The sequence below is a fragment of the Girardinichthys multiradiatus genome, chromosome 9 (genome assembly GCF_021462225.1).
Source record: "Girardinichthys multiradiatus isolate DD_20200921_A chromosome 9, DD_fGirMul_XY1, whole genome shotgun sequence".
In the NCBI taxonomy this organism is placed as follows: domain Eukaryota; kingdom Metazoa; phylum Chordata; class Actinopteri; order Cyprinodontiformes; family Goodeidae; genus Girardinichthys; species Girardinichthys multiradiatus.
The window spans coordinates 23124611-23196699 of NC_061802.1; the positions used below are offsets into that span (position 1 = coordinate 23124611).

At 39.6% G+C, this 72089-nt stretch overlaps 1 long non-coding RNA gene across 1 annotated transcript; it reads left to right on the top strand.

Annotated features, from left to right (window-relative positions):
* The first annotated feature begins 26444 nt into the window (after positions 1-26444).
* Positions 26445-51982, top strand: LOC124873446. The gene is made up of 3 exons (XR_007039532.1): positions 26445-26539; positions 30085-30146; positions 51547-51982. It is a non-coding gene; the product is annotated as an uncharacterized LOC124873446 (long non-coding RNA).
* The last annotated feature ends 20107 nt before the right edge of the window (positions 51983-72089 follow it).

The following is a 72089-nucleotide window of genomic DNA, read 5'->3' on the forward strand; positions in this document are numbered from 1 at the left end:
CATGAGATGCATTTAAATGCAAGAAACAATGTTTAAACTGGCTTACACACATGGTTGTAGTTTTTGTTGTGTAGAGTCAAATTGAACAGAACAATGTCTTCCCTGCAGTGCTGAAACGATGACCTGAGTTTTTGTCTGTTGTGATCTCTTTCTTCTCAATTATTTATGTTTGTGTTTTCCATCTCTTACTTGATTCAATATTTTTTAAGCTACATTCACCCAGCTGGGACACTCAGCTGGATGAAAATGACAGAACTTAGTGAAACAAGAAAACAAATAATTAAAATTGGTGATTTATGAACTTCTAGATGTCATATTAATGCAACATTATGTGCTTCACTGAGACATGGCTGCAGGATCATATCCCAGACTCCAGCGTTTCTCTGCCAGGCTTTCTGACCATACGAGCAGACAGAGATTTAAAGAGAACTGGAAAAAGCAAAGGTGGTGGACTGGCAGTACTTGTGAACAACAGATGGTGTAATCCAGGACATGTTACTGTGAAGTGTCCTCTCTGCAGTCCAGATATTGAACTGTTAAGTTTTCATCCATATTTTTTACCCATAGTTCACCAGTATTATTTTGGTAACAGTTTACGCTGTGTATAAGCTCATTTGTTACTAAGCTCCAGACAAAACACCCCAATGCATTTGTGGCAATATCTGGTGATTATAACCATGATTAACTCTCTGCCACACTTCCAAATTTTCAACAGTTTGTCAGCTGCTCTTCCAGAGAAAACAAAATGTTGGATTTTTTTTGTCAAATGTCAAGGACTCATACATCTCTAAAGCAAGACCTCAGGTCACAGTCTTGTTTTTCTCTGCTCGAAATATAGGCCCCTTGTTCAGAGGCAACTTGTAACAAAGATAACTGTGAGAAAATGGTCACAAGAAGCTGAAGAAGCCCTGCGAGGTTGCTTTGAGGCTACAGACTGGGACGCACTGTGCCAGCCACATGTAGAGGACAACAATGCCATGACTGTTGAGTGTGTAACTGACTATATAAACTTAGGTGTGGATAACACCATCCCCACCAGAACAGTAAAATGCTATCCCAATAACAAACTCTGGATCACCAGTGACCTGAAGGACCTGCTGTACAAGAAATAGAAAGCCTTCAGAGAGGGAAACAGGGAATTATTGAGGAGTATACAGAAGCAACTTAAAGTCAAAATAAGAAACAGCAAAGAGATGTACAAGAAGACACTCGAGAGGAAGCCCAAGCAAACCAATATTAGAGATGTGTGTTCAGGGATGAAGAGGATCACAGGCTTCAATCAGAAGGAAGATCAGACCGATGGATATATGGACCGAGCCAATGAACTAAACACATTCTTCAATAGATTCAGTTCAAAAACAAGCTCAGTATCCTTCTCTCCTGCTCACAGCCAAACAGACATCCCACCTCCTTTACCCACACCTTTCCTATCAGACCTAAAATGTTTTATCTTCCACCTAAGCCATGGACCCTTTTGCTTCCACATGTTTGCCTTCAACCAAATCAGAAGATACTGATGCTCCCTTTGCCTCCGGCTTCCACCTGTGTGTCTAAATTAGTCAGGTGAAGAGGGAACTGGAAAGACTGAACTGGAATAAGGCTGCAGGTCCAGATTGTGTCAGCCTTGAAGTCCTGAAGGCCTGTGCAGAACAGCTCTGTGGGATTCTGCAGCACCTCTTCAACAGTAGCCTGACCTAGAAGGAGGTTCCAGTGTTGTGGAAGACCTCCTGCCCTGTTCCAGTACCAAAGAAAAGTCACCCATAAGTCCTCAATAACTGTAGCCCTGTTGCCTAGAGAGACTCCTGTTGACCCACCTGCGTAAGCAAACAATAAACTATCAGAACCCCCTTGAGTTTGCTTATCGCTGTGGAGTTGGAGTTGAAGATGCCATCATACACCTGCTTCAACAAACCCACTGTCATCTGGACAAAGCCAGTAGCACTGTGAGGATCATGTTCTTTGATTTCTATAATAACTCGAGTTTGGTTGGTCCAAATTGCACAAACGACCCCTCCATTTATCAGTAGAGCCAATAGAATTAGATCATCCCAAACACATTGACGTGAGATGTGAGATAAAAATGAAAACAAAACAAAGGATTATACATTTGGGTGAGAAAATTACAAAGGTAAGAAAGTTTTTAGATTATGTTTTTCATGTGTAAGTGGCAATTCTGGTCTTCTTCTGCTGGCTGGTTTTCTAAATCCTGGGTGGATGGTGGAAAACTTATATGTTCGGAACATCTCGGAGGTCTGTGCGGTCTGCAGATATTCTTTGTGTGTGTACAAACTGCTGGGTTGGCAGGGGGGTGGACTTCCAGTAGAAGACCAACTCCTGTCATCTGCAAAATTACTAGGATGATTGTTCAGTCGTTGGGTGTATCATAAATGGGCAAGAAGCTGAGTACAGGGAGCTGGTGGACCGCTTTGTGGCATGGTGTTGAAACAATCATGTCATCTTGAATGTGAATAAAACAAAGGAGATGATTGTAGATTTCAAGAGAAAAAGGAATAGGAACTGGAGGAGAGGTGACAGGTGTTCTCTATCTCCTTGATGATCTGCTGAGGAGTATTTAAGGAGGAGGCTGCCAGCAACTCACTGCCAGAGTGTTGCCCTTTGTGGTACAACTAAAGCCACATTACCTTTGCCTTTGCCTTGATCTTACTTTGCTTTTTGTAATTTTGGATTTGTTGCCTTGCAGGTTACTTAAACCTGACCTTGCCTTCAGCTTTGAACCCTGCCTGGATTACTGTCTTCTGGAAAGAAACTATCCAGCTCCATGAACCAAGACTCAAGCCTCCAGTTACCTCATTGGATCATACCAGCTGGCAGTCTCCTGATTCCTTCATTCCGTGGATCTCCCTCTGTGAACTCTGTCCACCCTCCTTCTTCCATTGCACCAACTACAGAAACTCTAGGACCATCTATCATCCTGGCACACCGGTGTTCACTGTCTCCAGTCCCACAGGTAAACAACCTCCTGGTCTCTCCACCCCCCTCTGGCGGATCTCTCCTTCAAATCAGTAAGGCAGAATTATCATTTGAGAATATAGGTCCAGAGTTTCCCCTTACTTACGGTTCTGTTTATTTAACAGTTGGTATCCCGGTTCCAGTCTCCTGCACATTTCAACATACTGTTAATAAACTTCTTACCATTAAACTCTGTCTCCTGAATTGCTTTCTGCATGTGGGTCAAATCTGTTCGAAACACTATGACAGAACACTCTGGCCAACCCGACCCAGTAGAAGCATTCAGAAGAACTATTTCAGAACAACATCATCAAATCACAACTCATGACTCTTCCCTCCGTTCTCTTTTTGAACAGCAGACACAAACTAACCAGTAGATTGAACAACTAACCTCCCTTTTTCAGCACACCCTGAGCAATCTCACCGCTCCGGCTTTAGAGGGCGCTGCAGCCTCTCCGGTCTCCCAGCAACTTCCGCACTCACGTGATGTCACTTCCTCAAACCCTGAAAAATTCTCTGGGGAGAAAAGTGATTGTAAGGGTTTCCTTCTCCAATGTACTCTTGTGTATAATCGCTCCCCACAGTCTTTTCCATTTGACTCAGTAAAGATTTCTTATGTTCTGGGGTTACTCACCGGTAAAGCCCTGAGATGGGTGGAGGCGCGTTTTTCTAACTGTTTAGATTTTGGTTGTACATTCTCTGACTTTGAGGAGGAGTTTCGACAGGTCTTTTCCTGTGAGATTGATTTAACTGCCACTGCACGTAAATTATGGTCAATTAAACAGAGAAACCAGTCAGTGGCAGAGTTCTCCATTGATTTTCGCACCCTCGCAGCAGCCTCTGGTTGGAATGACTGTGCACTCAGAGCAGCCTTCTTCCAGTCTTTAAACGATCCGTTAAAGGATGTGTTAGCATTAATCGACAAGCCCAAGACTTTGAATGGACTAATCAATTTAGCTGTCAGACTCGATAATCGAATGAGAGAGAGAAAAAGATCCCGATTTGAACAGAGCACCGTTAGGATCCATCCTCGTAACCAAATCACTGAAACATCTCGCCCCACCTCAGTTTCACATATTACAGAAATATAACCCATGCAGATAGGGTGGACTCGACATTTCCCAGAGGAAAGATTGAGACGCCGCCAGACTAATCAGTGTTTCTACTGTGGCTCATCTGAGCATCTCCTGGCTGACTGCTCTATTCATCCCATCGGACCAAAAGACTAGGTCTGTCAGTAAGTCAGGGGAGACTAATGGACCGTCCACTTACCCCTAGACTCTGTTTACTGGCCACAATAATTTCACACTGCCCTTTTCAGAACCTATCTGCCCTTATTGACTCTGGTAGTGATCAGAACCTTATTGATCAGAGGTTAGTTAATGAAGCACAGATCGAGACTGAGCCACTTTCTGCACCCCAGTTAATGTCCTCATTAGACAGACTAAATTTACCAAGAATCACTCATCGTACCAAACCTTTGATATTAATCCTTTCTGGAAATCATAGGAAGGAGATTTCTTTTTTTGTGTTTCCCACTGCCTTAAATTTCGTTGTTTTAGGTTTTCCTTGGCTAAAAAAACACAATCCTCACATTAACTGGGCAGAGAACCGAACTGAATCCTGGTCCACTAACTGTCATTCCTCTTGCCTACAGTCAGCAGTCGCCTCACTCCCCTCTGATTCAGCTCCTGCAGAAAATGAGATTTCCGATCTCTCAAACGTCCCTCCTGAGTACCATGATGTGAGGTTAGTGTTTAGCAAATCCAAGGCTTTATCATTGCCTCCACATAGACCATATAACTGTGCCATAGACTTGCTTCCCGGAGCCCCCCTGCCTTCCAATAGGCTTTATAATATCTCAGGACCTTAGAGAAAGGGTATGGAGAATTATATTAATGAGTCACTGGTAACTGGGTTAATTCGCCCCTCCTCTTCTCCACTCGGAGCAGGGTTTTTCTTTGTAGGAAAGAAGGATGGCTCACTCCGCCCATGTATCGACTATAGCGGATTAAATCAAATCACTGTAAAAAATAAGTACCCTCTCCCACTCCTTTCCTCGGCTTTTGAACCAGTTCATGGCTCAACCATCTTTTCTAAGTTAGATCTCTGTAATGCCTATCACTTAGTTAGGATCTGCCAGGGGGACGAATGGAAGACCGCCTTCAAGACCCCGTTGGGAAATCTTTAATAATTGGTTATGCCTTTTGGACTGTGTAATGCACCAGCAGTGTTTCAATCACTAATTAATTTCCTGGACACCAGAGGCAGGTAAGGCTTTTCGGACCTTAAAAGAGAGGTTCTCTCAGGCTCGCATACTGGTTCACCCCGACTCCTCCAGACAGTTTATTTTGGAGGTTTACGCCTCAGATACAGGGGTTGGAGCCGTATTTTCTCAGCACTCTTCCTCTGATGAAGAACTCCACCCACGTGCCTTCTTTTCTCGTCGCCTGACAAACACTGAACAGAATTACGATGTGGGAGATAGAGAGCTACTTGCAATCAAGTTAGCTCTCGAAGAATGGAGACATTGGCTAGAGGGTGCTAAACACCCCATCTTAGTATGGACCAATCATAAGAATCTGGCTTACTTGCAATCAGCCAAAAGACTTAACTCACGGCAATCACGTTGGTCACTGTTTTTCTCTTGTTTTGATCTGACCATCTCTTACAGGCCTGGCTCCAAGAACCTCAAACCAGACGCTCTTTCCTGGCTTTACTCACCAGACACCACCGAGAAAGAGGCAGAACCCAGCGTACTGGACTTTTGGAGCCGTAGTTTGGGAGGTGGAGGAACTGGTAAACCAAGCCCAAAGTAATGAAACAGACCCAGGCACTGGCTCTACCAACAGCATTTATGTTCCCACATCTGTTAGGTTTAGGTCAATCTGTTGGTTTCATACAGCGAAATTCTCAGGTCACCCAGGGGTTAGCGGAACCATCTCACTCATCTTCAGGCGATTTTGGTGGCCATTCCTTCAAAGGGATGTTAAGGAGTATGTGCAGGCTTGCTCAATTTGTGCCAGGCAAAAATCGAACAATCAGCCTTCTTATGGGTTACTTCAGCCTCTCAGCACTACCAAACGCCCTTGGTCTCACATTGCTTTAGATTTTGTAACTGGGTTACCCATATCAAAGGGAAATACGGTCATTATCACGATAGTAGATCATTTTTCTAAGTCCGGCCACCTCCTCCCATTAAATAAACTTCCATCTGCCTTCCAAACAGCTCAGTTGTTAGTTCAGCATGTTTTTCGCCTCCATGGCATACCTCAGGACATTTTGTCAGATCATGGTCCTCAATTCATATCTCGTGTTTGGAAACAGTTTTGTTTGGCTCTTGGAGCCAAAGTCTCTCTGACGTCTGGTTACCAACCCCAATCTAATGGTCAGACCAAACGCATGAACCAACAGATGGAGTCCATACTCAGATGCATGACCACTACTGAACCTCTGGACTGGTGTATTTATCTCCCCTGGATTGAATACGCTATCAATTCCCAAGTCTCATCAGCTACTGGTCTCTCACCCTTTGAGGTATCCATAGGTTACCAACCTCCTCTGTTTCCCGCAGATGAAAGGGACATAGCCGTAGCATCCGTTCGTCACCATATACGTCAATGTAAGCGAATTTGGGGTAACGCTACCAGAGCCCTCCTTCGCACAGCAGACCAAAATAAGAAGTACGCCGACCGCAGACGGTAGCCCGCTCCGGTGTACAGTCCTGGCCAAAAGGTTTGGTTGTCCTCTCGGGACATCCCATTGAAGGCTATGTCCAAGAAACTGTCTCCTCGCTTCATTGGTCCCTACACTATCGACTCAGTCATCAGTCCCTCTGCTCTTCGTCTGCGCCTGCCTTCCAGCCTACGTATCCATCCTGTGTTTCATGTGTCCCAGGTCAAACCTTTCGTTTCCAGTACTTCAAATCAGTAAGGCAGAATTATTTGAGAATATAGGTCCAGAGTTTCCCCTTACTTACGGTTCTGTTTATTTTACACTTGGTATCCCGGTTCCAGTCTCCTGCACATTTCAACATATTGTTAATAAACTTCTTACCGTTAAACTCTGTCTCCTGAATTGCTTTCTGCATGTGGGTCAAATCTGTTCGAAACACTATGACAGTTATAAAATTTAACGTTGCCTGTTGTCATTCACTCCTTTGACTTTAGCACTTCCATTTTTAACACTTTTTAGTTTTATCATTCATCCCATTCACCGTGTAATTTTAGTAACTTTCGGTAGACCGGAATATGGCAGCAGCCCCAGTGCGACAGTACTTGTAGTCCACAGCCATTTTTATGCATTTTCAATAATAAGGCAGTGATATCGTTGGCCACAAGGTGGAGCCGTGGGGAAGGGAGTCTCCAGACGACATATAGCCTGGGGATTATTTTCAGGCTATGGTGGTGTGGTGATTATTTGTCAAAGGAAACAAATCAACCAATCTAAGGACTTAAATAATCACTGATGCGTACCATGGGTTTGTGGTTTAGGCAGTAGCCTATTATTCAAAAGACTCCAATATACAAACAAGACTTTATCTTTTCAAAGGTTTATTTCCAGGGAAACAAGGAAAAAGACAATGACAAATGTGGGTTCCACTCTTCCACCAAGTAGTTAAACCTAGCAGTAGGTTCATAACGATGAGCCAGGAATCTTCCGAAAGAGGGGGGGACACTGCTCAGTCGGCTGACAGCTGCCAAAGCGAGCTGGCGGTGACAAAGGCCGAACCTCATTTTTTTATAAATTAAGTGGAATCTTAATAAACCGAGTAGATTTCAGCTCAACAAACCTACATTCCTGTCTAAAAACATCTTAAAAAATGTTTTGGGATCACAGAAAGGATATTATTTACCTTTGTATTCGCAATTTTTTTGCCACCATTGTCCGCCATTGCTGCCTGAACTCGAACAATCCGATTTTAATCTCAGTGAATCATGGGAAATTGTGGTTCACGTACTTCAGGACTCCACTGTCACAATGGGGCTGCTGCTCTCTTCGCTTGTGACTCTGCACGGCTCCACCTTGTGCCAAAAGGAACAAAAATTATAAAGTGTACGTGAAGAATGATGAAACTGAAGTAATAAAAATGGAGGCGCTAAAACCAAGACACTGAATGAAAACAGGTAACGTTAAATTTGATAATCTTAATATTTATAACATTAATATTTACAATGTTATCATTTTAATGACCTCCAAATATACGGATTATAATTTTCACAGAGGCGAAATTATTAACATGTTAGTTTTTATGGCACTCAATTTTATCATGTTCAGTATTTCACACCTTCAATTCATTTTAAGTTGATTTGTGTTACTTTGACCCTTCATAGGAGTGGAGATGCAACTGTGAAGCCGTCTCCAAGAAGGGACAGAGCAGACGGTACTTCTTGAGGAAGCTTAGGACCTTCAATGTTTGCAGCAAGATGTTGCATATTTCTATAAGCCTGTTGTGGAGAGTGTGATCTCTTCTGCCATCATCTGCTTGGGTAGCAGCATCAGGAACTCAAAAAAGCTCAACAAGCTAATAAAGATGGCTGGCTCTGTTCTGGGGACTCCTCTGGAACCTCTGGATATAACTGTGCAAAGAAGGATTCATCATAACATGAAGAACATTATAGACAACCCTGAGCATCAGTGTCTTCAGTCAGAGGCTTCTTCAGATCTGGTGTAAGACAGACCACAACATGAGATCCTTCCTCCCCAAAGCCATCAGCATCTACAATGGAATAAACTTTAATAATATGAGTTACAACAACAATTTGGCTATGAATAAAGTATATTTGAATTGAATTTGAATGAAAATTAAGAGGTTTACATACAACAAGATTACTATGCCATCAAACTATTTGGAAAAGGTGCAGGTGATGATGTCATTGCTTTGTAAGCCTCTGAATACATTCAACATTTCAATAAGAGGCACACCTGTGACTGAATTTTGCAGCAACCATTCAAACCCAACTCAAATCCTTGTGTGACATCATAGAAAAACCCAAAGAAATCATCCAATATATCGGGAGGGGAATTGAGGACCTGCTTCACAAGTCTGGGGTTTCCTTGGGTACAAGATTGCTGAAGCTGCCATGTTCATCTGTTCAAACACTTATATGCAAGTGTAAGTTAGAAGAAAGTAAAATAAAAGTAGACCTCTACAATTTTTCTCATTGTCTTTAATCTCATATTTAGTTTTATAGAAATAGTTTTGCTCATATTAACTGACCTACAAGAGGACGTTTTAGTCCAATTTAGTTTTAGACAGCTTTTCATGCAGTTTTTTGCAGGTTTGAACTGTAGCTGCTAAAGCATAATTTTTAGATTGTCAACCTTCCATTCTTCTATGAAGAGTAATGTTTTACTCATCGGGAATGTTGCAAGCTTCACTGTGCTTATTTGTTGCATGAGAAAGCTGAAACAGTTGCACCATATGCATAAGTAGTCTGTTGCGTAGCCTTTGTTAGGAACACAGACATGCTCATTGTTTTTTAGTGAGTCTAATTACACATCTTGCAGTAATACATCCATAAAATTCATCATACTAATATAAACATCTTTAAAAACAAAGGTACAAGATGAAATAGTTTGAGGGGTAAATATTTGATTAAGAATCACACTACAGAAACATGGCAATCACTCTCATTACAAGTACCAGTTGTGTCCTATTACCAATAAAAACAAGACGCAACTGACACAGAGGATCCAAAAGAGCCATTAGTGTCCTCTCTTTTATCCTGACACTGACTTCTGGATATCTGCCATCACTTGATATTACATTACAGCAGAAGCAACCCCCCATTTATCTTTATTACTACCCTCTAATCTCTTGTGACACATAATCATGATACAAGTTTTTTGGGTTGCCTCAGTTCTTCACAGTTTAAAGCATTGTCTTTGTTTGTCTTCTGATGTAATATTTGTAGCTTTTTGATCAATGAATCGTCCATTACCCGGCATATACCTTGTCACAACTTGCGCCTTAAAAAGAGAAGTCAAGCGTTCCCCCTCGCTGCTAGTTAGCCACACTGTGAGTAATGTCTCCATGGTCTGGTCAAAGTGTCGATATCTTTAACAGCTGGGCCCATCTGTCATCTTTTTCCTGTGACACCCCTGAACGTAACTCAGCTTCTATCAGGGAGGCCATCCATCAAATTTGTAAACAGAGACGTCTCACATTAGCAGTCCCGAAGACTTCTCATCATATAGCATAACAGACAAGTAATCATCTGATATTATGTAGGGCTACAGGCTAATGTGAGTTATTAACAGAAATATACAGCACACCAGCTGCCAATTGGATAAGGCATCTGTGCCTAACGTAATGGTGCGGTGGGTGTTAGCGGGGCAAGAGTTTAATATTGTTGAGGAAACCTGCAGATTTTCTTTTCTTTTTTAGAACTGTTCTACATAATGATAGGCTACAATGATTCTTTAGAGCAGGCCTATTTGTGTAGCGGCCCACTGACAAAAATGGACCCTTTTAATGGTTCCTGTGCCCCCAGAAAACTGCCAGATACTTCTAAGATTGTGGAACTCTGGTTTTAATATAAAAATATGAAATTCATACGTATGTCAGCTACAATGGTACAACAGAGTGTCCATATGTTTAATAGATGATCTCTCTAAAGAAACCATGGCAACGTAACCCTTTGTACCTGACTGACTTGTGTAAAGGCAGTAAAGCAGTGGAACAGCGGACAGAAGACCACTTTGAAAGTTAAAGTTAGAAAGTTTAACTAGCATCGAAGTGTCTCTTTCACAGAAGAAAAGACAATCAATTGTGAAATCATCCATTCCAGAACAAATCGACAGAGAAGCACTTCTTTATTCTGTTTATTCCTGTTCATTCTGATGACAACACAGGACAGGAGACAACAATAATACCATCCCTACGATTAGCTTGGACATTAATGTGGAACAAGCGACCTTTTAATGAGGCTAAAACTGTGAGAGTAATTGTAGTAGTTGCTACTGGTAGTTGTAGTAGCTGTAAGTTGTGGTTGTCCAAAACGTTAGGGAGAGTATTGTTTCATTGTTCACAATGTCTCAAACAGTAGTTTTGAAGAACTCAGAGAAGAATATGTTATGTCTATTGCTGTGGATGAATCAACGGATTGCCCTGACACAACCCAACTTTGCATCTACGTTATTTTTTGATGGCATTTGTTTATGGGAAGATCTTCTTGGACTTATTTTATTAAAAGAACACATCACAGGTTAAGTGATTTTTAAAAATTATTGTTACTTTTTTTATAAACATATTATTGAGTTTCAAAAGGTTTGTCTGCTGGTTACTGACGGCAATCCAGCTATGTTTGGTAGAATGCACAGACTGTGGACTACAGCCCCAGATATATAGTTACATTTTTTACATTGTATTATCCATCAGTCCAAGGTGTGTGCAAAGCTCAATGGTGAACTAAAAATACAATGGAGACCATCATGATTATTGTTAATTTTATCCACTCATCTTCCAGCTTACAACACCATCTGCTCCCTAAGCAGCTTGCTGAGGCGTTAGCAGAGCACACAGACCTGCTGGTTTATAATGATGTCAGCTTGCTCAGCAAAGGGAAGGTTCTGGACCGTTTCTTTGAGCTCAATCAAGACATCGTGTCATTTCTCCAAAAATGTTACAACAAGAGATCAGCAACATTTTTGGACCTCATGGTGGATGATCACTTTATGGTAGAAATGCACTTTCTGAGTGACATTTCTGGAAATATAAACACACTGAACCAAGAAGTGTAAGGGTGGGAATAGTCCATAGATGATTTGGTTGACAGACTTTGTTCTTCTGAGAAAAAACTGATTATTTTCAAGATGGATCTCATGTCCAATAAAATGTTCCAATCCCACATGTCTGTGCATTAATTAACACATTCCTGAGTGCACAGATGTAATGAAAGATTTCTGGACAAAGCAGAATGTGAATTGTATTGAATGTTTTCAGGACTTTAACATTACTATTGAGGTGTTGCAGTTTAGTTATGACACATTTTCCATTGGAGCTGAGACTAATTCCTGTGTGAAAGCCGAAAAGGTATTGCCACATATTGATGAAGGAATGTTTCACATGGAGATGGTATATTTGCAGTTTTCTTTTCCTTTAAAAGAGCACTTTCAGTCTGATGAGCTAAAAGAAGGCTAAATATGTCAGCAGTATCAGTGGTCAATGGCAAGAAAAATGGCCTCATAATACACGTTATTGTCTGGACCTAGTTATACCTGTGAATCAAGCTTTTCTCATATGCCATTAAAACAATGAGAAGTTGCGCGGGTACCTCACTAGTTATATGCCGAAGCACCTGAACGCATCATCAGTAATGTAACCTGGCAGTGAAATTTTTCTCAATGATAGCAAAGTCAAAAATGTGTAACATGCACTGTCAAAACTCACATGGCAAAAACGTTTCTGTTACTTTAGCCAAAGTATATTCACACCTTGTTTAGATTGTTTAAATATTTTGTAGATAACTTGTAAATGTAAGAAACACTATCATACTATGTTTATACTCCATTTTGCAACAGGGAATATGGTTGCGATGGAATATGGAACATCGCGATGGATGTTTGCAAGAGTTGATCATGTCCTGTTAAGGTCCGTACGATGTCAGTGAAAGGGTTGTAGCAACTATTTTTTCATGTCTTAAATATCTGAAATATTTGTCAGTTTCACAGATCTTGGTTGGTTGTATATTGTCTTCCACATTTGTAGAGGGATACTGTTACCAGGTAGAAATCTTAAGACAAATCTGTTTTTATATTAAAACTTAAACCCGTTAGGTATCACTTGGAGCTGTTAATAACCAAAAAAGGTTGATAATAAAATGACAGATAATAATAATACAGATATTAAAACATACTGGGTCTTTCTACTCTCTTGATTTTAGAAATTAATCCCCAATATTTTTTTATTTGGCCTTCTTAAAGCTGAAGTTGAAAAGCCCTGATGTAGAGTTTAACTTTCCGTTGTGTGTATATGAAAATGCAGACCCTAACAGCCAATAGCTTTATATTAATTTGTTTCATATGTTGTGCTGCAAAATCTCAAAAGCATAGTAGTGAGGTGCTTTTCATTTACATTTTCTGTGGCTCTTCACTTTGCTAGACTCATAAAGATAACTGATACACACTCTGAACTCAGAAAATCAAGATCCAAACAACGTCTTGCAAAAGCTTTTAATAAGCCTTGAATGTTTTAACATTTTATCATGTTACCTCCACAAAGGATTTATGTATTTCATATGCTAGACCAGGACATATGTAGCACATAACTGTGAAGTGGAAGCAAAATTATACATGGTTTCTACATTTCTTTACAAATAAAAAAGTGTGGCATGCACATTTATTTAACTCCTTCAAGTTAGTACTTTGTTAAACTATCTTTCACAGCGGTTTCACCTGTTTTTATGGTATATCTCTACCAGCTATGTGCATCTTGACACTGACGTTTTTGTCCATTATTTTTGCAACAGTCCAGTCAGCTTGGATGGATAGTGTCTGGAACAGCAAATTTAAAGTCTTGCCACAAATTCTTATTTGGATTCATGTTTGCACTTTGGCTTGGTCATGTTGACAAATAAATATTTTTGGATATAAACCCTTCTATTACAGCTCTGATTAGTCATATAGTATTAGTGTCTTGTTGGAAGGTGAACCTCTGCCCCGGTCTCCAGTTTTTTACAGCCTCAAACAAGTTTTTTTCTAGGACTTCAGTGTATTTACAGGTTTCACAGTGGGGATGGTATGTTCAGACAGTGTTACTTTTTCACTGCATACAGAGTTTGGTAAGTGTTTTAGAAAGGTCAGTTTTAGTCTGATCAAACCAGAGCACTTTTCTTTACATGCTTTGATGTTTTTCTTGACTAACTTGTCAAACTGCAAGCAAGACTTCTTCTAGCTTTTTTTTTGTAAATAAGGATTTTCTTCTTGCCCCACATCTATAAAGGTATTATATGTAGAGCACACAACTGTTGTTTGTTCTGTCAACAGCTTCTCCTGCCTTAAATGTGTCTCTCTACAGCTGCTTCATAGTTACCATAGGACTCAGTTACTTCTCTGATTAAGAATCTCTTTGCCTCAACCGTCACTTTAGTGGGATGGCCATATCTAGTTAGGTTTGTAGGTTTTCCATGCTATTCCTGTATTCATATAATGAACAGTACTCTGTCAGATGTTCAAAGCTTGGCATATTGCTTTAGTCCTTAACTATGATTTAAATGTGAGGTATAAGAGCAAAGGGGGCTCCCCACGCTTTTAAGATTTGTATTTGTAAAAGAAATCGGAAACTAAAGTATATGAGTATGTATCTTTCTTCCTCTATACAGTCATGAACTATTTGTCATGGTTTATTACTTAAAATCCAAATAAAATACATCTGTGGCTGAAACTTTACAAAATGTGAAAAAGTTTAATGGGCATGAATTCTTTAGCAAGGTATGCCAAAGTAAGGGCTGCACAGTGTATGACAATCATCATTGCAGTGTCAGCATGTGCAGTATTGCAATGAACTGCTAGCAAGATATGGTAGGCTATAATATTTCAGGTGCTGAATTAAATATCTGTTTGCCTTCAATGTATTTGAGCACCTGGATGAAGTTTCACTGCCCTTTATGCCCACGCCAGACCTAGATCTTAGTGACCAAAATGCTAAAGCTCAGGCAGAGTAGGTCAATGATATGGTGAAAAAAAAGAATAGTTTACTATGGGTTAGAATAGGAAACTTTGGGTTAATTGCAACTAATATTGTTATTGTGATATTCAACAATAATATTGCAGGTATTCTTAATGTTGTCAAGCCCTAGTATGCACATATTTTCCTGTCAATTTATTTCCAAAAGAGAGCATCAGTATCAAAGAGAGCTGAGGTGTCTCCTTATCTGTGTGATTTGTAAAGAACTTACACTTATTGCTAAGATAAATACTTGAGGTGGTGTGCCAGCTGATGGGGGATCAACCTCATCGTTACATACCGGATCCATACCGGCATGCCACTCCACCTCTCTTAGCTCTCTCGCAGTGCTATGCAGTACTCACTCCTGGCAGGGATTGTGCTGATGCTGCACAACAAGTAATGTATGGACATTGAAAATCAAGATATGGAGCTTTTGTCAGCTCTATTTTGTCAGTGCTGTAGATAAATGTAGTTAAAATATGTGTTTTCAGCATTGATTCAGGAAAGTCTTTTTGAGCCACAATTCAATTGCTATACTTCCCTATCTGCTTTTAGCCAGGATACTTTATAAATTCACAACTGAATCACAGATAATAGCCTCTGCAGCAGGGATTAACTTGTTAAAGATTGAGATAAAAATGCAGTGGTACTTTTGATAAAACATCACTCTCAGTCCCCGCTGTTGCTGAACATTGTAATTCATTATTTTGATTCAGATAGCAATAAACCACATGGCGTTCAAAAACGAAAAACTCTATTAGATGAAGAAAGTGAAATTAAGCACAGGTCCGGCAAATGTGGAGTGAGTTAGTGTTTCTTGATTCTTTGAAACATAAGCATGATATGGCACACACTGAGCAGTGGAACATCTAATTGTACCAGCACCTCGGCATAAAAAGTCAGTCAGTTATGAAGACATAATGGAAAACAGGATTCTTCCTCCGTGCTTCATGTAATACACACCTTTTCGTATTTCTTCACTCAGAGGTCCGTTTTACTTCAGTGATATCCATTGTAACAGTAGGAAACATTTCACATGTATTGAGGAATCCAGCATAGGGTAGTTAAATGGAAATAGTTTAATTTCCTTTGGTGTAAACAAATACCCCATGTAGTCCCCGGACCAGAGCTGTGGGTAAACGTCTGCTATAACTCAACAAAACCCTTTGCCCTGAGCTATACATAATACTTCCTGCACTTAACTAAAACCATTTTTCAACCCTTAGAAGAGTCATGACATATCAGTTGCACAAGTGACTGGGAAACTTAAACTTGAAAAGATTTTATGCCACATAATGGTTTTCTCCTTTCTCAACACCTATGCATCTTTATTTGCTCAATATTAAACAAAAGCATTTAACTACACAGTATCTGAATACAAAATTGCCCAGCCTGACATTTTCATTCAATCAATTGATTTCTGTTCAATAGTAATTATTTGTGAGCTATAGTTAATCAATAGGTCGATGCTCTGCCATGTATTCTTTACTCAGTGACTCTCCTCTTATACACGGCTTTGATAATGTCTGGAGCAATGTAAGCAATGTATCCTGAAGGCGGTGCCGTGTATCAGGATGACAATGCACCAATACACACAGCAAGACTGGTGAAAGATTGGTTTGATGAACATGAAAGTGAAGTTGAACATCTCCCATGTCCTGCACAGTCACCAGATCTAAATATGATTGAGACACTTTGGGGTGTTTTGGAGGAGCGAGTCAGGAAACGTTTTCCTCCACCAGTATCACGTAGTGACCTGGCCACTATCCTGCAAGAAGAATGGCCACTGTGCAGGACTTGTATATGTCATTCCCAAGACAAAATGACACTGTATTGGCCGCAAAAGGAGGCCCTACACCATACTAATAAATTATTGTGGTCTAAAACCAGGTGTTTCAGTTTCATTGTCCAACCCCTGTAGGTTAGCCTGTAATTAAATACTTGTATTTATATACTTGTATATTGATATTAAATCCAAACCTATCCATCCCTCCATCCATCCTTGGTCTATACCTTATTATCCATGCAAAGTCGTGGGGGTGGCCTGGCACCTTTTTCTAGTTCGTGAGAGAGGCGATCTTTCCGGGCTAACACCCTGGAAAGATTGTCAGTATTACAGGGTAACACAGAGACACATAGGACAAACACATAGGCATGCCCACTCTCATGCCTAAGGGCTATTTTAGAATAACAAAATAATGTAGCATTTACGTTGGACTGTGGGAGCAGGCCCTTTTTGCAGCAAAGGAAGAGTGCTAACCTCTGTGCCACCATACAGTCACTTGTGCAACTGTTGTATGTTCAAATGCATTCCTAAATGCCAAAAATAGATATAACTATTTGTTTTAGAAACCTCTTAACAGTAACATGGATCAAGAAAAGAAAAAAAAAATTTAACTGTTTAAATGTTGACATTTGCCTCTTGTCTTGGACCTTGAACTTTTGTTTGTCTGTTTTTATGTCAAACGTCTGAGTTTCATTCTTTTTTAATTAGCACATTTTGTCCCTGAGATGAGTTACAGTTCAATGCTAAGGAGAGGACAAAACCTGCATGAGTGTAATGGCATGATTTCACAAATAGATGCGGGAGGCCTTTTTCACTTCTGCAGGTGATGGGACTTCTCAAAGCCACTAGACACCAGTGATTCCTTCCATTTATGCAGCTTAGATAGCCTGGCATAAACACTTGACCCATTTGTTTCAAACTGCAGGAGGTACTTGTCAAATGCCTAATGCTTTTGTTTTTAAGCAAATTTTTTCTAAATGAAAAGCAGGAGACGGGCACAGGTAGATACATCACTCTCTTAGTAGAAACATTCATGGTGACTCACTACTAGATCACTCCCTATGTTTTGCTGAGACAGAGCTCACAATTAGAAGGCTTTTGGATCCTCTTTTCGCTTAATGCGATGCAGATCCTCCCGAGCAAAATGAAAACATTGCTGAGATATGCAATATTTTATGAATTTAGGCTATAATTGACAGTGATCTGGATTTGCTACATGGCCTCACTTGAATTGCCTGCATTGTCTTGGCCGATTAGCCACTAACTCACCTATACTTCCTCCCCAGACAATGGGGCGCACTGCTCATGCAGATGATGGTGTTTGCTATCAAAGCCAAAATGAGATGGCTGCCAATTTGGTGGGGAAGAGGGGAGAATTCCAGGTGCAATTTAATGCAAACTTGCCCCAGCGTCTGCACCCTGTTGTGTCTCCATTCAAACAGACTTTATAACAGGTGGACTTGGAAAGAAAACTTCTAAAAGTACTTTAATTATTGGAAGAAAAAACAGCCCTCTTTCCAGGGCTTAGCTTGGCTTAGATGGGAAGGGGGTGGGCTGAACTATGTAATGATGTCTCACTAAATGTTCTAAGCATGAATTTAAATTGACTTTCTGCCAGTGGAGTTTGAGTAAAATCGCTTTTGGTCTTTAATGTTAAAAGTTAACAGGAATAATCAAATAATCCATTTTCTTACATTCTGAGTTGAAAAACTGCAACACAGCGTGGGGCCGCACAGTTATCTTGACCCCCTAACTCCCCCTGCAGGTTACATTTGTCACTTTTTTTAGTTTTTCCCTACGAGTACAGTAAACTATACCTAACAGTCAAATCAGTACATATCAGTTGTTACAACAGCTTTAATAACAAAAATGCTGGAATGAGATAAAAGATCACAACCTTATCTCAACCCACAAGGTTATTCTGGATGTATGAAAGCTTCCTTGTCAAGGGCATTTTAGAAAAAAATGCTGTTTCTATAGTTTTAAAAAAGCTAATCAAATAAATACTTTCAAAAGGGATAAGAATCAGTACTGACTTTCCCCATTCGACTGCAAGGCTTTGCCTTTTTGAGCATTATCAATGAAACAGGAACCTCCTAAAAAATGTATCCTCAGAACAGTTTTGGTCATGACTCTCTCCATATGGGTTTATTTCCTGGATTTGCAAATTCATGGTGGTATGCTAAACAGTGGTCTTTTAAATAAAAATTCTTCATCATTATTCGAATGAAATCAAGTCAGGACAAGACAGGAATAGCAGTCAGAATAAGCTCGCTGCTGCAGATCTTAAAGCTGTACCTCTGTGATTGCTCAGGCCACCGCGGAATAAAGATTAGAAGAAAATCACTAATCACAGCGGATGTCATTAGCATATTACCAATAAGGGGTGGGGGAGAAAAAAGGGAAGAGAGGAATTGCCTTATAATGCTGGATAAAGTGCGAATCAATGGCGTGTATGGATGCACGCAGCTGCTTGACAAACAGATATATTCACTTCCAAACATGGGTAAAGGAAGTTGTGTGAGAATTATGTTTTTTTCAATGTTTTTGTCTGAGTTACTCGCTGTAGCACTTGATGCTAATATCACATTCCCCCTCTCTCTTTTGATCAGCTTTTGCAGCTGGGCTACCCTGCCTTGCTTGGATGCATCAACAAAGCTTGAAGTGGCCACTCTAATCTGGTTAAGTACTGCCTGGTTGGGGAGAAATTAGCCGAATTCTTTTAACTTTTCAAACAAACATAATGAAGTCAAACTTGCTGGATGGGAATCAATTACTAGAGCTGAATATAGGGTTGGGGGAAGAGGGGATGGTGGAGATATCATATAATTTCATTTCTGGAAATCATCTAATATGTCTATTCAGTGACATGAGCCTGTAGTATCACATCGAAGTCATATTTTAGTCCGATGGAATGAATGAGGAGTAACTATTGCCAGAATTTGCTGCACAAATCTTTTTTTTCCCCTGTGGGTGATATTGCTATTATGGCATTACTTCAAAAATAGTTATTTCTTGCCTAAATCTATAAGATATCACAAGGAGAAATTAGATCATTTCAGGGTAATTGCACAGTTTCTCAGTATGATAAGTTAGGCAGGTAAGTGGGTCTTTGTCTCTAACATTTGTAAGCTGTAATATGGCTTTTTATGTTGCTTTTAAGATAGTGGCTGACACCTCACCAAGTGGCCTTTCAGCTCCTTTTGGTACAGAACTGTCACTCTGTGCCAACTCTGTTCTTCAGGAACCAGCGTTGTTGTTTCTCCATGTTGTCACACAAGGAAGCAATGTGTTCAGCTGATGCCTTAAACCCATCCACAGCTGTGCCTCCAAGTAAATCAAAACTTGTGATGTATCCTATCTTCTGGGATTTCCTGTATTGTTTGAGAAATATAGCCATAGTGTATGCAAACTTCTAAACTTGAAGAAATTAAAAAGAACAATAGTTTAAAACAATTCTTGCTCATTATACTGTGGTTTAGCAAGTAGAAGAAACAATCTGGCTTGAAACAATACAAAAAAAAAAGTTTATTTATATGGTTTTAACTGTGTTTCAGCTTAAAACTTAGAATATATAGTATGTTTTTGTTACTGCCCTGCAATTATTAATTAAAAAGGTGGATTTGGCGTAATGCTATTTTGCTTTCAACTCTTACTTTTTCCAGGTGATTGCATTCTAAAACAAATAATTATATCATTGTCGACATTCATAGCAGATGGTTTTGCTTGGAAAAAAGATATGATTACAATACAGACATTTTTGTTGTATTCATGGTTTCCTCGCATCAGATCTTAAAGGCAGATTGTCTCCATTTTTCAATGTGTCCAAAGCTTTTGTTTGAGGAAAAGTCTGTTAAATTCGTCTTGCCTCTAATAAACTGCCATTATTCCCCTCAACAAGGCTGTTCTCATTAATAATCCTTCTGTCAGTTCCGTATTCTCTTCTCTGAAAATAGAAAATATCATTAATTACAGTTTCTGTCAGCGCCTGACAGCTCGCGCAATTGTTGTAGTCACTGAGTTCTGTTTCATTGTGTCCGTACCTTGTGACCACCTATTCTTTACTGTCTCAATGGGGATGTCCAGCATGTGAGAGCCACAAAGGCCTCGGGAGATCTCAGCCCACATTGCAAAGCTTCTGTCCTGGCAACACATTAGTCATACGGGCAGCGATCGAGTTAGGTGGCAGACGCAAAATGTGGCTTTATTTCTCTCTCAAGTAGAGATTAGGATAGTGAGTCTCAGTAAGGACAGAGGTAACTCACTTTTCTTTCTTGCATTTTTGTTACCTGAACAAATATCCACCTTGGACAAAAAAAAAAAAAAAAAAAAAAAGATTTTTTCCTATTTAATTCATCAACTTGAGACTGGAAAGCAGAGAAGCAATTTTTTAATGAATGTAAAATAATCATATTGTAAATTTTATGTTTCCTAATTAAAAGAAACAACCAAAGTGGATTAGAGACTTGACAATTCTCTCAACATCCAGGCAGTGTGCTAACAGAAACCCTAGCTTTGATTGTTTAGGTTTACATTATGTAAACCTAAGGGAAGTCAACAGTCACACACCAACTGTTCCCCTGAGTGTTGCCATGTTGGACAAATAGTGGTTTCACTTTAGTGAATTGAGTTTTGTACTGTGCATCATTCTGCAGCAGCATTAGTAAGCAGCTAGTTTCAAATTCAGAGGAGATATGTTATGAATCCAAGTGGCATCAGTGTATTTCAAGTCATGCGGAGTTCACTGTAGGTAATCTGTTTTCTGATTGGCTATGAGAGTGAAACACAAAAACAGCCCTTGCATTTTGCATAAGCTGACGTGCACAAAGAGTTTTGAAAAAATAAAATAAAATAATGTGTCAGTGAATTTCTGTACTCTTTTACACTTGAGAACTGTGACCCATATGACATCCAGAGTTGTTTCACAGAATTAAATATGTTTCACTGAATAAAAAATATGTCAGCACTAAAACTTCCATTGAAAAAATAGAAACCGATTAAAAACGGATGCAATTTATAAGGTGTTCCAGTCAGTTGCCAATGAAACGTCAGTATCCGCTGGCCACTTTAAATCAAATGTTGTATAGTTACATAAATAGATACCGTTTGATGAATTAAGATTTTTTGCCTCTCATAAAGGTCTATAATAAAATCAACAAAATGTATGACAATAATTTAATTAATATGTTTTTAATACCCCGCCTCTTGCCCATAGACTGCTGGAGATAGGCACCAGCTCCCCCGTGACCCACTATGGAATAAGCGGTAGAAAATGACTGACTGACTGACTGTTTTTAATTTTAAAAGAGACAGCACAAATAATTTGCATAGTTAGGCCCTGTAAATGTGCCAGATTTAGCCAACAGTCTATTTTTTACTTGTGTTCCTATGCAGAGTGGTGCTGCAACACTTAAAAGAAAGAAAGAAATACACATATTACATAGAATATCTACAAATCATGTTGTTGACTCTTGTGAATTAAACTAAAGTAACACAGATATGTAAATGCAAAGTAAAAAAAATGAAAACTCAGAATGGTGAGTTATCCTTGTAGAAGTTAACTGGAACTGGAATAACTGGAAGTCATTTTAACATTTTGGATCAACCCAACCTTTGCACTGATTAAGGGTGTAAATAGATTTCAGGGTTCTTAATAATTTGAAGCTTAACTATACTGAACAACCTTTTATTTACAATCATTTACCTTAGTTGCTGGTTTTGTTAACAATTTGCTCCAAAAACATAAAACCCTAAATAGCACTTAAAATTACAGGGAAACAACACCTATTAAACAACACGAAAACCTGCTTCTTTACTGGATTTATGATCTAAATCACAAGTCTTCTTCAGTACAACATAATCTTCTTGTGAAAATACATTACCATTTGTTAGTTTTTGGCTACCATTTTGGCTAACTTAGCTTCCAGGTTTGGGCACATATATACAACATTTCCTAAATGTGTTTAACTTTTATAGAGCACATTTTAACAATGCTGGCTTCACAATGACATTATTACAGTAGAGTGTGTTAAACTTTAATCTTTATTTATTATATTTCTTATTCATACTTTTTTATTTCAAGCAGTGTCTTGTGATTATTTAACAACAATCTTTTGCCACACTATTATTTAATAGTGGCTACTTTGTTGTTGAAGTGTGTTTGGAACTTCACTGGGACACAGAATATATGTCCAGGGGCTTGTGATAATCTAAAATGCGTCTGGCAATGCCCACACATTGTTGTTCTGTTAACCATACAACATTACAACATTTAGTAATCCATTTTAGGTTTTTCCTTTCTGCCTTTGAATCTCAATTAATATTGAATACATTTTAAAATCAGAACAACATCCCCCAAAGTCTGCATTTAAATTGATTATTTTTGTTCCAAAAGCTATTTTAAGGCTTGCTTCATCATGTCAACTCAGCTCATTTGTATTTATTTTATCATATATCTGTCTGTAAATCACATGCATTGCAAAAGTAAGTTTCATGTATAAAGTGCCATAAAAAGTACTTACGCCATATGTTCGTTTTTTTTTCTAGGTTTGCTTTTTTGTCACAATGAAGTGTTTAAGATTAACAAAATCATTTAATCACAAAGGTAACCTGAGTAAATACAAAATACAGTTTTCCAATAATTATTTTCTTCTTTGAAAGAAACAAGATACCAAAACCAACCTCCCCCTTTGTAAAAAATAATTACCTACAAACCTAATAACTGGTTGTTCCACCCTTGGTGCAAACAACTGCCATCTGACATTTTAAATATTTGGCAATGAGTCTTTTGCATCCCTGTGGCAGAACCTTGGCCCACTTTTCCTTGCAGAACAGTTTTAATTCAGCCATACTGGAGGTTGCCTGTTTGAGGTCATACCAAAGCATCTGAATTACATTTAACTCTAGGCCACATCAAAACTGTAATTTATGTATTTAATCTGTTTTTGATTTTTTTTTTTAGATCAATGCATGATGAGTTCCTTTCAGGGATATTTTAACCTTCCTCATGTTGTCAGAGAGGCCTATTTGATATGTTTTGTTTATTTTTGTAGTCTAGCAGTAATCAATCCTGGATGTGGTTAATGAATCTAAACTCAGATTTTAAAAAAAACATTTTTTAACAATGCATCTCCTTTGGGTTAGGATTATTAGATATAAAATGCTCTACATAGGTAACTGAATGGAATACCTTGCAAAAGTCATGTGAGACAATTAAGCAATGTGCAATGTAAATACCACAAAGATAAAATCAAAATCCGTCTGCTGAAGAAAAGAGACTGTTCTTCAAAGACTTTTCAGGTCATATCTATACGTGCTGCTCATTATTCATTCGCAGCTCAGGAAAAATCCAAAGAATTCATTTCATATTCTGTGGGTGTGATAAACCGCATTAATGGATTAGCTGTCAAGATAGCACACTGTTTCTTAAGTTATTGCTGAAATATTCTTACACATATTCTGCCAAACACCAGATTATGTGACATAGTAAAGCAGACCTTGGTTAGAGTTACCCATGATGGATATGCTTTGAAGGATATCTTACCAGACCCCATACATGGATGTAATTAAACAAGTGCAACTGATAGCAATAATGTATTATCCACTAGAGCTGACAACTGGACTTGAGGTCCTGGCTTCCTGCAGACCAGAGTTACTACAGACAAACCACTTGCAGCAGTCACCACCAGTGTCATGCATAGAGAGAGGGAATATCTTTGTAACAGTGGTGGTCCAGCTAAGACAAATGGATAGTCATAATCCCCCCACTAGTGGAGAATGTGACTTTTTTTTGGAATGCAAAAGCGTGGCTGTGAAATATTTTTGTTGCAGCAGAATTTAGGCTCCGGTTCGTTCCTGACACACAAGTCAAGCTTGACAGTTTTTTCTTTTGGTTTTTTTGGAGCAGCTTAGCTGTCTTGGAGTGACTGCCATCAAAGTTGGTTGAGTGTTTTGTCGAGGATGGTGGGGAATTCATCATCAGCGTGTGCTTGGTGTCGACAAAAAACACTCAAATAGAAGTAGAGCAAGAAAACCCTCTGTAATTAAGTTAGACTATCTGCATCGTAAATTGGAGGAAATGTGCATTTGCCTGTGTCCTACATTTAGAGAGCCATCCTTGTATTTATTGGCAAACCCTGTTTAACTATTCAGATACGCAATTTTCTGTTTGTATCCTCAGATGCAGAGACCGTTGACAAAGGGAGGACTTGACTGTTATCGTATGTCATTACATGAATAAAATATGTATATGATTACATGAAAAAGTTTATTTAGCCGTTTTCCAATTTAGGTTTGTTGAATTAGTTTGGAGAAAGGTAGGGCGTGCATGTGAAGGGCAGGTATTGTCAATACTTTGAGGAGTAATAGATCCATGACCCAATTTTAATAATTGATAGACAAATTACAAAATGGAATTTTGTAATGTCTCAACAGAGGCACAAACTGATGAGAGAAAAAAGAGGTTGCAAACATTGTGTATGCACTTGCAGTCAAAGAAATAAAGGAAATATTATGTGTTCTGTCCTTTTGTGTTCCCCCAGCCTGCAACTTGTAGATTGTCATTCACGTTATCCTGACTCTTGGGGCTGTAAAATGTATTTGCCTTTATCTCTCATGTCCTTGAACACAGTCAGGACCTGCAGAGCTAAGAAAATCATTTATGGCTCCTTATGTACTGTTCAATCCTCCAGGGTTCCTGGAAGATGTCAGGGGAATGTAGATGAGCCCAGCTCACAGATTCCCTTTTTGCCAGTTTTAGATAGACCTACAGATGACTGGATTCTCATGCACTTAGACCCCCTAATGGGATCCTGTTATTCCAGAAATGCCCATCTGATCTCCCAAACATAATTCAAAAGCAGGCAAGTGCCTTATTTGAGTCACAATGTTACAATAAATTCGGCTGCCTCTAAATAATATTTCAGATTAAGATGGATTTGTTGAAGCTGAACGTTACTCATCTGGTTTTTAAAGTGTCATCTTTGTCAGTGAATCAGTGCTCAAATTAAACATTTGTGCAAGGAATTTGATTTATGTTGTAATTACTGGAGTGTAATTACCAAGAAAGCAGTTAATCAGCATATATTAGAAAAAATCAAATAGTTTGAAACATACTTGAAAAGTAAACATACTATTCATTACAATAAATGTGAAGAATTCAGGGTGCTCAAAAAATTGCTTCAATTAAAAATCAATAATTTGAGAGAGCAGTGTTGGGAACTTTGCAGAAGGCAGTTTGTTTTCAACTTTCTGCTAATAGTGATCTAGTCTTATTGATACAATTGTTCTTGGTATTCATTCCCTTAGATCATGCCCGAAGATTTTGGCATTGGTAGCTACAGAGTGTTAATGCTTTAATATTATATTTCTACAGACAATCAAAATGTAAAAGTTGATAACTTAACTCTGGAATTTATTTTGCTGAATTGCAAGACAGATTTCAGGGGTTTCTTTTACAAAATGTACTTCCCCATGTATTGCCTTGCATGTTAATGAACTTTTTCAGATTCTGACACATTGCAAACTCTAATCTTTTTTTAGTTGGATTTTATGTAACATATCAGCACATAAAAGTCCATAATTGTGAAGTAAAGAGAACTGATACATAGTTTTTAAAATTTCTGTAAATAAAAGTATGAAAAGTGTTTACCTAAACCTAAATACGAAGACCATTAATCTGAAAAGCTACTATGAGGCCCACGGTAAGTCTGCAGGAGCTGCAGAGATCCACAGTTCAGGTGAGAATATATCTATCAACAAGACAACTATTTAATTGTGCACTCCACAAATCTGACTTTTATGAAAGACTGGAAAAAAAGCTATTATTTAGGGAAAGCAGATAAGTCCTATTGTCAGTTTGCTACAAGCCCTGTAGGGGATGCATCAAATATGTGGAAGAAAGTGTTCTGGTTACATGCAACCAAAGCTTTTTTTTGCCTGCATACAAACACTATGTGTGGCGGGAATATTAACACTGCACATTGAACCCCATAGGCACCATCTGGACCATAAAACATTGTGGTGGCAACATCATGCTGCTGGGGAGAGGCTTTTCTTCAGCAGGAACAGGGAAGCTGATCAGAGATTAGAGAAAGATGGAGTGCGAAATGCAGGTAAATGGGGAAGCAGAGGGATAAAGTGAAACAATATTTAATAACTTACAAAAGATGTACAACTGGTGTGGAGAGCACAATAGTAGAGCATGGCAAGGACTAAAACCATGAGGCAGGGAAAAGGAGCAAAGGCACGGAGAAGTAACGGACATGAAGCAGGCAGGCAAACAGGAGAAACCAGCAAAGAACAATGAAAATCAAACAGCTTATATACAGGGAGAGAGTGAAGAGCAAGCAGATGAGGGTAATCAAGAGGAGATGAGGACCAGCTGAGATCAATGAAGAGAGAAAGAGATACCTCAGGAAGAAGAGTAAATGAGGAGGGGCAGACAGAGAGAAACACAGGGAGGAAATCTAGCAGAATAATATTAATACAAAAATGTACATAAACACTAAAGTTAACCAGGGGGTAAAACATGAAAAGAAAATCTGAGAAGGGCACCTAACAATAATGGACACAAAAATCTTAACTGAAGAATACAAACCAAAAAACCTAACAGCAAGGACATGGTCAAAATACATACAAAAGAAAGTCAAAACTGTAAACGCCTGGAGAATGTGACAACTTGAGACTGGGAGTGAGGTTCACTTTCTGACAAGACTACAACCATAAACGTACAGCCAGAGCTATGAGGTGGTTTAGATCGATGTATATACAATGTTTGTAAGAATGGCTCAGTCAAAGTCTTTATCTTAAAGCATCAAATCTGAGGAAACTTACTGTTCAAAGATGATATCTATCTAAACTAACGGAACTTAAGTAATTTTCCAAAGAAGCATGGGCAAAGATGGAAGAGGCTTACAAAATCTAGTTTAAAATATCCCATATTTATTACTCCTTTCGTGCTGGGATGAAGTTTAAACCTACTGCAACACACAATGAATAAAAAAAGACCTCCTGTCAGTCTTTATCAGGGCCAACCAGGGAACACAGATTTACATGAGCAGACAATTTATTGTTTCTACTCAACCTTATGCTGCATGTTTTGGGAATACAAGGAAAACTGGGGCACCTGGAAGAAACATATAAAAACTCAGGGCCAAACCCGTGATCCATGAAAAGTGACAGTGTCACTGATCCGCCTCTGCAGCTCTGAAATCCAGACTAATGTGGATCTTTTATAGCAGCAGCAGTGCCATAAAGCATAGTGACACTTTTTGCACCTAGTCAGCAGGAGACCAAAACCTGGGATACCTTAATATTCTGCCACATTTTACTTAACCTCTGCTTGATGCAGTGGTTAGGTTGAGACAAACTAAAGCTTGTCTAGCTTGGTAACATATTGAAACTCTACTTATTAAATGCAAAAAAACATATATCATTGTGGTGGTAGTTTAATAATATCTAGCATGTTCTAATTTGTTGCTATGGTTTTTAAAATATTTTTGACTGCCCTTTTTCTTAAACCGTGTTGTAGTTATTAATATAAAGAGAGGCTTTATATAATCTTAAACTGAACTGCATATTACAGTAGATTTTTCTGTTTTGCTGAATGTTTGATGCTGTAATCTAATACAACACAATACGGTAGGATTACCACAGTGTTTATCTTGGAGTTTCTGTCCCTCTTTTTCAGATTATGAAGTGATCTTGTGAAAGGGATTGAGGATATTCATAGATTATGATTAAATCCTGAACTCCAGATGCTCAGCAAGAGGCTAGTGCAGAAACATATTGGTGTTTAATGTGAATTAATGCAGGATTTTACACAGAAGTGGACATTCTTTATTGTAGATATTTCGAAACTATTTAATTTATCACAGAGAATCCAGTATTAGACAAGTAAATGCAGCAACTCACTTTGAATATTTATAGTTAAAATCAAACACAATTGATTGAAATCCTTCATAATTTATATAGTTCAGTACATTGTCTTTTCTGATGTCAAATTTTAAAATAGTAAATAACTGAAACATCAACCTGTCATTTTCATACTGCCTAGCCAGGAAGTTGCTTTTAAAATGTAAAATCTAAACAAACACTGACCATAAACTATGTTTCCTTCATCATAAACCAAACCACGGCATAAGCTCAGCATGTTAACGAGCTGTGGGGCTGAGGTTAGTGCTCATGTATTTATATAGCAAAGTGTATGTTGTGCCTCCCGAAGGGGTTTGAACGCCACGAATTACAAGCAAGGCTAACATTTAGCTCTCGCCCCAGACAACATGACTCATAAGCTCTAAAGAGCCGCCGCATATGTCCGCATCATAAGTCCAATTGTGATATGACAAGCATGACCTTTGGATTCAGATCCATCTGTTTTGCTTCTGATGTTTACATAGGAGCAATCCGTGCTTTTGCACTGGCTGGGGTTTCAGGAAACATGCTCCATGAGCAACCATTTTTTATTATACACTGCATTGTGTACCTTTTTGCAACCTTTTTTCTTCTGCTGTATTAGCATGATAGGTTGGACATGATGGGAGTAGATCGCTCCTTGACCTCCTGGATAACAGAGTACCTGACAATGCAGCCTCAGTATGTCAGGCTGGGGAGCTGTGTCTCTGGGAAGGTCAGGAGCAGCAGATGATTTTTCTATTTCAGTTCACACTACACACAGCAGACTTTAAATACAATACTAACCCCTGTCACATGTACTTGGCTATTGTGGCTTGTGTTAGGAGAGGTCAGGAGCAGAAACACTGGGACCTTTTAGGTTCTTTCGGGAACTGGTGCAACAAATGCTGTCTTCACCTAAACATAGCCAAAACCAAAGAGATGGTCTTTGATTTTGGGAGGGAAAGGGCACAACATCAGCTATTCTCAGACCAGGGAGATGACACTTTGATAGTGCAGACCTATACATACCAGAGGGCTCTCATGGATGACAAGCTGGACTAGTCCCACAACACCAAAGCCCTCTACAGGAAGGAATTTGCCTGTTTTGCTTGCAGTCATTGAGGTCATTGGATGTCTGTGTAGAGTTGTTGACCATTTTCTATCACATAGTATTAGCCAGTGCACTTTCTTAGGCTGCTGTCTGTTGGGGAGGCAGCCTCACTCCAAGTGGCTGGACATGCTTGTTATAAAGGCCACCTCAGTGCTGGACAGGAGGCTGTAACCTCAAATATAAGTGGTAGAGAAAGGTAAAGTAATCCAAAAGAATGCTATTTGGAACAACGTCAGACACCCTCTCCGTAGCCTCCTGGAGCATCTGACAAGTGGTTCCAGCAAAAGGCTCTTTTCTTTGTGCTGCAGAACAGAGCGATTCATGAGATCCTTCATCCCCATGGAAATAAGACTGTTTAACTCCTTATGTTGAATTCAGCCATACATATAATCACACAAATACACCCTCATTCTTAGGACACATACACACACATGCACACACATGTACATGGGAAGACTAATATTAATGTGATTTTAGGCTGCATTTTTAAAAACTTTTAAAAATGTATTCTTCTTTTTGCTGTCTATGTTACATAGTATTTTGGATGACTGAAAATGTGGGTTGTTGTTTTCATGTTTTTTAAGTTGAGCTACTTGTACAATGGAATTTCCCCTCTGATGAATAAAGTTGTATTCTGTTCTATTATTCCAGAAAGTCATCATCAGTGTTTTGCTATGAGCCATGTTGGGGACCCAGTGGAAGAAGATGCTCTGGTAAGAAGAGATAAAATTGAAAACGTTTTGGCTTTCATTAAAAACACTACCTACATTCAAAATTCTATGTGAGGTAGAAAATAACATTACACACCACCCCTTAACACACGATCTCTACTGTAAATCACAGTGTTAGCAGTACAATGCTGTGGTGATGCTTTTCTGCTGCAGGGACAGGGAAGCTGGTCCGAGTTAAAGGGAAGCTGAATGGATCTACATACAGGGCAATCCTGGGAGAAAATCTGTTAGAGGACACAAAAGTCGTACAACCCTAAACGTCTAGGGCTACTATGGATTGGTTTAGATCAAAATATATCTATGTATTTGAATGGGCCAGTCGAAGTCCAGACCTAAATCTAATTGAGAATCTGTGGCACTAGTTTATGTTGGTCTATTACATAAAATTCCACTACAATACATTGATGCGTATGCTTGTAATATTACATAATGTAAAAAGAATTAAGAGGCATTAATACTTATGCAAGGCACTGTAAAAATATTCAATTCAATTCAATTCAGTTTTATTTATATAGCGCCAATTCACAACACATGTCGTCTCACGGCACTTCACAACAGTCAGGTACATACATTCTAATTAATCCTAACCATTGAACAGTGCAGTCGGAGTTAGCTTTTTATTCAAATTGGATAAAATGTTTTTCTATCTAAGGAAACCCAGCAGATTGCATCCAGTCAGTGACTTGTAGCATTCACTCCTCCTGGATGAGCATGTAGAGACAGTGGACAGTCACTGGTGTTGACTTTGCAGCAATCCCTCATACTGAGCATGCATGTAGCGACAGCAGAGAGGAAAAACTCCCTTTTAACAGGAAGAAACCTCCAGCAGAACCAGGCTCAGTGTGAGCGGCCATCTGCCACGACCGACTGGGGGTTTGAGAGAACAGAGCAGAGACACAAAAAGAACACAGAAGCACTGATCCAGGAGTACTTTCTATGGGAAGGAAAAGTAAATGTTAATGGATGTAGCTCCTTTAGTCGTTTCACCTAGAAACAAAGAACAGATAAACTCTGAGCCAGTTTTCAAGGTTAGAGTCTGAAAGAGAGCACATAGAGTTTGTTAGAGTTAAGCTCAGTCAATCGCCATGTCTAGAAGAGAAACACTAAAAGACAGGGCTATGTGGATCATCAATAGAGGGTGAGCATTAAGTTGTTGCCAGCAGAAGCTCGGACGATTCCCCTCTCCAGAAAGGTGTCACAGGTTGACACAGAGCCAGGCCAGATGTAGCTTTTAGGAAGCTTTCCACAGTTTAGTTCACAGTTTGTGATTGTAATTTACCAAATGCACGTCATTGTATTTCCAAAGACATTAAAGAGCAGTCAAATTAAAACTAAAAGGTAACATGCTCTGGACAAAAAAAAAAAATCTAATTTTTTAACTCGAACCTCCATAATTGAATATACTCTGACTTTATTAAATGGTATATTTCATATTGTACATTTTAGATTTGTACATGCAGTAATTGTTTCAGTTATGTAATATCACAGATGTCCATAACATTAACCTTCACACACTAAATAATCTTTAAATTATCATTCATTTGACTTCCATCTCAAGCTTTTTATTATACACAAATTCCAATAACTAGAAGAACGTTAATAATGAATCGGAATAAAACCCACAGTTGTCTTAATTCAGCTTCTCTTTGCTTAGATATCCACTAATCCCCATATGCCTTTTATAAATGGACCAAACAAAAAAAACAAAAGACAAAGGACGTTTCAAATTAGATTCACAGTCTCTGTGGGCAAGGTGTAAAATTGCTTTCACCTCCTCTGTGTTAAGCGGCAGACCAGGTCATTAGTTCCACTGTGGCAGTATTTTGCTGCAAATCAACTTATAAACTGTGGAAATTAGCAAATGAGTGTGGGAAGGCTGAATCTGCACGACGGTGACAAAAAGATTGTCTAAAACACATTATAATGAAAGTAAAATCCTCCCACGATTCAGAAAAAATTTATATTTTCTATTTGTTTAAATTTTAACTACAATTAAATGAATATCAAACATGTGGAATGGTCTTTGTATTGGGTTGATTTGACATTACAAAAAAGGCTACACAAATTAAAGTCTAGTGTGTCACTCGCTAGCATCATCAATCAAAGGGATAAAATGGTTTAAACATACAACAGTGCTGACATTTGAACGTAGCTGTTGACATTGCTTAGATACATTAGGCCCCTAAACAAACCATTCCCTGGGAAATCATCTGTTAACGACATGCTTTTGGCCAGAATATTTTTACTTATTCAGTGTCTTATGCAGCTTTGCTGTTCAGTCCATTGATAGCTATCATTATTCCTAACTGTTCTGTAAAGAAGCACATGTAGTATTTATGTGCACAAGTTCATTTCATTTGGGCATGGTTTTGCAATAAATGTTATTTTATTTACCATCAATTTAGGCTTAATATTTCCGTAAATGAAAGCAACTGACCGTTAATCTGCCAACAGTAACTCTCAAACTGAAAACTTCTCAACAGCGTTTAGCTCAGTGAACAAATCCCAGAGCGGCACATCCTGCTTTATCATACCTTGTTATTCAAAACCATCACAGTTTCTGTGCCATATTTATCTTACTGAGGATAATGATAAATAAATAAGTCTCAAGGGAGTAAACCCCCTGCTAATCTAGAAGAGTTGAAATGGTTCTTGATTCCTTAGTAGATGTCTTTTTTTGTAGCCAGGAAGTAGACCCTGAGCCACTGAAATTTAACCCCATACATAGGAGGTTAGCAGTTTGTCACAATTATCCTCAAGTTCCCTTTAGAGAAAAAAGTGATCTAACTGATCATGAATGTGACAGGAAGGTGGAATCACATTGGTGAAACCTTTATCAGCCCATCAGCACCACTACATGACATGGGAAGACAGCCAGACATTCTTCTCGCAGGAGATCAGTTTCTTAGCTCATCCTGTGTTTAAGTGGGTCCTCTGCCACTTTACTGCTGCTGATAGTAAGTCATTAGGCTGCCAGACATGACTTGGCTGCCTGAAAGAAGTATGAGGTGAAGACAATAAACAAATCCAGTCATGATGAACTACTTATACTTGAGAGGACATAATTCCATTTATTGTTTCTCTTTGACTTGATCTATTCATCTAAGAGCCATAGAAGCTCTAATCATCTGTAAACCAGTAATATGAAGGTCCTCAGCCGGTTAAATCAGTGGTGTTTTATCATTCAGATTATTCTGTTAATGAGAGTCACAGCTTCATTCAGACGTACTGATGACTGAGACAAATAAAATCTTGTTATGCACATTGTATTTTCCATTTATGAAAACATGAAGAGAGATCTGTTGCTCTGCAATGAGATTTCTTAGTAAAGTATGTCATCTTACCAAAGGAATTCCTGTTATTAAATGCTTGTAAACAACATACCAGTGGTGCACGTATCAGTTTTAATGCCAGAAATAGATTTAAATTTTTCATTGAGGTGAAGCGATAATAACCTCAACCTAAAGAAGAAATCCTTTTCCTTGGCATTAGGGAATCTGTTTCATGTAAAAAGAAGAATCAAATTTCTTTATATTCCTCAGGATCATAATTTATCTGGAATCAACACAAAAATTAACACTTTAAATTTTCTAAGAAGAATTGAGGGCTAATTACTAAAATCAGGAATACATCTAATTGGTAATCAACTAACATTTATTTACTAAAGATTAACTAAACAACATAAACAAACATAAAGACAAGCAAATAATAAGAAATGCTAATTAATCTACAAACTACCAACCAAAGGGGACATTTAAACTGGGGAGTATGCATTTAAAATAATAAAACAAAATTGCTTAAGAATCTAGAATTACAGTTCCAGTGATTAACAAGAGCTGCTGCTGGAGCAAGTTCTTAACAGTTTTTAAAAAAAACTTAGAAGCTACAAGTTCACCACCGTGATTAGTAATTATTCTCCATAAGCCAACCGCAAGCACCTGACAAAAGTATGTCTTTCTTCCTGCCCAGGTGAGTGCTAAGAAAAAACTATTTTTGGGGGGCCAGAGCCACAGCTTGCTGCAGTGCAACTGGTGCAAGAAAGAGATTTTATGTTTTAGTTCTAATATCTAACTTTAGGTCAGTCAGCTTTGCTAACACCAGAAACTCTAAAGCAGAATTCAAAAAGGAGCCCTTGGTTTGGTCAGAGATGAGTTGTGTTTTTTTTTTTTTTTTCTCACTAAAAAATTTTAATCTTTCTGCACATGCTATTCACACTTTTGTATCTATTGGCCTAAAGTACGATCTGGAACATGGGGTATTTGTTTGGAGAAACTGACTCTCTAATGGTTGAACTGAAAGGTTGTATTGACTAAATCCTAGGTCCAGCGAAGCTATTTAAAATTATCTGGAAACACCGAGCCCCTGTAGGTAAAAAGTCATTTTGTATGTGTGTGTTGACTACAGAGATCTGATTTGGATTTCAGTTTTGGTGGAGTCCATATCACTTTCTTTAAACTTTAACAAACGGTCATTTGTGTAAACTTTGTATAAATTTAACAATAAAAGTAACAAACACTGAGCATAAGATGAAAAAGGTACTTGATGTAGTAGTTTTAATAAAAGTGCATTGAAAAAAACGTTCTTTGGTAGCATGTTTTAATAAAAAAAAATAAAATGGGATTTTTCAGTATTGATGCATTCAAGGAAAACAGTTCCAATTCAGTAACTGGACACTTAGTAGAAAAATGATTAATTACATTAGTTGGAAATAAAATACTTTTATATAGCACTTGTATATCATTTTTAAAGCAAGTGAAGGAAGTGTTTTTTCCACATGCATTCATAGATTTAGTTGTGAACATCCACACCACTACCCACTAGCCATCAGCTCTTTATGTGTCAGACAGAGAGGGGAAGATGCAACATAAGCCACAAATAAGACTAATATAAGAAAGAGAACTTTATGCTTTTCCAGTTTTTCTTCTGCTTGGTCAAATGAAATCTATAGAGAAAAAATATGCTAAGATATTAATTAATAAGCTACTTAACAGAAAAAAAGCTTTGTGTATATTAAAATTCCTCTGGAACCCAGTTCACATGATAAAGGAGAAATAGTAAAAAGAGAGGGGGCAAAAGCCTACCTCCAGTGGCATTTGAGCAAGAGGCAGCGAACAATGTGGACAGGTAGCCAGTCCATTGAAGTGGACCTTATTTACGGATCATGCTTCAGTTTCGTTCAGTTTATCTATATATCTCACCAATTCATAACATGCCTCCTTAGTCAGTTACATACATTCCACTTTGAACCTTGTTATTAAACACTGCTGTCAGGTTTGGCTGACTAATTGGTAAAAGGTTTTCTGTTTATGGAAGCCCCTCCAATTGCATCAAGTCAGTTGCTTTGCTGCAGTCTCTTCTGAAAAAGTATGTAGTAACAGTGAACAGTTGATGGCATCGAGTTGTTAAGTTTGAAGCAATCCATCATACAAAGCATGCATTTGTTGACAGTGAAAAGAAAACTCCCTTTCCACAGGAAGAAACCTCCAGGAAAACTTGTCTCAGTGTGATAGGGCATCTGGCACTAGTGACTGGGGTTTTGAGAAGATACAGCAAATACACAAAGAACACAAAATCACTGGTTCAGAAGTTTCCATGTTAAAGAAAAAGTTGGTAACAAATGGCAGCAGTGGCTTTATCTAAGGAGATGAGCCCAGCTAGTGAAATTAATTAGATAAAAAAAACGGAATATGTATAATTAGTGGCAGTAATAACAAATTTCCATTGCTTTGTTAAGGAGCGAGACAAGGTAAAACATAGAAACTTTATCATCTATAGAGAGGGAATATTTAATAGTTTTTGGCAGCAATAGCTTAGCTGATGGCACCCTCAAAGAAAGAATGTCAGGCAAGATGTTACATCTGTGAACAGGAATTACACAGAGAGACCAGAATGATAATGTCAGCAATAACAGTAGATAATCCATAATAGGAGAGCAGTAGGAGAAAGTAGCAGAGTACTAATTGTAGGCCTGCTGTTATTTTAACCTCCCATGCTATAAATCGATTTGCTTTTAAGTGAACCCTCATGTGCATGACAATGTGGAACTGCCACAAACCAAGATGGTCAAAAGTGAATACATACTTTTTAAAATTGTCTCACTTTTTGGTTTTCTGCTAAGGGTTACAAAGTACAACATTTACTCAGTGAACATATCCCAGGGTAAATGCTAACTTGTCAAACTTTTGGCCTGAAGTTAGCGTTTTATTAACATACAAATTATTAGCATACAATGTGTTGTTTCCAATTTGGAAGCCGTATGAAGGATTATTTTGCCCACTAAAATACTCTTTATTGTCTCCATTGTTTGTTTGTTCGTCGTCTTCCGCTTGATCCGGGTTGCAGGGGCAGCAGACTCAGCAGAGACACCCAGACGTCCCTCTCCCCATACACCTCCTCTAGCTCCTCCAGGGGGAGCCCAAGGCGTTCCCAGGCCAGGCGAGAGACATAGTCCCTCCAGCATGTCCTGGGCTGTCCCATGGGCCTCCTCGGGCACCTCGTGGCTCGGGCATCTATATCGGATGCCCGAGCCACCTCAACTGGCTCCTCTCGATCTGGCTCCTCCACTCCGAGCCCCTCCCGGATGGCCGAGCTCCTCACCCTATCTCTGAGGGAATGCCTGGCAACCCTACGGAGGAAGCACATTTCAGCCACTTGTATCCAGAATCTCGTTCTTTCGGTCATGACCCAAAGTTCATGGCCATAGGTGAGGGTAGGAACGTAGACCAACCGGTAAATTGAGAGTTTTGCTTTTCAGCTCAGCTCTCTCTTCACCACAACGGACCAGCACAGTGAGCCCATTACTGCGGCAGCCGCACTGATCCTTCTGTCAATCTCCCGCTCCATTCTTCCTTCACTCGTGAACAAGACCCCGAGATACTTGAACTCCTCCACTTGAGGCAGGAACTCCCATCCAACCTGTCTCCATTGTCTTCTGCTTATCTGAGGTCGGGTTGCGGGGTTTCCTTGTCCGATATGCTAACCCCTCCCTTCTACTTCCCTATTTCTGAGGGAATTGCTCAATCCAGTTCTCCATCCAATGTGTCCGGACTTCCCTAAACCTGAAAGGTCTTACTAAGCAAATTTACTGAAAGTTCTGTTTAAGCTGGTGTAGGGAAATGACATGCCTAACCTCTAACAGCCTGCATTAAGAGGTCTTGCCCTTCTTCATCTGGAGGTCTGGACAACCAAGTAGCCCACAGCAGTCATCCACTCCTCGACAGTCACTTCTGTTAACGGCTGCTCATTCCCTAATGTTACAACTGGCTCCTGGTATATGGGTTAGGTTAATTTTAGTGGCTCGGCACGAGCCCCAAGGGCGCTGTTTTAACAAGCTTGCTAAGGCAACCTATAAAAACCTCCTAAAATCTCTTAGAACCAAGCAACAAGACTTTTTACCACCAATGAAAAACCAAAAAATAAGGTCACTCAAATAATTGAATGTCCACCATTTATCTAGAATTTTATATGCTTTCTTTAATTAGTACCGCTTTTGCAGGGGTCAGTAACAGCTTAAATTCGGCAATAATAATTTCAATAATAGAAATGAATCAATTAACTCAACCTGTCTTTCCCTGATGCTGAAACTAGTGAGTTGGAGAGGCTTTGAAGACGGAGGCTCATCCATGTACATCCAATGTTTCTTCTGGTAACAACGAGAGATTTCTTGAAGGAAAGACGGCTTAATCTTCAGTTTTCTTCCTCTAAATGGACCGGCACTGATCCTCCAGCTTTCAATGGTCAAACAGGAACTTTGTTGTCATATGTCTCAGAAGACAGTATCTTCCAGAGGCTGAAGAGCTGAAGGAAACCCTGTAGGATTAAATGAGGTTGATTCAGGACTTCCAGAATCCTGAAACTCAGAGCAATCAGCTGTTCACCGATCAAGTTCACTTCTGTTGTCTGGATAAAAAGACCGTAGATAAATTCAGATTATTAATTTTGAGGCACAGTCCTTCCCAGGCACACGGGTTGATCCTCTTTTTAATGCAGTCGATCAGCTGGGCTGTGTCTCTGGTCCTCTGATTCATCTGTAGCGTCTTCTCCGTCCGATGTTGTTCGCTGGTCTTCTGCGAGGAAACAACCGCAGTTCCCTTTTTTGGCATTGCTTTTATAGTGCAGATGCTCTCACTAGTAAGCCCTTTGTTAGGCTTCTCCGTGCCGGAGGATGAAGTGAAGGGCTAGGTTGACTGCATCATCTACAGACCTGTTGGCTCTGTAGGCAAACTGCAGGGGGTCCAGGAGGGGGTCGGTGATGTCTTTTAGGTGTGAGAGCACAAGGCAGGACGATGGTGGAGGACTTGAAGCAGGCTGGCACATGACATGTCTCCAGTGAGGTGTTAAAAATGTCTGTGAAGACTGGAGACAGCTGATCAGCGCAGTACTTCAGGCTGGCTGCTGAGACAGAATCCGGTCCAGCAGCTTTCCGGGGGTTCTGTCTCCTGAAGAGTTTGTTGACGTCCCTCTCCTGCCCAATACGTTATTGCTCAATACTTAGTCATGGTCCCAGTGACTTTCTGGTGCTGTTTTTCAGCCATGATGATCAGAATCAGAATCAGAATCAGAAAAGCTTTATTGCCAAGTACGTTTTTGGACATACAAGGAATTTGTTTTGGCGTAGTCGGTGCAATACAATACAAATTAAACAGTATAAACATATCTACAATATAATATAAATATATGTGCACAGTTTTAAGTGAGTGAGAGTAAATATAGAGCAGTATAGGATGCAAGAGCAATACAACAGTGCAGGTGATCATTGTGCAAGTATGGCAGTGCAAGTAAAGCAGGAGTCCATGCTGAGCGTTAATGTAACGCATAGAGTTGCAGGTTACAAGTGTCCTGTCAGCAAAAAAAAGGGGGGGGGAGTGTCAGGGTGGTTTCCGGGCTTTGTTAACCAGGCTGGTGGCAGATGGGAAAAAACTGTTCTTGTGGCGTGAGGTTTTGGTCCGGATGGACCGCAGCCTCCTGCCAGAGGGGAGAGTTTCAAAGAGTCTGTGACCGGGGTGGGAGGGATCAGTCAGAATCTTCCCTGCCCGCTTCAGGGTCCTGGAGGTGTACAGTTCCTGGAGCGACAGTAGACTGTAGCCAATCACCTTTTCAGCAGACCGAATGACACGCTGCAGCCTGCCCTTATCCTTGGCTGTAGCAGCGGCGTACCAGATGGTGATGGAGGAAGTGAGGATGGACTCAATGATGGCTGTGTAGAAGTGCACCATCATAGTCTTTGGCAGGTGGAATTTCTTCAGCTGCCGCAGGAAGAACATCCTCTGCTGGGCTTTCTTGATGAGGGAGCTGATGTTTGGCTCCCACTTGAGGTCCTGGGCGATGATGGTTCCCAGGAAGCGGAAAGATTCCACAGTGTCAATTGTGGAGTCACAGAGGGTGATGGGGGCAGGTGGGGCTGGGTTCTGCCTGAAGTCCACAACCATCTCCACTGTCTTTAGAGCGTTGAGCTCAAGGTTGTTCTGGCTGCACCAGTCCAACAGATGGTCCACCTCCCATCTGTACGCGGACTCGTCACCATCAGAGATGAGTCCGATCAGGGTGGTGTCGTCCGCAAACTTCAGAAGCTTGACAGACTGGTGACCGGAGGTGCAGCTGTTGGTGTACAGGGAGAAGAGCAGAGGAGAGAGAACACAGCCTTGGGGGGAACCGGTGCTGATGGTCAGGGAGTCAGAGACGTGCTTCCCCAGCCTCACGCGCTGCTTCCTGTCAGACAGGAAGTCAGTGATCCACCTGCAGGTGGAGTCGGGCACACTCAGCTGGGAGAGCTTCTCCTGGAGCAGAGCTGGGACGATGGTGTTGAAGGCAGAGCTGAAATCCACAAACAGGATCCTGGCATAGGTTCCTGTGGAGTCCAGGTGCCGGAGGATGAAGTGAAGGGCTAGGTTGACTGCATCATCTACAGACCTGTTGGCTCTGTAGGCAAACTGCGGGGGGTCCAGGAGGGGGTCGGTGATGTCTTTTAGGTGTGAGAGCACAAGGCAGGACGATGGTGGAGGACTTGAAGCAGGCTGGCACATGACATGTCTCCAGTGAGGTGTTAAAAATGTCTGTGAAGACTGGAGACAGCTGATCAGCGCAGTACTTCAGGCTGGCTGCTGAGAAAGAAGCCGGTCCAGCAGCTTTCCGGGGGTTCTGTCTCCTGAAGAGTTTGTTGACGTCCCTCTCCTGGATGGAAAGAGCCGTCCTCGGCGTGGGTAGGGGGCTGGTGGGGGGGAACTTCAGGGTGGGGGTTGGAGGTGCCAAGGCCCCTCTTGAGGTTGGGGAGGTGGTGGTGGTGGATTGTGGCTGCAGCTGTTGGGGGGCGTCGTGGGGGATGGTTGCAGGACTGTCCCTTTGTCTTTCAAAGCAGCAGTAGAACTCGTTCAGGTCGTTGGCGAGGCGTCGGTTGTTGATGGAGTGGGGGGCTTTTGGCTTGTAGTTGGTGATTTGCTTGAGCCCTTTCCAGACAGACGCAGAGTCGTTGGCTGAGAACTGGTTTTGGAGCTTCTCAGAGTACAGTCGTTTGGCCTCTTTCACTGCCTTGCCAAACTTGTACTTTGCCTCTCTGTATATGTCTTTGTCCCCACTCCTGAAGGCCTCTTCCTTATCCAGTCTTAACCTTCTGAGTTTAGCTGTGAACCAGGGTTTGTCGTTGTTGTAACTCACCCTGGTGCATGACGGTACACAGCTGTCCTCACAGAAGCTGATGTAGGAAGTCACAGCCTCTGTGTACTCGTCCAGACTGTTGGTAGTAGTCCTGAACACATCCCAGTCTGTACAGCCTAAACACGCCTGGAGATTCTCCACAGCCTCACTGCTCCACTTCCTTGTCGTCCTCACAACAGGTTTGCAGAGCTTTAGTTTCTGCCTGTATGCAGGAATCAGGTGGACCATGATGTGGTCGGATTGGCCCAGTGCAGCACGTGGGACGGCGTGATAAGCATCTCTGATGGTGGTGTAACAGTGATCCAGAATGTTGTCTTCTCTGGTCGGACATTTAATAAACCGTCTATATTTGGGGAGTTTGTGGGTGAGATTACCTTTGTTAAAGTCACCAATGACGATTACTAAGATACCAGTAATAGCCACACAGCTGGCTTTAGTCTCGTCCTCCCTTTCTTGTATTGCTTGTTGGTCTTCAAAAGATTCGCTGTCAGCATGCAGCTGGCTTTATCGTGTTCCTCCCTTCTTCATATTGTTTCTTGGCCTTCAAAAAGGTTTGCTGTCAGCTCCTAGTTGGCTCTCATCACTCCTAGTCATAATACAGTTCTCTCCCTAATCTGCTCAATCTTAAACTTTACACAGTATTACACATTCCACCTTCAGCTTTCTGCATTTACTTTTAGACACAGTTATAAAACCATCACTTCATTCTTTTTATTCATACATCACAACTGATCAACATTATATCTCTTTCATATATAGATGATTGAGAATGTCTAAACCTTAATGTTTTTCATTTTAATTATAAGTTCTCAATCATATTTTAATCATATGTGTTTTAACTTGATACTCAAACATTACTCATTTCATTTAATACTTGTAGAAAAATAGAAAATCATCATACATCATCTCCTTTTTTACACTTGTTGTTTATACTTCTGCAAAATATAAGACAGTTAATATGTGACTCCACACAGGCCTTTCCAGTGTCTCAGTCCCAGAATGTAAGAATATGCGTGTTTCACTCTCTACTGCTTCAACTATGTATTTTAATAATTGTTGCATGGATTACACAAAAAAAATACTTATTTTAATTTTATAGATTTAATTGTGAGCAGTTAATGGATGTTGCATGGATTACATGGAAAGATCTCACCTCATTTTGACAGGGGGCAGCAGCCTAAGCAGAGACACCCAGACTTCCCTCTCCCCAGCCACTTGGGCCAGCTTGTCCGTGGGAATCCCAAGGCGTTCCCAGGCCAGCTGAGAAACATAGTCCCTCCAGCATGTCCTAGGTCTTCCTTTGGGCCTCCTCCCGGTGGGACCTGCCCGGAACACCTTACCAAGGGGGCATCCAGGAGGCATCCTAACCAGATGCCCGAGCCACCTCAAGAGGCTCCTCTCGATGTGAAAAAGCAGCGGCTCTACTCTGAGTCCCTCCCGGATGACCAAGCTTCTCACCCTATCTCTAAGGGAGAGCCCAGACACCCTGAGGAGGAAACTCATTTCGGCCACTTGTATCAGTGATCTCGTTCTTTTGGTCACGACCCAAAGCTCATGACCATAGATAAAGGTAGAAACGTAGATTGACCTGTAAATCGAGAGCTTCGCTTTTTGACTCAGCTCTCTCTTCACCATGACAGACCGGTACAGTGCCTGCATAACTGCTGATGCAGCACCAATCCGTCTATCGATCTCCCGCTCCATTTTTCCCTCATTTGTGAACAAGACCCCAAGATACTTGAACTCCTCCACTTGAGGCAGGACCTCCTCCCCGACCCAGAAAAGACACTCTACCCTTTTCCGGCTCAAGACCATGGCCTCAGACTTGGAGGCACTGATCTTATCGCGGCCGCTTCACACTCGGCTGCAAACTGCTGCAGTGAGAGCTGTAGATCACGAGCTAATAAAGCCAATAGGACCACATCATCCGCAAAAAGCAGAGACGCAGTCCTACAGCCACAAAAACGGATCCCCTCAACACCTTGGCTACGCCTAGTAATTCTGTCCATAAAAGTTATGAACAGAATCGGTGATAAAGGACAACCTTGGCGGAGTCCAACCCTCACCAGAAACAGCTCTGACTCTGACTTACTGCCGGCAATGCGGACAAAGCTCTGACACCGGTCAAACAGGGAGCTAACAGCCGTATCAAAGGGCCCGGTATCCCACACTCCCCGAGTACCCCCCCCCCCCCAGGATTCCCCAAGGGACACAGTCGAACGCCTTCTCCAAGTCCATAAAACAATAAAACACATGTAGACTGGTTGGGTGAACTCCCTTGCACCCTCCAGGACCCTGCTGAGGGTATAGAGCTGGTCCAGTGTTCCCCAGCTAGAACAAAAACCACAACTTCAGATTTTGTTTTTTCACTTGAAAAAGCTGTGAACCTACAGTCAAGTCCATAAATATTGGGACATTGACTCAATTGTCATCTTTCTGCCTCTATAAACCACCACAATAGATTTGAAATTAAACAACCAAGATGTACTTAGACTGCAGGCTTTCTGCCTTAATTTGAGAGCATTTACATCCAAATCAGGTGAACGGTTTAGGAATTACAACAGTTTGAATGTGTGCCTCCCACTTTTCAAGGGAGCAAAAGTAATGGGACAATCTGCTGCTCAGCTGTTCCAGGGCCAGATGTGTGCTGTTCCCTCATTATCCCATTCATAAGGAGCAGATGAAACATCCAGAGTTCATTTCAAGTGTAATATTTGCATTTTGCATACTGTTGCTGTTAATTCTCAATATGAGATCCAAAGAGCTATCACCATCAGTGAAGCAAGCCATCATTAGGCTGAGAAATCAAACCAAACCCATCAGAGAGATAGCCAAAATATTAGGCGTGACCAAATCAACAGTTTGGAACATCAGTGAGCTCAACAACAACAAAAGACCCAAAAGACCACCAAAGAGAAATGTGGTGAATTACCAAACAATACTTTCCTGGTGAAGAAATGCCCCTTCACACCAATAGGCCAGACCAAGAACACTCTCCAGGAGGTAGGTATATGTCAAAGTCAACAATTGGGGAAGACTTTATCAGAGAAAATACAGAGGATTCACCACAAGATGCAAATCATTGGTGAGCCTCAAAAAGAACAACATCCTATGGACAGATGAGACAAAGATTTACTTGTACCAGATTGATTGAAGTTGATATTTATGGACCTGACTGTATTTAACATCGGCATTTGTGGAATGTACCAGGTAAATCTTTATTTTGTTTCTGCAACAAAAAAAGAAAAAAAATATTATTTGCCAAAAACTTAAATATCTCTATATTTACTCAGAATTAGACCCATAATTACTTGCATCTGGTAGCCTGTAGGTGCCAAAACGACTGAATGATGATATTGTTTACAACAACTACTAATGTGGACATTTGAAATATAAACAGTGTCAGTCTGCTTCATTTTGTTTTTACAGGTCCTTCTCAAAAAATTAGCATATTGTGATAAAGTTCCTTATTCTCCATAATGTCATGATGAAAATTTAACATTCATATATTTTACATTCATTGCACACTAACTGAAATATTTCAGGTCCTTTATTGTCTTAATACGGATGATTTTGGCATACAGCTCATGAAAACCCAAAATTCCTATCTCACAAAATTAGCATATTTCATCCGACCAATAAAAGAAAAGTGTTTTTAATACAAAAAACGTCAACCTTCAAATAATCATGTACAGTTATGCACTCAATACTTGGTCGGGAATCCTTTTGCAGAAATTACTGCTTCAATGCGGCGTGGCATGGAGGCAATCAGCCTGTGGCACTGCTGAGGTCTTATGGAGGCCCAGGATGCTTCGATAGCGGCCTTTAGCTCATCCAGAGTGTTGGGTCTTGAGTCTCTCAACATTCTCTTCACAATATCCCACAGATTCTCTATGGGGTTCAGGTCAGGAGAGTTGGCAGGTCAATTGAGCACAGTGATACCATGGTCAGTAAACCATTTACCAGTGGTTTTGGCACTGTGAGCAGGTGCAGGTCATGCCGAAAAATGAAATCTTCATCTCCATAAAGCTTTTCAGCAGATGGAAGCATGAAGTGCTCCAAAATCTCCTGATAGCTAGCTGCATTGACCCTGCCCTTGATAAAACACAGTGGACCAACACCAGCAGCTGACACGGCACCCCAGACCATCACTGACTGTGGGTACTTGACACTGGACTTCTGGCATTTTGGCATTTCCTTCTCCCCAGTCTTCCTCCAGACTCTGGCACCTTGATTTCCGAATGACATGCAGAATTTGCTTTCATCCGAAAAAAGTACTTTGGACCACTGAGCAACAGTCCAGTGCTGCTTCTCTGTAGCCAAGGTCAGGCATTTCTGCCGCTGTTTCTGGTTCAAAAGTGGCTTGACCTGGGGAATGTAGCACCTGTAGCCCATTTCCTGCACACGCCTGTGCACGGTGGCTCTGGATGTTTCTACTCCAGACTCAGTCCACTGATTCCGCAGGTCCCCCAAGGTCTGGAATTGGCCCTTCTCCACAATCTTTCTCAGGGTCCGGTCACCTCTTCTCGTTGTGCAGCATTTTCTGCCACACTTTTTCCTTCCCACAGACTTCCCACTGAGGTGCCTTGATACAGCACTCTGGGAACAGCCTATTCGTTCAGAAATTTCTTTCTGTGTCTTACCCTCTTGCTGGAGGGTGTCAATAGTGGCCTTCTGGACAACAGTCAGGTCGGCAGTCTTACCCATGATTGGGGTTTTGAGTGATGAACCAGGCTGGGAGTTTTAAAGGCCTCAGGAATCTTTTGCAGGTGTTTAGAGTTAACTCGTTGATTCAGATGATTAGGTTCATAGCTCGTTTAGAGACCCTTTTAATGATATGCTAATTTTGTGAGATAGGAATTTTGGGTTTTCATGAGCTGTATGCCAAAATCATCCGTATTAAGACAATAAAAGACCTGAAATATTTCAGTTAGTGTGCAATGAATCTAAAATATATGAATGTTAAATTTTCATCATGACATTATGGAAAATAATGAACTTTATAACAATATGCTAATATTTTGAGAAGGACCTGTATTTAGTAGCTACATTTATGGCTTGTACTTTTATAAAATAACACATTAATCATAATGACTTATGTTACTTATACCCTGTCACCAAAAAGGAAGCAATTAAAATGGAAGTTGAAACACACTCAGGGTAAGGCTTCTTACCATTTGGAGTTTTATCTTGCCCATTGTCTCTCCAAATGTTTCTCATAAACCCTCTTATAATTTTCTTGTTATATTAGTTCAACAGAAGCTTCAATGAAATTGAAAATAATTTTTTTTTTATATTTAAACATTCCCTGGGACCTTACTTTATTACTAATAAAGTGCAGACCAACTGTAAAGCATGTTTGTTATGTTGATGGGAATTTAAAGATGGATCACAGTGTGTTCCTGTGCACTTATTAAGGGGCTGTTTTTCTGGCACTTTGGCTCCAGTTTAGCTTGTAGATGATTTTTAACTACACAGATCCATGTGTGCTTTTGCCATATGAACTACTGGACTGGATATAATTCATTGTAATCTTTGAGGATGACAGACATTACCATTAAAGCATCAGAACTTCTGGAGGATTATAAGACCTCAGTTTGCTTAATTGTGCTGTAAAGGTTTGCTTTCACATTCTTTAAAAAGCAAAAAGTGGAAAAGCCATGGTATAATTTGTGTCCAGGTTAGTAAAATAACTATTTGTAAGCTTAAGAGCCAATTGGACCAGAATAAAGCTGCAATATGACATCTTAACCATCTCACAAGTACCTCTGACAACACATTGCAGTTTTTCAAAATATTTTCAATTTAGCGACTATTAATTAATTAAAAGAACACAGCTATTCAACAAGAGATTAACAGTTATTCTGGAATATTTACGGTGGATGCTGATGAAATGTGTCAAACGTAAAGCAGACGATTTACTCTTTAAAAATGCCATCAGTCTCTGTGCCACAGCCCAGCAAAAACTGCTAATCAAGTGATATTTCTTTACTGTTTACTGTGCATTAATTAACTGAATAAACAGAGCTGTATTAGAGTTGTATCAGATAACATTAATATCAGCTCATGAGATCGGGTATCTGTAATTGCTGAAGTCTTTATCCAGGTCATGGTAATAGATAGTCTTATTAAAATTGAATGGTTGATAAGGATCAATGTAACATGAAAAAATAAAAGAAAAAAGGGATAAAAAAACTTTTTTATTTGGCTTTTTTTAATGTAATACACCACCAGGAGCTTTGCAGCTGGCTGTGATTTGTGCACATTGTATTTCAACATAGTATTTTGCCCTCCATGGGTGCAGTTTATAGAGAATAATGTCTTGAACCCATCTTTTTGTTTTGACAACTAATCAATATTACTTTTAAGTTTTTTTACTGGGTTGGCAGCATTTCAGTTTGAGGGCTCAGATGAAGCATTCTCAAAATGCCCATTCTGTTTGTTTAATTTGGGAAGTAGTTGGGTGCATGCGCTTGTGTAAGTGTAGGAGCCTTTTTGCTACTGTGATTGGTCTGGATCGGTTTACGCAAAGGACTAGAAGATTTTTTGTTAAAGAAACAATGAAGTTTAGGAAGCTGTCACAAAGATAAATGTGTCAGCACAGTCAACCACAGCTAATGTGGTGAATCACAATCAAGTGACACAATAAGATCAAATTTGGTAAACTGAGAAAAGCCATGCCCTAACCTTTTTAATCCTCCCCAAACTCAACATCTTAAGGCTCTATTTAGCCACCTTCCTGTCATTTCTCTGACGCTCTGCTGCAGTTCCACCTTCATCCTGTGTCCTGCCTTTTTCATATGTTTCTGTCACTGAGGTAATTATGGCTCGTGCAGTGGGAGATATTTGGTGCTGGAGGGCTAGGCATTGACCAGCTCTTTGATTTGTGAGGCTCTCCCCTTTCTCCATGTATGATTTCTAGGTCACCTGGCAGAAATCTGAAAATGACAGAAATGTGGGTAGCTCATAAGAAATGGAAGAAGAAAAAACTGCTTTACAGCTTCACAATTGTTACTGCAGGAAAATCAATGTTTTGTTTAACACTAAAACAAAATGGTCTGTATTCTGTGCAGCAGTGAATGCAGAGGTTGTGTTAGTAATGATGAAACAGATTATATCTAATCTCCTTGGAATAACTATGTAATTTAATAAACAAATGTCAATTTAAGACACTTTACAAAACAAACAGGTTAGATTCATATCCAGTTAGGGCAACATTCAGTTAAAATCAGTCAAATAAATTTTATTCCAATCAAAGCATCTATTTCAGATCTAAATACATACAGCCTAATTCAGTTGAAATGGAGTTTTGACGAAAATTCAACTTGGAAGACTCACCTCCACTTCCAGCTCCATCTTATTACTCCACCACGTTCTCCGCTCCAACCAATGAGCTCCTGATCTACATTCCTCCTCAGCCAGTCATCCCTCCAAACTTTGCTTTAAAAGACCTTCATACGCAGAATCTCCTGATCTTCAGCTGAGCTTCGACCCTCCTCCACCCCAACTCCACCACCAGTATCAGGATCCCGGGGGGAAGACTTCTCTAATTCTAACCCTAAGATGTTTATTCAAGCTCATGTCATTATCAGCATCTATGTCTTCCACCAGGCTCCGAGCGGCAAAAGAAATCAAACATCAGCTTATAAACTCTTCTAATTGCCATCTCTGTGTTTCTCTCATTTGTGAGTCTTTCCAGGTTGAAATTATCGTAGAATACAGTCAGATTGAACTAATCAATTTGTAAAAGTCATTGGTTAAAGGAAGCCCAGCTATTTGCCTTGAGTTGTTGACTTTGCAAGCATGTGTTGATGATGAAGATAAACCATTCCCTTTAAACAGGAAGAAATATCCAGCAAAATCAAGCTCAGTATGAGTGATCTTTTGCTTTTACTGGCTGAGGGTTGAGAAGGCAAGAAAAGAAACAGAAAAAAATGCAGAAGCACTGAGTCAGGACTCTTTTCAATTTGAAATAAAAACAAGGACTGTACACCAAGTTAATAGCAGTGATAACTCTCTTAAAGGCTTTCTTCTGAAAAGACTCACAGCCAAACATGGAAGCACCAGACTAAGATTACTTTCTATGGAAAAGAAACACCAGAGACGGCACCTAGTCACTGGCTGCAATAGCTCTGTCAATAACTCCATGTAGGTGAAACACTCCATGAAACACACATGAACTGAGCCAGAAGTACTTTCTACATGACAGAAAAATTTGTAGATCTGTTGTCGGCTTTGTCTTGGAAAGACATGCAGCTAAACACAAGCACTTAGTAAAGAGTACAGTCCTTTCTATAGGAAAGAAAACTAAGAGACTGCACAAAGTAAGAAACAGCAATAGTTCTGTCACTGACTCTGTTCAGGAAACAAATGCACATAAACACAGAAGCACTGAGCCAGGAATACATTAAATGGGAAAGAAAATCAAAGAAAGTAGTCAGTGTTAATGGTAGCGATAGCTCTGTCAATGACTCCACCCAGGAAAGTAAAAAAAAAACTATGTACAGACAAAAGCACTGTAGGAGTACTTTCTATAGGAAATAAAATCAAAGAGAGCACAAAAGTTAACTACAACAATGGCTCTGACAGTCACTACATAGAGGAAAGAGACATAGGATAATTTAATCAGGACTATAGTCTATGGCAAAGAAAAAACAAAAGTAATAAACAAAGTTAATGGCAGCAACAGCTCTGCCAGTGACAATGCCCAGAAAAGACTTATAGCTAAACAAAGAAGTACTAAGCTGAGAGTCCTTTCTTCAGGAAAGATGAGTTGTTATGACAATTCCTCAACCAAAACAAAAAAGCTCCTAATAAATATTGACCATCAGCTGGAGGCATGACAGTAGTGCTGGGCGATATGGAAAAAACCATATATCACTATAAAGACTATTTTATATCACAATAATGATATATATCAAGATATACCGCCAATTTTTCTGTTATTCTCTGAAAAATATGACAAAATAATATCATTGCTTACATTTTTTCCAACTTTATTTTAAAGTTACATTTTACGGAGCCTGCGAGGGGACATGGGGAATTATTTTTACTTTTGCATCCCCACACAATACTTTTGCGTTCGCTTGCAAAAGTTGTTAATCACTTTGAGAAAGCTGTGCATTTTGGAACAGCAGCACAGATGACAAACTGCTCACAAAACAAACAACACTGATATGGCATTGATAGGTTTTATTTGTCATTTGCAGGTTCACATGCAGTCAACAATGCAATTAAATGCTTAGGATAAGAAGAACTGTTCAAATCACGATAAAAACAAAAGCACTAATGGCGTGCAAAACAAAGTACACATCATGCAGCAGCAATAAGCAAATCAAATGTCACACATGTGGTTTTGTGCATTATTATTGTCCAGAGTTCAGTAGTTTGACAGCTTGTGGATAATAACTGTAAGGGCGATTTCAAAATAAAACTCAATAAATCTCAAAAACGGGTGTAGCGTTTGTTCCATTTTTGCAGTTATCTAGTTTGGAAACTCTCCCACAAAGTATTGCAAGATAACGCAAAGACTATTGCGAGCGAACGCAAAAGTAATGCGTGGGGACGCAAAAGAAAATAAACTTCCCCGTGTCCCCTTGCGGGCTCTGTAACAGTTAACTGAACTGTCACAAATGAGAAAAATACATTTTAGTGCAGCAATATATGTGTATCAAATGACAACAGATGAGGCAGAGGTAGAGCTGCAGTAGCAGCTTCTTGAACCCAAAATGCATCCAAATCTCAGACATACCCCCCATTTTTGATGAAAGAGCTTCTTCTTGGACTGCCTCTATACCTGTCTCTGTTTGTTGCAACCCCGGGTATGAGACTTCAGCCTCTGGCGCCTCCATCTTTCAGCACTCATGAGTTAAATAACGTAAAGCATGTCGCAAACCGGTGTGTGAGTCACATAACGTAAAGCAGCGTCATGTTGCAAAACCACAAGATGGAGCTTCTTTGCAAAAAACTATTTTTTATTCTTGTTTATCACATATATAAATTGAGTGTATGCAAAGTGACACCACTAATACATTCATTGTAGCCTACTTTATGAAATATTTGCTTGAATAATTGATATAATTATGTTAGAAACAATAGAAACGATAGAAGAGAAGTAGCAAAATAGACACTTACCCATGATATGTATTGTCTTATCGCCCAGCACTACATGATAGTGAATTTATTTATGAGTATCGTTTAATCTCATTGTGGAATCATGGAAAATGGGAGAAGTTAAATCATCCATTGGAATATATTTGTGTTAATGGCATTGGAGGAAATTAAATCACAAGATGGAGAGCTCAGTGCACTTATCTCTATGGTTATTGTACACCTGCCGTAGAAGAGGGGAAAAATACACATTTGTTGGTCATTGTTATGGTGAAAGGTTTTTTTTTTCACATACATTATTTATTCTTTTGTAAAACACAGGTAATCCCATTTACTCCTCCAATTCCCCTCTTAGCTTCTGATATGAACTTGAACCATTACTTTTAAACCAGAAGGGTTCACCATCGGGGGGGAGAAGTGAGAATTTGATCTGCTTTGCCCCCTGGTTTGCTGTTTCTGCCAGGCTGAGCCACAAAGATAAACAACATGCTGTAGACACATTGCCTTTGCTATCTTTAAAATTTGTAAAGTCTTAGCTGCCAGCAAAGTACAAGCAAGGCTCTGTTGTTTTCTGCAAGAGCAAGCACAGAAGGTTTCAAGTATTTTTCTTTCTTTCTTTCAGTGAGAATCCACAAGCTCTTTCCAGAGATTGGTTGCCAAGGAGAGACCCAGAAGGGAGGTATTCAACAACATATATTAAACAAACCCTAACTGTTACTCTCAGCCACCAGACTTCAGTGATTAAACACAAAATTAGTCTCATTAATTGTTCTGCTGCTGTCTATTTTATACACCCCTACTTTGCATTACTGTGGAACTGTTGTGTTTTAATATAGCAATCAATTAAGTTTAAACTCATATTTACATATAACTCACACCAGTAACTGAAGGAACTCTGCTTCATTTAATTTATTGAGTCTTGCGGCAATGATACCAACAAAATAACTGCACTGTGAAGACTGACTATAGCTGTAAAAATAAAAATGGCAGAGCCCTAAATATGCATCTTATTTATTTTACCAAATGCACTCCTGATCAAAAACTTAAGACCAGTTACCAATTACCACTATTTGCTTTTTGTTCTGTTAGATCTTAAGAAGGTTCTAAGCAGAGCTTCACAATGCTAAAAGAAGAAATGGGAGCAAGAGACAAAATATTTTCAGCAGGAAATTTATTGAAAGCAACATTTCAACTGAAATAGGCTGTTCGACAGCTGATCAAAAGATTAAGTCTATAGCTCTCAAAAAAAAAAAAAAAAAACATTCACAAAACAGAAATCAAAGTGTCAAAAGGGGACTTGGTTGATGGCGCATGGTTGATGCTCATTTTTCTAGGAGGCTAGTGTCCAAGTGTTGAAGATAGCTTCATAAAGGGAATGTCCTAACAGAAGTCAGTTTTTGTAAACTTTGCTTGCCATCCATCCCCACATTTTCTCAGTCGGATTTAGATCAGGGGATGATGCAATTTGGTCTAAAAGAGTGAAGTTATTCTCCTGGAAGAAGTCCTTTGTCAGACTGGCATTGTGAACTGTAGCACTGTCCTGTTGAAAAACCTGGTCCTTACCTCACAGATGAGGGGCCCTCAGTCATGACCGCTGCAACACCTTTACATATCCAGCTGCTGTTTGATGCCCTTCACATCCTAAAGCTCCTTTGTTCCATTGAAGGAAAAAAGCACCCCAAATCATGATTCCCCCCCCCCCAAATATCTCAGGTGGGCACAACATTGGAAGCCATCAGGACCGTCAAGGTTTCTCATCAAATAATAAAACTGTCTCCCACCTTCAGTCCTATAGTTGGTGCTCCCTTGCTAAGTCTAAACAGGCAGTTTTGTGGCATTGAAGGAGAGGTAGGCTTTGAAGATGTTTTTTGCTTTGGAAGCCTTTTCCTCACAGATGCTGCCTAATGGTTATTGGGCTGCAGTGTGCACCAGTAATGTCCATAATTTGGGTGTAGGATCATCTCATGTGTTGGTGGACAACCAACACGGGTTCATCGCTGGTTCCACAACCCTCGGGATCTTCTAAGAAATTCAAAATGACTGTGTAACTGTGTCCAACCTCAGCAGCGATCGCATGTTGTGAGAGGCCTCAATAACTCTACTACTATCAAAGTCAGTGAGCTTTCATCCCCTTGTTATCAGGGGTCCTGACAGTGTGAATACTTACAGAGAATGACATGGAATCCAAATGTTATCACAGTTTTTGGCTTTTAAAGGGTGTGGTCTTTTAATCATCTGACAAAAGCATGTTCGAGTTTTAAATGCAGTTGTCAATTAGTTGTTCAAAATGTTTTGTCTCTTGCTCACTTTTCTTCTTTTAGCATTGTGATGCTCTACTCAGAACCTTCCTCAGATCCAACATTGTGAATTGTGAATTTTTGAAATGTTTTAACTGCTCTTTAGAATTTGAAGGAAAGTTTATGTCTGTGATATCCAAAGTTTGTATAATTTTTGAAAGTCCTCAACTGTTTGGTTCTCTCCTTCATTCTATGTTCACAGATATTCCATTTCAATTAGATTTTTAAATTAGTTTTCTCAATAAAATGTTTTTAACTTACTTGCTTGTTGGGTCATTGTTTAAGATGTTTTACATTGGTTGAGTTCATGAACATCAGCGTTGTGCTAGCTCACCCTTAACAAAAGTTTGTTCCAAATTTACTTCACAGTTTAAAACTGAAGTCATTCATGCTCAAGTTCCCTATTTAAATGTTCTGGAATGAATTAATTATAAGCCAGTTCTTTATTATTTATTACTGAAATAAAGTCTATGAAGATTATATCAGCTGGTCTTTGCAACATCATCAACATCTGTTTACTTATCTTTTGTTCTGTTTTTTCACATAAAATTTATTTCATTTTGCATGAAATCTCACTAGCGTGCAACTGGAGCAGTCATAAAACTTTTCACCCATGGGCATAAATGTCATGTCTCTTTTCAGCTTGTAAAAAAGTTGAAGTTTGTTTTTAAAGTTTATCAGTTTAAAGCTTGTATTCACTCCCAAATATAATGCATTCATATCACACTTGTCATGTAAAAAACCTTGTTAGGTTTAAATTTTTCCAAAGATAAAGCCACTCATGCGCTCATTTGAATGCATTAGAGCCCAATGCTGATTTATCATATTAATATGCCATGGTACAAACAGGCAGCTTCCAGGCTGAACCAAAAAAGTCCACATTATATAATTATAATGTATGATGATTTCACCAGCAAGGTAATAAAAAAACATTTTTAATGTTAAATGTGCTGGATGTAGAATTATGATACAGAGCAGCACAATAGCTAAGTGTGAAAGTTTCATATTTATGTGTGTCAGATCTTTATGCTGTAAATAATTTTTCCTTACAGGACTGAAAAACGGGGTCACATTAGCAGAAGTTTCATATGTACATGTCAGATTGAAAAGCCCCTTCTTAGGGCATGAAGATGTCAAACTCCACATGGATTTTGAGTGAAACTCACAGCAAAACTGTGTCCTACAGCCCCCTCAAAAGTTTTTAAAGAGCTAAAAACATTATAGTTCCCAAAATTCTAGCCTTAATGTTTTTTGTTAAAAGCTGAAAGTGCTCTATAAGGTTCTAAGACTTTTTTCACTGCATTCGTTTTGATGTGTAAACTTTGAGCAACATTTAACTGTCTTAGTAATCAAAATGTCAGTCAGTCATTAAGCAGTGCATTATTGGTGAACTTTTCCGTAATGTTTTCAAACATTTAATAATCAAACATATAATTTACAAACTTTTGCACTGTGTCTTAGAGCAGTGTTGAATAGCAGCTGTGTTCTCTTCCATTATGTTTAATTTCAAATATTTGTGTGCCTAATAATTGTTTACACCCAAATCTAAGCGAAGGAAACCAAACCAATAATTTAAAAATCATACACATTTCTTGAAATGCTTTTCAGACCTTGTTCATGGTATACTAGCTGAATACGGGCTCTTCCTGCTATGCTTAAGAGAAGAAAAGTTTAAACATACAGGTCCTTCTCAAAATATTAGCATATTGTGATAAAGTTCATTATTTTCCATAATGTCATGATGAAAATTTAACATTCATATATTTTAGATTCATTGCACACTAACTGAAATATTTCAGGTCTTTTATTGTCTTAATACGGATGATTTTGGCATACAGCTCATGAAAACCCAAAATTCCTATCTCACAAAATTAGCATATTTAATCCGACCAAAAAAAGAAAAGTGTTTTTAATACAAAAAACGTCAACCTTCAAATAATCATGTACAGTTATGCACTCAATACTTGGTCGGGAATCCTTTGGCAGAAATGACTGCTTCAATGCGGCGTGGCATGGAGGCAATCAGCCTGTGGCACTGCTGAGGTCTTATGGAGGCCCAGGATGCTTCGATAGCGGCCTTTAGCTCATCCAGAGTGTTGGGTCTTGAGTCTCTCAACGTTCTCTTCACAATATCCCACAGATTCTCTATGGGGTTCAGGTCAGGAGAGTTGGCAGGTCAATTGAGCACAGTGATACCATGGTCAGTAAACCATTTACCAGTGGTTTTGGCACTGTGAGCAGGTGCCAGGTCGTGCCGAAAAATGAAATCTTCATCTCCATAAAGCTTTTCAGCAGATGGAAGCATGAAGTGCTCCAAAATCTCCTGATAGCTAGCTGCATTGACCCTGCCCTTGATAAAACACAGTGGACCAACACCAGCAGCTGACACGGCACCCCAGACCATCACTGACTGTGGGTACTTGACACTGGACTTCTGGCATTTTGGCATTTCCTTCTCCCCAGTCTTCCTCCAGACTCTGGCACCTTGATTTCCGAATGACATGCAGAATTTGCTTTCATCCGAAAAAAGTACTTTGGACCACTGAGCAACAGTCCAGTGCTGCTTCTCTGTAGCCAAGGTCAGGCACTTCTGCCGCTGTTTCTGGTTCAAAAGTGGCTTGACCTGGGGAATGCGGCACCTGTAGCCCATTTCCTGCACACGCCTGTGCACGGTGGCTCTGGATGTTTCTACTCCAGACTCAGTCCACTGCTTCCGCAGGTCCCCCAAGGTCTGGAATCGGCCCTTCTCCACAATCTTTCTCAGGGTCCGGTCACCTCTTCTCGTTGTGCAGCGTTTTCTGCCACACTTTTTCCTTCCCACAGACTTCCCACTGAGGTGCCTTGATACAGCACTCTGGGAACAGCCTATTCGTTCAGAAATTTCTTTCTGTGTCTTACCCTCTTGCTTGAGGGTGTCAATAGTGGCCTTCTGGACAGCAGTCAGGTCGGCAGTCTTACCCATGATTGGGGTTTTGAGTGATGAACCAGGCTGGGAGTTTTAAAGGCCTCAGGAATCTTTTGCAGGTGTTTAGAGTTAACTCGTTGATTCAGATGATTAGGTTCATAGCTCGTTTAGAGACCCTTTTAATGATATGCTCATTTTGTGAGATAGGAATTTTGGGTTTTCATGAGCTGTATGCCAAAATCATCCGTATTAAGACAATAAAAGACCTGAAATATTTCAGTTAGTGTGCAATGAATCTAAAATATATGAATGTAAAATTTTCATCATAACATTATGGAAAATAATGAACCTTATTACAATATGCTAATATTTTGAGAAGGACCTGTATGCTCTTCTTGAAATTATACAGATGTCATTATTAAGACTTTCTGTTGCTCCACAGATATGAAAGGAAAATGAAGTAAAATTAATTTTAGTCTAAACTTGTCAGAAAATACAAATTTCTCAAAACACTGTTTTCCTGCCATTGCCAAAAGACATGTTACTAATGTAGATCAAATAATCCACCCTCTCTTCAACATTTATGATGTTGGTTCAACTGCTTACGTTTCATCTTCAGCATAATGAAGTTTATCAAGGGAGAATTCTCTCTATCTCCGTGACTTGGTGGATGTGCAATGGATCTTTCTGCTTAATTTCCATTTAGCTTCATCTCCAATTTCACTTTCATATTTTGGCAGAGTACTTATCATTAAGGTTTAATAATGCTGAAATTATTCCTGTATAACTTCAGTTTAAGCTTTGATTAGGATTTGGATCATACAATTTACCTCCTTGGAGGGATTTGATCTGATTTCTTTCTGTAATAGTATCTTAGCTGAAGAAATCTGTAAAAGTCCCCAGATTATATTTTTATTTGGAAACTGTAATACCTACTTTCTTTTCTTTCTGCAGTAATTCATTTTGCTGCCTTAAGTTTAAATCCATAGTCACACTGTTATAAAAAGTGTTGGTCAATGTTTTAAATTCCAACATCAAATCATATTTGATTTAATATTTTCCCAATTGTATGTCCCTTTTGTATTACTTTGTTTCAATTTTAGTGCAAACCTTCTCAAAAAATCTCAGCAGTGCAAATGAACAACTTTAGGTGTTTAAGTAAAGAATTTCTGCTTTTAACTGTGTGTTATATACATATCACCAATTTACTCAACCATTTACTTAGACTTCCTGATTTTTTTCTTTAGTTTTTAAGGCATATGGTGTTTGTTTAAAATTACTTATTTCTGTTTTTACATAGTTTGAAATCTGTTTTTCTTAATCAGAACTGGTTTATACAATGTTTTGTAAATGGGTTTTAAAACAACATATTATTATTTTTAGATTATGCTTTATTTTTAGTGTTTTACCTTTTTAAGAATCCAGTAAATAAAAGGTCTGATATTTGTTCTTTCTTTTACTCCTTCAACAATTTACTTTGGAAAACATATTTAGATCACTATGACTAAATGATGTCATTAGAGCTCTCTTAGCCAGGCAGTACAAATTAACGATTTGTTACAAAACTTGTTGCACAGGTACAAAGAGTTGCACAAATACACAACAAACTGTATGCTTACATGTTTTCCAATTTGTTTTAGGAACAAAATCCATTATCTCTAGTCACTGCAGCACCACGGTGCTCCAGTGTTCCTCTGCTCTCATGACAGCTTTATATCCAAGGCCCCGAGATCTTAAACAAACATATAGCTTATTAATAGAATTTATGTGCCATATACCATCTACTCTGGGACGGGCTGCCTAATTACCTCACAAGCTGAATAATATCGGTGTGCTTTATTAATGTTCCAAGGTATTGCTAGGGACAACCAATAAATACAGCTCTGGGGATTCTACCAAATGAAATGGGAATATTTCAGTCTTTTAATGAAGCACTGCCAAAGCAGTCCACATTCCCCTTATTTAAATATGCACATGATCCTTCAATGGCATATTACACAAAGACTGAGGAAATGATGATAGCCAAATTGCCTTTTAAAAGTGAGGGCCTCCTGCAAGAGTGCACACTGATAAGATTCAATGCATCCTTTTCTATTTCAGTAAATAATATTATTGTTCACTAGGTAAACTTAATGAGCACCTTGGGGCCTTTGGGGACTTTTCAGGGCATCTTGTCTCACTGGGAAAAGCAAGGAAGTTTACCTTAGAGACTTTGGCATTTACAGCATTGGGTTAAAACATCATATTCCCAGCCTCCAGTTTCTCCCACCTTTCATTTAAACATAATGGAAAATCAAACATCATTATCAGTACATGGAGCCATAAAAGACAAATGTGTGTGTTACTGCTCACACTCTGTTTTCCCCAGTACTTTATGGCTTCCCTAAGGAGATGTTCAGGCCTGTTGCAGATCCGCCATAAATCCTAAACTTAGTCCCTTTTTTATCACAATGGGAAGAGGGCTGTCTGGCTGAAGACTGAATGTGGCTCAGTGCTGGATAGAGACCTATATGACAGGCCCCACTGAGGACTGAATAGACAGCAATGTCTGATGAATGATCTGCCTGCTTTTTAATCACAAAGCACACACTTCAAGAGGGACATCAACAAAAAGGAATGTGGCAGAATAGAACGAGTGCCGAGATCTCAGTGTATCTGATCACTTTTTATGATTTATCATTGAAAAGCCCGGTTCACAAGCTTCTCTGCTTGGTCAAGAAAGCTGCTATTTGTCCACCTTTAATTATGTACTAATTCAGCCATGTCATTTTTCTCGTAATGTCAAACAGAGTTTAGTCTTGTGAGAGATTTTCAGCTGTGTTTAAATGCATGCACATGACAAGCCAGACTAATGTAGTGTGCTTGTATCAAACATAGTAACTCTTATTTAATTTGATTTTGTTCTGCATACACTGACCCGCTGTCGCCAGGGTGCCAAGTGAGTTTTTTTTTTTTTCCCTTTCCTTTTAGAGTCCCGTTTACTAAAACATTAAGTGAGCGCCTGTGTTATGAAATTACTGGCTAGCAAATTTTTGTATTTTTTAAAATAAAATAATATTTGTTTTTGGTGAAATATTTATGGTTGGGCTAGATTTTATCAAACCAAAATCCCAAATAGAGCTTTCAAGAGAAGCTCTGTTTTATGTATAAAATCAGATGTAATTTTGAGTCCCATTAAACATTTAGATACCAAATGTGAATCCCAATAGTCAGAGCAGAGACTTGTGTCAGTGGAAAGAGGTGACCCTAAGTACATCCTTCATTGTTTGTACATTGATGAGTTGAAAGAAGCAAATTTTTCCTTCAAAGCATGTTATTTGAGCAAGCTATTGCAATGCACAAAGCACAATGAGCCCAGAGCATGAGTTGCATTTGCTCTCTACACTCCATTGCAAAATGAGACTAGTCAAGCCTTAATGTAACCAGCATAGCTGGATAAAAATCTATACAAACTCAATTATGATTCAATTTGAGTTTGTGTCAGACAGTCTGGTGCCAACAGAGTGGATTTTTTATTAACTTATGGTCTGGGAAGAATGAAACACTTTTCATTTGTGTACTTCAGTATGTTGCTTCATGATTCAGAGGAAGGGTGTTCACACTTTGTCTTGGATGGATCTCAGATGGGGACCAGCTTGATCAGCTCAGTGTTCCAAAGTGGAGTACAGACCCTTGAAAATGATTCTTATGACTTTTCACATAATGTCAGGATTAAGATTTTGTGTAACTGATGATCCAAAAAGTAGCACATAACTGTGTAGTCGGAGGGATATATATCATGCACTAACACTTAAACAACACAATATAATTTCAAGTAAATCAAACTTCTATGAAATCAAACTGTCCACTTAGGAAGCAACACTGATTGACTATCAATGTCACATGCTGTTGTGCAAATGGAATAGACAACAGGGGGAAATCTTTGGCGATTAGCAAGACACACTCAATAAAGGAGTGGTTCTGCAGGTGGGGACCACAGACCACTTCTCAGTACCTATGCTTTCTGGCTGATGTTTTGGTCACTTTTGAATGTTGGTGGTGCTTTCACACTGGTGGTAGCATGAGACGGACTCTACAACCCACACAAGTGGCTCAGGTAGTGCAGCTCATCCAGGAGGGCACATCAATGCGAGCTGTGGCAAGAAGGTTTGCTGTGTCTGTCAGCGTAGTGTCCAGAGCCTGGAGGCGCTACCAGGAGACAGGCCAGTACACCAGGAGACGTGGAGGTGGCCGTAGGAGGGCAACAACCCAGCAGCAGGACCGCTACCTCCGCCTTTGTGCAAGGAGGAACAGGAGGAGCACTGTCAGAGCCCTGCAAAACGACCTCCAGCAGGCAACAAATGTGCATGTGTCTGCGCAAACGGTTAGAAACCGACTCCATGAGGATGGTATGAGGGCCCGACGTCCACAAATGGGGTTGTGCTCACAGCCCAACACCATGCAGGACGCTTGGCATTTGCCAGAGAACATCAGGATTGGCAAATTCGCCACTGGCGCCCTGTGCTCTTCACAGATGAAAGCAGGTTCACACTGAGCACATGTGACAGACGTGACAGAGTCTGGAGACACCGTGGAGAGTGATTTGCTGCCTGCAACATCCTTCAGCATGACCGGTTTGGCAGTGGGTCAGTAATGGTGTGGAGTGGAGTGGCATTTCTTTGGAGGGCCGCACAGCCCTCCATGTGCTCGCCAGACGTAGCCTGACTGCCATTAGGTACCGAGATGAGATCCTCAGACCCATTGTGAGACCATATGCTGGTGCGGTTGGCCCTGGGTTCCTCCTAATGCAGGAAAATGCTAGACCTCATGTGGCTGGAGTGTGTCAGCAGTTCAAGCAAGATGATGACATTGAAGCTATGGACTGGCCCGCCCGTTCCCCAGACCTGAATCCCATTGAGGACATCTGGGACATCATGTCTCGCTCCATCCACCAACGTCACGTTGCAACACAGACTGTCCAGGAGTTGGCAAATGCTTTAGTCCAGGTCTGGGAGGAGCTCCCTCAGGAGACCATCCGCCGTCTCATCAGGAGCATGTCCTGGTGTTGTAGGGAGGTCATACAGGCACGTGGAGGCCACACACAATACTGAGCCTCATTTTGACTTGTTTTAAGGACATTACATCAAAGTTGGATCAGCCTGTAGTGTGTTTTTCCACTTTAATTTTGTGTGTGACTCCACATCCAGGCCTCCATTGGTTAATTAGATTTACATTGATGATTTTTGTGTGATTTTGTTGTCAGCACATTCAACTTTGTAGAGAACAAAGTATTCAATGAGAATATTTCATTCATTCAGATCTAGGATGTGTTATTTGAGTGTTCCCTTCATTTTTTTGAGCAATGTATATATATATATATCTATATATATAGATAGATAGATATTCTTTCTTTACATTTGTGTACAAATACAAATCTCTGAAATGCACAATACACTGGTATTTTCCTTTGAATCAATCTTTGTTGAACCTTTTTTACTGCATTTATAATGGCTTGTGCTGAAAGCTCAATCTCATTCAAACTCACAGTGACTGGACAGATCTGTGAACATTAGTTTGCAAGTCCTCCCACAGAATCTAAATTAGATTTAGATTTGGACTTTCATTGGCTTTCATTGAGTCATTGCTTTCCTGGAAGGTGGACCTCCACCACTGTCTAAACTCTTCTGCAGCCTCTTGCTTCCAGTATGCCCTGTATTTAGCTCTATCCATCTTTCCATCACTTCTTACCAGCTTCTTTGTACTTGCTGAAGAAAAGTATCCCCTTGGCATGATTTAGCCACCACCATGTCTTATAATGAGAATGGTTGGCTCAGGGTGGATTAGTATTAGTTTTCTCCTACCGAGTTTTTCACTAAGCCAAAAAGCTCAATTTTGGTTTCATCTGAAGAGAGCACCTAGTTCCACATTTGCTGAATGTCCAACATGATTTGTTGCAAACTTCAAATGGAGCTTTGTAATTTACTTTCAACAATAGCATTTTTCATTCCTCTCCTCCATAAGGGATAAGACTTATAGTAATATGGATCTCTTCAGCTCCTCTAGAGTTAGCACAAAGCCTCTTAGCTGCTGTTCAGTTAGAGTGAAGCGCCAAGTTTTGGTAAATTTGGAGTTGTGCCTCCTCAGTTTTCGGGTGATGAACTGCATAGTGCTCCCTGAGATGTCCACAAACTGGGATTCAGTCTGTGGACATCACTCTGCTTTAAACTTCTCCACTGCTTTTTTTCTTGATCTTTCTGGATGTTCCTTAAGGGCCTTTCAGGCAGGACGTGATTTGGGCTGTGCTTGCTGCTGGGTTCAGCGCTTTTGCATTGCATGCCATGCGGGCTGTTGGCCGCAAGCACTGCGCTGGCTGGGTTGGAGGGACTATTCAATTGTTTTGTTGTCAGCAACAAACATGTATCTGTTATGTGCTTAGAAACAAGTGCTAGCACTAGCCCTGCTTAGGAGAAATAGAGAGGCAAGGAAGTTAAGGCTGTTGGTGCACAAAACCCAGAGAACAGCTTGGGAAGTGTAGGCTTGTAAAAAAGCTCAGTTTTCACAGCAACAGGTTAACTTTTGGCTCAGTGTGTCAGTGTCTGTTTCCATGCTACTGTTTACCTCCGATGTCCCTAACCCTAACCCTGTCCATGTACAGTTGCTAACTTATGTCGAAAAGTTCAGGGAATTCAGAAACACATAATATCAACTTCTGCATTTTGCTTTCTGTTCCTTCCTGATGACCTCGTTTTAATTGGCTGTGCGTGTTTTCATCACTGCGTGGTCAAATTTCAACTACGTTGAACTTTGACCGCGGAGTGCACAGGAACTCGCAAAGCGGTGCCACGCTTGCATGCCACACTTTTCCAGTTTTTACTTGAAAAAACGTTTGAAAAATGTATGCTCTTCAGTCCAGCTCAAAATTATGCATTACTTTGTATTGTTGTGTCAAATAAAAGCCAACTAAAATACCCAACGTTTGTGAATGTAACAAAACAAATTGTAAAAAAAAGTTCAATAGGCGTGAATACTTCTTCAACGCAGAGTATTTCCTTTAGTTTCTTTGACTTCACTGTTTAATGTTGTCAAAGTAGAGATATAATGAAATACACAGCGGGAGGCAGGAGGTAGCTCAACAGTTTATTGAATAATTAAAGTTAAATCCCTCCCACACTGATTCATATTACCCCATTACAGAGATAGGTTTGAGTTCATATGCATTTTACCCAGCACCCTACTGTTCTGTTCTAACATGTCGAACTTGCCTACTACAGATGTTAGCAGGCTAAGAGTTAGTTTCCAAACTGTAGTTTACTGCCAAGAAAAGTTTCTTCATCTATTAGATAATGATTAGTGTTTGTTAAAGATCTGAGTAAGGCATGTATTAGCTTTTAGTTGACATATGGCTTCCATTTTGGAGAGTCATTCACTCTACACCTGTCATGGCCTGAGTTGTTATTGATTTGAGAAAGACAGCCAGGTGGTGAATAGGATTTTTCATAGAGTGTAGTTTCTCATTGAACATAGACAGATTGTGCTCAAACTCTCATGTGTCAGTGCAGAAATAACTGCTGAGTCTTGAATAAAATGAGATCTAATAGTCAGGGGGACTCTACAGTGTTACAATCGAGCTGTCAATCATTGTCCTTCAGGTCATTATCATCAGCTTGTTGACTGTATTATATCTGCTCCACTTATGTTGTGTTGATTTGTGTGTTGGGGGAAGGGGGCAGGCACAGAGGCCAAAAAAAATCATAGTTGGTCCCACTGGTTCCATTAAAAGCTGCCCTACAGTAGTTTGTCCATTTTTGTCCCTAACTCAGACACCTGCCATTTGCTAAAAGTTCTTGGTCTGTCCCTTAAGGTGAAAAGAAGCACTCAAGAAATATCCCCCGCCCCCCCAGTATTTATACCTGATGACCTCTCATTAGTAAAAGAAAGTGGGTCATATAAGAGGTTTTCAGTTCTTGAACAAGAAACAGAAGCTCTGCATCCTTCATCCCGGGAAATAAAACAACCCTCTTGGTAGTCATTTAGTATCTTACTGCCAAGAGCAGCATCATTAATTGGTAATGGTGTGAAATGCTTGGCATGGCGTATTCTTCCAAGCTTACTTAGAACTAAGGTTTTCACAGCCAATCAGCTCAGACAAATATGAGTGCCATGTTGAATTCAGGTATAAATGAAGCTGTGGTAGCTGGTTGCCTGGAGAAACACTGCTTTTCTGCCACATCATCTTTATTTTTTTTCCTACAAATTAACTATTTCTCAGCTCCTTTTTTCCTCCCTTGTTGTTAAAAATTACAACTGCCCTGTTGTTGTGTCTGGAAGATGATTATCCTGTGAGCCTGGTCTTCTGTAACTGAACACACCCAGGGGAGCCTCATCTCCCCCGCTGTAGTAGAGAAGAACAAAAAGAGTGGGGAGGGAAGTGGAGACAAGAATTCCACTGAGCTACAACAAAGAACTCAGTCGAATCTTCAAACCCCCTCCACCCCATCACACCATCTGCAGCGCTGGGTTAACCTTGGCTTGAAGATAGCTCGATCCTCGCTTCACCTTGGGAGCAGGTTATACTGAGGCATATTGATCATAGTCTGCTTACATTTGTCATCAATTTAGACAACTCACAGCTAAATGAGAGTTTTAATTTCTAACTCTCATATTCTTCATCAGATGAGTTCACCTTGCCATTTTCTGTGTGCAACATAGATACTGGCCCTCATCATCTTTTCCCCCGCCCCATCAAATCCAACATTTAAAGATTTATCTCTTAAATAGAACCTTTGGTAAATAGGCTAATCTGTTTGGCAGCACTCACGGTCATGGCTGAATAAAACATTTGACAACACTAAGCTCCCGAATCTTCCTATCTCTCTCTGGCAAAAGGCCTCTCTCTGCCTCCCTTCAGGGCTTCCTCATTGTTAATCCCACCGATCACATTCTTCTAGCTTCTTGCCTTGCTGCAGGGGTGTGGCTGGGCTTTTGTCCCGTCTGACAGAGAGTTCATTATGTGATTGGCGAGGAGCTAATGTAATAACGCTCATCACGTGCCGCAACCGGGGCCAAGTCCAGCCATTCACTCTCTCCTTCTTCCTCTGCTCTCTTCCTCGGTATTGTGGGTGCAGTCTGCCACCTCTCCCGTGGTGACAGGTTCCCTCTGAGGTATTTAACCACTTGTCTGGCAAAAACCCTTTTAATTGAAATGGCCCGTTGGCTGATAAGCTTCTGGAGCTTTATCTAGGAGGAGATATAGTCGCTAGGGTCTTTCTTGCAGGGAGGTTTTGCAGTACCTAGCTCAATTTCTGATAGTTTTCTCTTCTTCAACTCCCACTGCTGGTTTGTCTCTTTTTACAAACTGACAAGTTTTTTGAACTTTCTGTTGGTCAATCTATCTTGTCCCCCCATGTTTTATCTAGGTGAGTGCACTGTTGCAGCCTTAAAGCATGTACAGAATATTGCACAATCCAGCAAGGGTTTTCACTTCTATCCTATGTACACAGAAAAACGAACAGCTACAGCACATTATCAGAAGTATTTATAACCTTCACATTTTATCACTTTATAACTATAAGACATCAAGGTATTTTATGTGGCAGATCAACACTTTTGCTGCAGTTACAGCTTCAACACTCTTGGGGTTTATTTTTAGCAGATGTATGCATCTAGAAACACCTTTTCCAGATGCCAGTTGCACTTTACAAAATTATGCAAGCTCAGTCAGACAGGATGAAAAGCATCTGTGAACTGTAACTTCCAAGCCTCGCAAAAGATTTACAATTTAAGATGTGGGCTTTGACTGGGCCATTTTAATACTTTAATCTTAATTAATTCCGCTGTAGTTCTGGGTGTATTTTTAGGGTCGTTGTCCTGTTTTAAGGTGAACCTTGACCACAGTCTCAGTTTTTAACAGGATTTCTTCTAGGGCTGTTTTGTATTTAGCTCCTTTCATTATTCCATCACCTATCACCAGCAGTCCTGCCACTGCTGATCTCAGCAGCATATCCGCAGCTGCCAGCACCATGTTCCATCATGGGAAAAGCATGTTTAAGGTAGATGGGCAGGGTTAGTTTTCTACCACAAATAGCATTTTACATGTATGCTAAATTATTCATTTAGGCCTAGTCTGACCAGAGCATTCTTTTCCACATGTTTGCCATGTATCCTACATGGCTTTTGACAAATTGTAAACCAGACTTTTAATGGTTTTCCTCTTGCCACCCTTCAAGAATGCCCAGATTTGTAGAGTGCATGACTAATACTTATATTGTTAACAGATTTTTGCACTTGAGCTGAGGATCTCTGCAGCTCATCCAGAGTAGCCAGGGGTACTGTATCAAGCACCTCATGATTGTTAGAAAGTTAACCCTAACCCTGCTATCTGCAGTGTTATTGGACATCTTTCTTTTTAAGTAGCTTAATACAAATATAAGAATTTAAACAGGTTACATCACATCACAAATAAATCCAGAAATAGTAGAAATAGGTGTGTAACAACATTTGTTCTTACTTTTGCCTATAAAAAGTTTGAAAACATACATCTTCATATGATCCAATACAAAATAGTGTAAAGACACAAACATAAATACTATTGAGATCATTTTATATAAAAGTCAACCTCTTTTATGAGTATTTGTTCTACAGCCAGGTTCTGTCTCACCAAGACTGTCTCTACAGTCATCCTAGGTCTGGTACCTTGTGACATGCACACCTGTATTTGTAAAACAGTGCTTGTAAAACACAGAAAATGAGCAAGTCATAGACCTCTACAGTGCTCTGCATGCTTGCTTTGTTTGGCTTTGTCTCATTTGGCTGCAACACAGCACTCTGCAGTTAAGTCCAACTCAGCAAGTTAAATTCAATGAGAAAATGCAACAAGCATAAAACTCAAACCTAATCTCGATGAGCTTATGAGTACACACAACCCAAATTACTGCTTGTATATTTAACAAAACACATTGCAGCTACCTGGGAACACGGAGTTGGGGATTTCTTTGTTTAACATTCAAACACCTTTCATGTGAGTTTGTAAACAAACTTCAGCCTCTCCAGTTGAGTTTAATTTGAAGTCTATGTGATGCTGAATAAAATTTGATGAGCTCTTTCTGAGCTGTAACCCACATCAACCCTTAGGCCATGACACAAATGATTCACTCAGTGGTCATTTATAATCAACAGGCTGTTCTAATCACAACTCTTCAGTGAATAAATCCATGTGACTCTCGTGTTCCATTTGAATTATTCATCAGTGTTTATTAAGTCCTTTCATTTACTTGGACTAATTGGAACAACTGCTACTTGTGCGCCTGTTTGATGATGGTTCTATTAAAGCTGTCAAGTGCATACAATGGCCATCCGAGCTCTTGTGCTTTATGTTTATGTGTATATGCATAGGCGTTTAAGCCTAGTATGATGTTTCAAAATGTATATTTACATGGTATACCTGCATATTCTGCAGGTCGTTCACAATTGTCTTAACTGAAATAAAAGGTTTTTTTTAACGATTTCATGCAACACTGATTCATTTTATTTAGTTTAACCTATTATTTTGATTAATAAATTATATATAGTTCAATAAAGGGTTTATTAGGTTAATTTATTTTTTATGTCAATTGACCTTCACAACATTGTTGAATAACAATCCTTGTAAGTTAAAAATGCTTCCATTGTCAGAGAATTAAAACAAAAAGATTATATTATTTGTTTTCCTTAGGATCTTGATAAATTACACTTTCAAAAATAATCTTTCATTGCAGTAGCATAATCTCACTCTTAATGTTTTATAAAAAAAAAAAAAAAACTTTAATTTGAGCACATTTGTTCAATGCAGAAAAATTATATTTCCCAAAATAAAAGTTTTTTTTTTTCCTCTTTTTAAAAAAAATACTTTTATTGTTACCTCTGCTGTTACTACTTAGTATGTCCCATTCAAACTCAGTGCATTTATTTTTTATAGAATTTATGGGTGGTAAACGTGACAGCCATTGAAAGAGTTAGATGTTGTGTCTGGTAAGGCAGGGCAAGGGAAGGCAAGGCAAGGGAAGGTTATTTATGTAGCAAATTTTAGTAGCAAGGCAGTGACTGTTCACTGTCTCTACATGCTCATCCGCGAGGAGTGAATGCTGCAAGTCACTGACTCGATACAATCTGCTGGGTTTCCTTAGACAGAAAAACTTTCTATCCAATTTGAATAAATAACTGAATCTGACTGCACTGTTCAATGGTTAGAATTAATTGGAATGTATGTACCTGACTTTTGTGAAGTGCCATGAGACGACATGTGTTGTGAATTGGCACTATATTAATAAACTGAATTGAATTGGGATTCGTAACAATACTTGTTGTCAGACAGAAAGATAAGAGTTCTCAAGGAGATTTATTCAGTAGATTTATTCGTAATTAATCACCTGCTGAGGGAACCTGATTCACTTAAGATGACTTTACCACCACATGTGCCCAAGAAAAAAATGAGCCCAAGACAACTGAGAACATAGCTCACAGTTTCCAAAGAATGGCGACATTATATTGTGAACTCTAAAGTCAGCTATCTTTAGATAACACAATGGCCAATCAAGACAAAAGGACTGATATCAATGTCTTTAATCTGAGTTCATAGGGTGAAGATTTATGTGTTAATACGTCCTGTGACGAGACGGAGAAAATTATTAGAAATGTCTTAGAGAAATATCGTTGAGACCAAAAAGACCTGTAACTACCCAGAGTCTTTGGCGAGCCTACTCTGCCTGTAATTCACCACAGTGATGAAAAAAGTACAATTCTGGCAGTATTCAAAAGTAGACATTGTAATGTCTTCTCTGGTTCTGAAAAGCATTATTCTGGATGGGTGCCAGAACTTCCATTTCTCCAATCAGAATATGTATATTTGCAAGCTGTGCATTTCCTGTTTAAAACCTCAACGCAATAAATGGAAATAACGTGAAGTTCTACTTTTCTACACATAATTACTTGAGTTCTACTTATGAGTGTTTAACTGCACAACAGCAATGTAGCACTCAAAACATTGTTCTGAGGACACAGCCTGTGAAGCCACTCAAACTCTAAATGTCCATATAATGTTTTTGCACAAAGTGGACCTTAAAAGGCAGTTCATGCTGACATACACATTCGACGGTTAGAAGGGAAGTCAAGTTACTGACATCTGTCATTCATTTGGCTCAGACACTGAGAAAAAAAATAGTTTTTGGTGCACCTAATTATAATTGAAAAAACATGTAAAGGCCAATTCTGAGAGTGGTTTATGATTTATTATGATAACAAAACTGACTTTTGACTAGAGGTGGACAGTGAGGTTGCATTTAGTCAATTTAGTCTGTTTTTTATTAAACTTTTTAAAAGAAATATACTTCTAGGAGTAGTTTTACTATACCATACTTTTTACTTCAACTTAAGAAATATTATTTTGAACTAACGCTACATTTACTTGAGTAAAGGTTTTTTGCTGCTTTCCCCAAATCAACTTACTTCACTGAATGCAAACATTTTATCCAAAAATAAAACAAAGACAGACACAAACTCTCAGTTTATGTTAAACTGAGACTTCATGTTTGTTCACAAGGTTCTTTGTTCTAATCTTATTTTTTATCTGCTCAGCCTGTTGTGACATTTGAAGGTCAAATGAATATACATAGACAGTGTATTTTGTCACTAGACGTTATGTCACCAGATGTTATGATCAAACAGCTTCTCAGTTCTTGAGTAGCCTTCTTACCCAATAATTTTTCACTCTTACTTAAGTAATTTTTTGGATGATAACTTTTTACTTCTACTTGAAATATATTGAAATATATTGATGTAATGCTACTCTTACCATCTCTACATATGACAAATAAAGCTAAAAATCATGTTCAGTCAACAGAATTTTTTTGTCTAAGAAACGTAATGCTTGCATATAACACCCATAATCGCCTCAGTGGTCTGGCTTCTGAGCCCCTACACTATATAACATAGTCATGGCATGAATCGTGTTGAACTTTGTTGTATAGTAAGACCCACAGCCTTGGGTTTTCCTTTCCTTGTAGCAAATATAACAATTGTTTCATAATGCTGAACAAAAAGTATTTTATTGTAAACTGTATTGACTGAGGAGGAGAAATTATCTCTCTTTATCTGCTTCCTTTCATGAAGCTAACCTACTTCTCCTCTATAGAGGATCTTAGAGAAAAGTAGGTGTGCTCACTTTATTGTTTTCGGTGGTGGCTGCATATCCATTCGATATCTTCAGTTTAGAAAGATAACTTTGTCAAGAAACTCCTGCCATGTGATTATGTACATTTTGTAGTGCTATTTCATTTCAGAAGGCATGGCTTCAAAGATTCTTTTTTTTTATGCCAGAATGGTGAATTTAAAATTTAGTTTTCTTCTTTGCTCTTTAAGTGGCCTTGCCAACTTTTGTGTTGTAATACATATTAGCAATTAGAATTGTATTTTTATTCGGTATTGTTTACCGACATGTCACTGACAAAATTACTGTAAGAAATAACATTGTCAACATTCCGTTTTTCCATTCCAGTTAAGAATACATGAAGTGAAACAGTGATCCGAAAATTGGGTTCAGATGACAAACCTAAACACACATTTGTATTTACGTCTATTAACATGGCTTGAAACCTAGTATATTGTAACTGCAATTTGAAGCTGTGACTACCAGTAGTAACTAATTTTAGGCAGCAGTTCACTTGACAGTAATAGATGTGGCATTCCTGGGGATAGATACACTTATATGAATCACCAACATTAAACCTACCTTAATTATTTCCCACTCCACAATTTTCTGGTGCCTTTTGACATCTGTCATGTGTCCAGCAAAAATATTTGTCCTTTAGTTTCTTACCAACTAACTAAAACACACACTTGTCAGTTTTGTTGGATGGTTCAAGTTTAGAAATATTTGCCACAACCTCAGCTTTTTCTTATCCCTCGTTGGAGGGTGCAGGTCTAAACAAAAACTGCAACTGTGAATCAGTCAGTTAATAATGTTCAATACACTTATTCCTTTTTCCTGATTATATTTACGGCTCCATCACTTTACAGATTAGTTCATGCCATATGTTTGACCTTTGTATTATGCGATAAATAATCATATTTTGAGGGGCTGGAAGGTGGCACAGTTGGTAGCACTGTTGCCTTGCAGAAAGTAGATCCTGGGTTCAACTCCCAGTGACCATTTTAGACACTGATCTGACACACATACAGAAAGAACTCACAGTAGAGAAATCTCACGGTGAAAAGAAGTTTATTATCTCCTAAAATCCTACAGGGAAGTGACATGAGTCTGGTCTCTCCAACTGTGTGAGGGGAAAGAGCAGGTAAGAAACAGTGACGGTAATTTATATATATCATAAATAATGATTATTGTTCTTACTAGAGGGAGACGGGATCCGCCAGGGGAGATGGAGTTAAGGAAACTGGAAGCAGAGTTCACAACACTCGTACTTTCTGTGAGGAGTGAGAGGAAGATGAAGCTGAAGTTGCGTTGGAGGGTGGACAGGTCTGCAGGAGGAGTAAGCTTGGCGTTGAGTTGCATAGGTCCAGTGAAAGACTGAAGATTGCTCGGTCCTGGAGAGCACACAGAATCCAGACAGGGAATCCAAAAGCTCCAAGCGCTAGACGAACGATTGGAGGATTGTCGCACACACAGGAAACAGATACCTAAGGCAAAAACACATGCATCAGAAAAGAACAAAAACAGACCGATCAAAAAACCAGAAAGCTGGCTTGAGCTGGTTACCACGTAGGCTCAACACTCAGGCGACGAGTTGCAGGCAGCCACGGCTTCAGTAGCGTTCACAGCAATCAGAAGATGGAAAACACCTGTCCACATTCTTCCTGTAGCTCCGACACCCTCTGCTGGACGAATAAGGTTACCAGCAAGCAAAAAACAGACAGACTCCCAGATCCCGACATCACCCCCCCCTCAATGACTGCCGCCTGGCGGTCCAGAGGAAGTTGAAGGCAAGGAAGCACGAA